Genomic DNA, 72,089 nt, shown 5'->3' with positions numbered 1-72,089 from the left:
TGCTTCCTATAGGTACTGTAAGTGTACAACATATATGCAAGTGAAGGCTTTGTTACATACAATAGTAGAAAGTAGTGTAATATGGAACTGTAAACAGAGCCAGATTGAAGGCAACATATTCGTCAATATACTAATGTGGTTGTTCCGGCTGATAAACAATCAGTAACTATCAAGACCATTGCACGAACAAAGCAATTGTGTTGCCTGTGTATTCTTGCCTTTAGTCTCACAAATAGCGAATCCATTGACCAAGTGTATGCTGATGCTACACAACTGTTAACATATATGAAGTCATTTCAATGATTCAATCTCAACATCTGATGTACTTCTGTCAAATGGACTCACAAAAGTTTCTATTTACTTTGGGGAACATGTCAAATCAAATTTAAATTTTAATATTCATACCTCCTTTCTCATAACTGCGCAGAGATAGTTACCATTACTTAAGTGTTTAATGTAAAGTTCTCACAAAAAATTATTCAGAAGTTCAAAGAATGTCAGATGTTGATTCTTGAAATTTTCCTGGCATAAAGAGTATTCAATGAAGTTTCAGGCTTGCAGCCGGATGACGTCAACTTCTTGCCACAATATTTTGGCTGACAACCATTTGATCATCTTCAGCTGAGTGGTTTGCACGAGATTGCTAGTTCACACTCATCCAACAAGATGACCCTTTAAAACCTTTTTTAAAGGATTGAAGGCATAATATAATCACATAGTTCAGTTTATGCTTTATGGAATGTAGCAGTATTATGAAAAGTGAGTCTGGCTTCAGCTGCCGGAGACTGTGGTCATTCAAGTGTGAGTTGCATTTGCGTAAGTGTGTATGTGTGTGTGGGGGGGGGGGGGGGGGGGGGGGGAGGGGGGGCGTCCACGTGAGTGTGTTGTCTAATTTTGACAGAGGCCTTATTGGCCGAAAGCTTATGTGACAGTCTTTCTTGTTGTGCCTATCTGCAACCCAGCATCTCTGCTATATGGTGGGCAGCACCTACCCTTTTCATAATATTGTTAAATGCTCTACAAAAATGATTGTGGTTGAGTAAAGATTTTTACTTCTGTTTTCATAAAAATAGCAATTGCTGATATACAATATTATGTCCTGAAACTACAACTAAATCTTCCTTTTTGTTCATGATTGCAGTGTCTTATCACTGTGTAACACACAATTCCCAATATACTTTTACAGCAGTATATGTTCCGAAAGTAATCTTCTGTTGCTACGAGTTTAGCCTCCGCTATTTCTAAGAAATTTTGCACGTCTTGTCTGTTGAGGTGGCATCTATGGTTAAGCCAGTTTTAATGAGTGTATTACTCTATGATATTAGTACATCTGCTAATACAGAGCTGTGGAGCGGGAAACTCAAGTAAACATATTTTGCATCTCTAGCTGGTTTCTGATGATGGCACTATAAAATGAACACAGTAGTGAAGAATTGTGTATCCTTTCTACAACAGAGTATAACAACTCACTTAATGTAACTTTCATTAGCAGCTCCTCAAGAATGAAACGAGTTTTGTCAGATATAAAACTCTGCATGGTGTGTGCAAGGCAAGTACTTTAGATGAAGTTATGTTTAGTGTGACGACAAATCCAATACGTATTACTATTGCTATTACAGCACTAGGTACTGCAGCTATTAACATAAACATAACGTAAAGAGAATGTTGTACTTGGGTTAAGGAGTTCACGTACCACCATAATCATGCTCCTTTGACTAAAGAGCTGTAAGACTGTTATCCAGATGACTTTGGTTAAAGAGCTGTGAGACAGTTACCCAGATGACTATCAAATTGTTTAAGAATGGACAGTGAAACATTTGATACATTATTGGATATCATAAAGTGCTATGGCCATCAGTTTTACCCTCGTCAACTTCATCAGTGTCTTCTTGGTCAGTGCTATTTTCATTGTCCTTACAGTCAACGAGAACTTTATCCAGACCACCAGAAAGATCCATGTAAAAACAGTTGACACTTGGCAACACTTGATCCACAGTAAATAAAAGCACACAGTTGTAATACACAGTTAGTACATAAATATCATTGAGAGAACTGTCACTAAATTTATACACAATTATTTTTTCCAACTGTGGAAAAAAGTGTTTTGCAAAATGTAACCAACTTATATAATCCTCAGTCTTTAAATTCATATTTATATAGTCTAGATCCCACTTTCACAAGCACTGTTGCTGTTGGTATGTACTTAACTCCATCACAAAGTCCTTGGACCTGCAATAAGAATCCACTATGATCACATTGTGTACTGTAGGTTACTCACAAGAACCTACGGGGGACTACACAGCAATAGCCTATGCCACATTCTGCTGCATTCCTGCCCATCTAAATGCAGGTATCTCTGGAATGCAGATGTCTGACTTGCAGCCTAACTGCACACCTGCCTGCCTTGTGAGGCTGCATTCACATGGCAACTGTTGTACATGGAACTGTGTGGTCTGTCTCATATCATTCAGTTAGGATGTCTGTGTGAGGAACCCTAAACACAGTCAAACTCACTTCTATCTGCATTTCTCTGAAATGTTACACCTTTCAAGTTCACAAGCAAATTCTCCATATAATCTTTGCCAACTTTGGTACTCGTGAGAACACGAAAAGGTTATTCCTCACACCAATCAATCAACATCTCTAGCTAGGTTAAGATATTCGGAAGTATTGGCTTGAAATGAGGCCTGCTTTTTGCTATAACATTCCCATATTATTCTCCCCAATATCACTGCAACTGTCTCTACTACAGCAGTGACCCCATATACCTTCCTGCCATTACCTACTCCAGTTGTGTGGCCAATACATGTTGCCTCAGGGTCCCATAAAATCCTTTTTAATCTCCGAGTAATCTAATTTCCTCTAAATACTTCCACTCTCGTTTGCCTTCCAGGAGTAACTGTGATTTCTAAAGGTACCACCCAATGTCTATTATTTGTATCGATGTCCTCTGTAGCCATTATTTAACTCTAATTTCATTTGTGGATTCTGCACTCAAATAGCAAGCTTACATAACAATCCTGTACTGAGCATAACGCAACTCAAAAAAAAAAAAAAAATTGATGAAGTTGTGTCCTGTTTTATCTGCCAGCTTAACTTAACCAATCCAGCCTGTAGTTTTTAATATTTCATTTCAGAAATGAAGAAATAAAGAAGAACAGAGTTTAGAGTCCTGTCAAGGTCATTAGATAAGAGGCTGAATTTGGACATGAAAGGGAACTAACTTTTCCAAGGACTGGTACAAAATCTGTCTTAAAAGATTTAGGAGAACCACTGAAAACCTAAATCCGAATGGTTAGATGGGAATTTGAACCCTGCTTCTCATCCCCTGCAAGTCTAGTTTCTTAACTACTGTGTCCTGTTGCTTGGTTCAGAAACACAGTCTAACCTTTACTACCTGGATCACTATGAAACAAGATGTCAACTGCAGCTAAGAATGCAGATATGAAACATAAATACTTTTACAGATAATACACTGCTGACCATTAAAATCCCAGCAACATAAAGACAGCATGTAATAAATGTCCAACTGGCATGAAGTGTACTGTATTCTCGGATATGCAAATGATAAGTACTTCAGCAGAACACACAAATAGGCAAGTGTAAAGGCATCTACATTTTGTACACAAGAAAAGATTACACAGTGAGGTTATCATTCAGAAATAACATCTCAATATCAGTTATCTCTGAAAAGTTCAGGAGAGGAGAGAGAGATTAGTGTTTAACGTCCTGTTGACAAAGAGGTCATTACAGGTGGAGCACAATCTCAGGTTAGGAAAGGATGGTGAAGGAAATTGGCCATGCCGTTTCAAAAGAGCCATCCCAGCATTTGCCTGAAGCAATTTAGGGAAATCATGGAAAACCTAAATCAGGATAGTCAGACGTAAGTTTGAACCATCGTCCTCCCAAATGTATGTCCAGTGTGCTAACTAACCAATGTGCCATCTCGCTCAATGTGAGAAGTTCAGGTTATGGCTTATATAAAAAGGAGAAATATGTAGCACCAACTGTTAGAACTCAACAGAGGCATTATTATGGGCAGCAGAGACTGTGATTTATCGTTACGATATTATTACTCTCATTGATCAGGATCCCAAAATTGTCCAGCAAATATGGAGTTGATGAATTCTGCACACTATACAGGATCTCAATGACTACCACCTGAGAAGACAGACATATTGTTCATTCAATCATGCAGGATTGTGCAAGCCACATCTCACACTGCAAGTCAGAAAATGTGATTGTTTGAAGAAAGACAAGTTTTTACACAGGCAATGTAACAATTTCTGGAGTGCTCTGGACAGTCAGCACAGCTGTCATTGTTGTGACTTCCCTTGCTGCAGTAAGAGGCTGAAGCATGTCAGCAGCAGCGCACTCAGAAACAACGGACACACAAGTAGCACCCCTTCATATTTTCAGATGAGTCCTGATTCTGCATACAGTATCTTGCTGGAGGTATCCATGAGTGGAACTCCTTGGAGAATGAATGTTGCCAGACTGCATTTGCTATATTCATATGTGCCCAGTGTCTCATGTGATGGTAAGAAATGCCACTGTGTTAGTGGGGCTGATCATTTGTACAGCAGGCATTACATTTATGACATTTTGGTGGCTGTGTCATATCTTTTAAGACCAGGACTACAAGATCACATTTTGTCCTTGCTAACCTGATCTACCTCAATACAGAGGGTGTTTGACTGTTTCTCTGTTCAGTTAGTTTCCAGATCTCACAGCCACTGAAAACATGTGGTCATGGGTTGCTAAAAGACTCACATGGCACCACTACAATTGATGAACTCGGATGCGGACTTGAAACAGCTTCGAATGACACTCCCATATCTTTTGCCTAAGCTCAGTCTGACTTGGTGTCCACTCAGGTTACAGCCACTGTTGCTGCCTGAGGCAGCAGCTCTGGGCACTAATTTTTCATCCTGCATACCCTCAATTCACCTAAAAATTTATCATGTATTTTCCTAACTGTGTTGTGCATGGTCAATATGTACATTTTCATCTTTTGCTAGCCTTCTTGATGTTGCAATTTTAATGGCCAGAAATATATATGGAATTTGCAGACTAACAAAAGCTACAAGGGAGCACAGAAAACTTTGAATTGATAAATGTAATGCTACGAAAAGTTCATATAAAGCTAAAGGTGAAATCGGAGGCTGCAGGGGTGTCTCATTGTAGGTGCTGGATGTATGAGGTGTGATAAATGACGAATGAATTTGTTTAGCAGCAGCTGCTGATTGTTAGGGATGGACAGGGACTGCGCCTTTTGTGTACAGATTCAGGGGGAATTGGCCACAATCCATAAACAGCTGGAAGCAGTGTTGGCCGTGGTCGACAGGCTCCAGGCTGGTGCCCTGGACTGTGGTGACATTGGGACACCCGAGGTGAGTGCTTTGGTGCCTCTGGAACCTGTAGCATCACCTGGGATCTCTGATGCCACTGCGCCCTCGGATTCAGACATCCCTGCCAGTCAACACTTGACTGACGATGATTGGCGAACCGTGGTGGGGTTGCGAATCCCTGGGCGGAAGGCGAAAGTAGGTGCTGGCCACAAGGCTGTACCATTACACCTCCGTAACAGGTTTGAGGTGCTGCCCACTGCTGGGGCAGAGGGTGGGATTACTTGTCAATGGGAGCTCCAATGTTTGGCGGGTGATGGAGACCCTTAGGGATATGCCAGATAAGGACGGTAAGAAAGCCAATGTCCACTCCATGTGCATACCGGGGGGAGTCATCCAAAATGTGGAAAGGGTCCTTCCGGATGCCATGAAGGGAACAGGATGCAGCCAACTGCAGGTGATGGTCATGTCGGCACTAATGATGTGTGTCGCTGTGGATTGGAAGAGATTCTCTCTCGTTTCCAGTGGCTATCTGAGTTGGTGAAGACTGCTGGTCTTGCTAGCAAGATGAAGACAGAGCTCACCATCTGCAGCATCATTGACAGCACCGATTGCGAACCTTTGGTACAGAGCCGAGTGGAAGGTCTGAATCAGAGGCTCAGACACTTCTGTGACCGTGTAGGCTGCAGATTCACCAACTTGCGCCATAGGGTGGTGGGGTTTCAGGTTCTGCTAAATAGGTCAGGTGTCCACTACACACAGGAGGTGGCTACACAGGTAGCAGGGGCTGTGTGGCATGGACTGGGTGGTATTTTAGGTTAGACAGGCTTGGGAAAGATCGAAAAGGGCTCCAGTCTCAAAGGGTACAGGGCAAAGAAATGATGAGAATTCACCAGGCAACAGTCGGTATTGTAGTTGTAAATTGTTGTAGCTGTGTTGTAAAAGTACCAGAGCTCCAAGCGCTGATAGAAAGCACTGAAGCTGAAATTGTTATAGGAACAGAAAGCTGGCTAAAGCCGAAGATAAATTCTGCCGAAATTTTTGCAGAGGTGCAAATCGTGTTCAGAAAGGGTAGATTAAATAAAGTAGGTGGTGGTGTGTTTGTGTCTGTTGGTAGTAGTTTATCTTGTAGTGAAGTTGAAATAGATAGTTCCTGCGAATTACTATGGGTAGAGGCTATACTCAACAGCCGTACATAAATAATAATTGGGTCCTTCCACCGATCCCCTGACTCAGATGATATAATAGCTGAACGCTTCAAAGAAAACTTGAATCTCATTACAAATAAGTATCCCACTCATACAGTTATAATTGGTGGAGACTTCAATTTACCCTCGATTTGTTGGGGAAAATACATGTGTAAAGCCAGTGGTAGACAGAAAACATCTTCTGAAATTGTACTAAATGTTTTCTCTGAGAATTACTTTGAACAATTAGTTCACGAGCCCACACGAATTGTAAATGGTTGCGAAAACACACTTGACCTCTTAGCCACAAATAATCCTGACGTAATAGAGAACACCGTGACGGATACAGGGATTAATGAACACAAGGTCATTGTAGTAAGACTCAAAACCATATCAACCAAAACCACTAAAAGTAAATGCAAAATATATATATTTAAAACAGCAGATAAAAATTTGCTTGATGTCTTCCTAAGAGAGAGTCTCCATTCCTTCCAAGCTAATTATGTAAGTGTAGACCAGATATGGTTCAAATTCAAAGATACAGTATCGACAGCAATAGATACATTCATACCTCATAAGTTAATAAGAGATGGGACTGATCCACCATGGTACACAAAACACATCAGAACACTGTTGCAGAACTAATGAAAAAAGCATGCCAAATTCAGAAGAACGCAAAATCCCCAAGACTGGCTAAGTTTCACGGAAGCTCGATATTTAGTGTGGACATCAATGCGAGATGCTTTTAATAGTTTCCACAATGAAATATTGTTTCAAAATATGGTCGAAAACCCAGAGAGATTCTGGTCGTATGTAAAGTACACCAGTGGCAAAAAACAGTCAATACTGTCACTGTGTGATAGCGATGGAAATGTTACCGATGATGGTGCCACTAAAGCGGAGTTACTAAAAACAGTTTTCCATAATACCTTCATGAAAGAAGACGAAGTAAATATTCCAAAATTCGAAACCAGAACAGCTGTTGGCATGAGGGCATAAAAGCAGATATCTTAGGTGTTGCGAAACAACCCAAATCACTTAAAAAAGTCTTCCGGTACAGATGGTATACCAATCAGGTTCCTTTCAGAGCATGCAGACACAATAGCGCCTTTCTTAGCAATCATATACAACCACTCACTTGATGAAAGGTCTGTTCCTAAAGACTGGAAAGTAGCACAGGTCACACCAATATTCAAGAAAGAAAATAGGAGTAACCCATTGAATTACAGACCCATATCACTGACCTCAATTTACAGTAGGATTTTGGAACATATACTGTACTCAAACATTATGAATTACCTTGAAGAAAATGACTTATTGATACACAACCAACATGGATTCAGAAAATATCATTCTTGTGCAACACAAATAGCTCTTTATTCCCACGAGTGCTGTCGACAAGGGATCTCAGATCGATTCCATATTCCTAGATTTCCAGAAGGCTTTTGATACCGTTCCTCACAAGCGACTATTCATCAAATTGCGTGCACATGGAGTATCGTCTCAGTTGTGTGACTGGATTCATGATTTCCTCTCAGAGAGGTCACAGTTCATAGTGATAGACAATAAATCATCGAGTAGAACAGAAGTGATATCTGGCGTTCTGCAAGGTAGTGTCATAGGCCCTCTGCTGTTCCTGATTTTTATAAATGATCTAGGTGATAAATCTGAGCAACCCCCTTAGATTGTTTGCAGATGACGCTGTAATTTACCATCTAGTAAAATCATCAGACAATCAATTCCAATTACAATTAATGATCTAGAGAGAATTTCCGTGGGGTGCGAAAAATGGTAATTAGCACCAAACAAAGAAAAGTGCGAAGTCATCCACATGAGTACTAAAAGAAATACGATAAATTTTGGGTATATGATAAATCGCACAAATTCGACTAAATACCTAGGAATTACAATTATGAGCAACTTCAATTGGTAAGACCACAGAGATAATATTGTGGGGAAGGTGAAACAAAGACTGCACTTTGTTGGCAGAACACTTAGAAGATGCGACAAACCCTCTAAAGAGACAGCCTACATTACACTTGTCTGTCCTCTCCTGGAATATTGCTGCGTGGTATGGGATTCTTACCAGGTAGGATTGACAGAGGACATCAAAAAAGTGCAAAGAAGGGCAGCTTGTTTCATATTATCGCAAAATAGGGGTGAGAGTGTCACTGATATGATATGCGAGTTGGGGTAGCAGTCACTGAAACATAGGCGATTTTCTTTGCGGTGAGAACGATTTACGAAATTTCAAATTTTCCGAATGTGTAAATATTTTGTTGACACCCACCTATGTAGGGAGAAATGATCATCATAATAAAATAAGAGAAATCAGAGGTCGAATGGAAAGATTTAGGTGTTCCTTTTTCCCACGCGCCATTCAAGAGTGGAATGGTAGAGAAGTAGTATGAAAATGGTCCAATGAACCCTCTGTCAGGCACTTAAGTGTGAATTGGAGAGTAATCATGTAGATGTAGATGTAAGACATTTGATGTAATTTGTCTGACAGCCTGATTCATTGAGAAAGGAAGTGTCAAGTTGGAACATGTTCTGACATGTCAGTCAGTGGCCAGATACATTATAGTGAATTAGAATTTAGAATTATATTAATACCGTCAGCTGCTCACAGGCGTTGATATATATCAACAGGGACAGGTGAAAATGTGTGCCCCGACTGGGACTCGAACGCGGGATCTCCTGCTTACATGGCAGACGCTCTATCCATCTGAGCCACTAAGGGCAATACCGGCCATGACCTTCTTCTTCCGTGTCGATGTACGTGTATTCCCCGAACTCTTACGGGACTTGGTAAGAATGTCTTCCATGAGTAATGAGTGTGTTAGGGTGGGACACTACGAATGTTGTGTGTGGACATACAAGGTGAGAATGTGAGTCTCGCAGGAGGCGTGCGCAAGATAGTCCCTGCAGTCGCACTATACTCTGTGCCCTCGGTGGATCAGATCGATAGAGCGTCTGCCAAGTAAGCAGGAGATCTCAGGTTTCGAGTCCTGGTCGGGGCACACATTTTCGCCTGTCCCTGTTGGTATATATCAATGCCTGTGAGCAGCTGACAGTATTAATATAACTCTAATTTTGTTCTAGACTGTTGCAAGTCATCAATGGTGTCTGTTCGGACATGTCTGTGAGGTTGTGTTACTGTGTATGTCGTGCATCATGAATTTTGAACAACACATGAACATTAAATTCTGTTTCAAGTAACTAAAAAGTGCCAAAAGAACAAATGAAAGTTGAAACTGGTGTACGGTGATAATTCTATAACTCTGGACACGGTTAACACATGGTACGAGTAATTTAAAAGTAGAAATGAGTTGGTGGAAGATAAGCAAAATTTGGGACTTTCATTAACCTCAGAAACAGAAAAAAATTTGCAACAAGTGACAAAAATCATTCGTTCAAACAGGCAAATAACTATCTGAGAGTTTACCAAAGAACTTAGTATCTCATACAGGCCTGAGTGAAGCATTTTAAGTGATAATTCACAAATGAGATGAGCAAGTGCAAAATTTTTTCTCAGACCTATGAGTAATGAACGGAAGGAAAACCATGTGTCAATCTGCACAGAGTTGTAGGTTTGTCTTCATTTAGATCTGGACTTCATGTCCAAAACTGTAACTGGAGATGAAACATAGGTCTATTGGGTATGACGCTGAAACAAAAATTCACATAAGAAAATCAGTGAGTCTCCTCACCATAAAAGGCACATCTGTCAAAATAAAACATCAAAGTCAAGCTCACGCCCCCCCCCCCCCCCCCACACTCCTTGGAATTGAAGGCATAGAGTGAACAGAGTTCATTCCCAGGAGAACAACTGTAAATGTTAAATTTTACAAGGGTGTACTGCAACATTTGCAAAACAATTTACGACAGAAGAGACCAGAAAATGGGCCAACGGCTTCCTTCTCCACCATGATAACATGCTGTGTTACACCTCGCTTTTGATTCACGAGTTTTTGGGTGCAAAAAGTTTTCCTGCCTGTCCACAACCACCTTACAATCAAATTTAGCACCATGCACAGGCTCTTCCCAAAAATTAAAAACATGGTTAAAGGAAAGTGTTTTGATACCATTCCTGACATGTGCCGTGGCAGAGTGGCTGAATGTCCTTCCAAAAGAAGCCTTTCATAAATGCTTCCAATCATGGATTTTCAACATTGGGTAAGTGCATTGCTAGCTAAGGACTCTACTTTGGAGGTGATTAAATCAAATTCAATGTAAGTTTATTACTTTTGTTTCTAGTAAAATTTTCACTAGTCATAAACTTCATTAACACATCTGCATGAGGGAAAAAGAGAGAAAGAGGTCAATTCAGAATCAATAATGTAGTTGTAATGTCAACACTGACTTCAAAGTGACAATACGAGGGGAAATGGTGACAAATTTTAAAGGGAGGAGTGTTAGAAAATTGATATCATGCTGCCTTCTGGAAGGTAAGTACATATAATTTTAACACAACTCAGCTGCAGAGGAATTGGGAAAAACACTTATCTGAGTTGTGCCTCCTCAAATGTAGTTAGAGTAGCTGTAAGTTATGTATTAGGGGTTTTACTGTATATTATTAGAAAGAGTGAATGGAATTCTCAACATTGTAGCTCCAAATCTTTTTTAAAATGTTTTCATTAATGCTGTACGTAATTTACATGTCTCTCATAAATGCTGCTATGTCAGTATTCTCCATAATTTTTTATTTACTTTTATTTTGAATATTGTGATCCATCGCACAAGCATTCATTATAATAATTGCAATACAATACACAGGTCCATTGATTTGTACCCTCTCACCCCAGAGAGAGAGAGAGAGAGAGAGAGAGAGAGAGAGAGAGGATGGGGGGAGGGCATGATTCTAGCAATTTTTAGTGGAATGAAATAATACAATGCAATGTAACGTTTTACTTCTTATTTCTTAACTCCTGCTTGGTGTCAGATTTTCTTGGATGCCAAGGCTCTTTCCACTGAAGTAAACCGTTTTAATATTGACATAGGCTTCTCTTCCTCCAGATATGTTTTTATTGTAACTGGACCAAATAGTTATATCATTGCACAATAATCTGAGATTTTTGCAACAGGATCAAAAAGTATACCATGTACACAATACGTGATTTTGAGTGTTATATTTCAATTTTATTACAAAAATATAAATTTGGCAGCAATGCAACCTCTCGACCAACCTATATGCCCATTGTTGTAACCAATTCATACAAAATACATGCATGTGCATTGGTGGAACAAATTCACAGTTATGAATTGTGTGATGCAGATGTGATAGAGGAATATATACAGGTTGGAGATGAGATGAAAGTGAAGAAGATGATGATAGTATTCAGGAAACTGGTGCACCTACTCTTGTACCTAGAAGTGGAGGGATAACGTATGACATAGCATCACCTGATGAGCGCAAACAGGCTTCCAGGACTATAATATGTGAAACTGCGCACATTCCACGTCACCTTTACGTCACAGTTACAGATAAGTCAGACTGTCTCAGACTTTTTATGACCAATTACATGCAGAGTATAATACCAATGCAATCCAGTAATCACGCAGAAGGCTAAAATTCTGAAATTTCTAAAATTCTCCAATGCAAGAAGATGGCCACTTCTTGTATTTTTTATATAGTTGATTTTGCACATCTAAATGCTAATGTTCAGTACTGTAAATTTTGTAATGATATGGGAGGTAAAAATGCAACTAGAGTATTCCTCGGAGAACTAGTAAGCAAACAAACTAAATATATATACATATAATATGTTTTTCCAGGGCTGACATCAAGTGAGGGTTAATGGGAGGCTTAAATGACATAGCACACCGTTTTTTAGCTGACTGACGGCTGGGACACATACACGCTCTGAAACTTGCACTAGTTATTAGAACTATGCCTGCTTTCTAGCACCACTATGTCTCTGTCTCTCTCTCTTTGCCGTATGCCAATGCTGTGGTCTGAACAAACAATAGCCTCCTCCCTACACCCTATAAAGTGGTATTCTACCAGCTACCACCTACATGAAGGGCCCATATGCATTTCTTTTCTTATTCTAGCCCTATCACTGGCATCACCCCCTGGTGAAGCAATCATACACTAAATTTGCTGTTCCACTGTGGAGCCTTTCACATGGATATGATCACGAATAGACTTTCTGCAAGATTGAAAGAGTATTGCTGAAGTATACTTTGCTGCTTGACCATAAATTTTCCAACGTAACCTTCTCTTAGCCCTCCTCTACTCTGGCTCCTGCATCTCCTGGACACACCTATACAGAGTGTCCCATTTATCTTGACCACCTAAATAACTGTTTGTCCAGATGCAAATTACATAATGTTTCAAGCAAATGTTCTTTAGTCGTCAGGGAGTCATCAATTAGCATGATTGCCTTCGTTGTAGCTTTGTTTTTTACAAAGATATTAACAGCAGTATGACTTTTTTAAATGGCACCCTGTATTTTTTATTCGGTAATTCATTTCCTCTCCTAACGAACTATTCAAAAATGTATCACAGTGTGCCAGTCACTGAAACACAATGTTATTTAATTACATAACACAACAATGACTTTGAGTGCGGGATCACAAACTCGTGCACTTGCTGGAGTTTTCAGAAAACAAATGAAAACCAAGTAAAAACATAACACAAAATTGACTTTGACTCTCCTGTACCATTGCCCAAGAGTAGAAGATTCAAAGGTGCTCAAAGTACTGACCCTGGACACCGATACACTGGTGCACTCGTTGCATGATAAAATTATTTACCGCTTCCAGTGTTGCCTGCTGAAGAGAATTAAAAGCAAGTACGATACATTCCTGTATGTCTTCTGAAGTTGTTGGAATAACGCGATAGACAACGTCTTTAATGCATCCACAAAGAAAAAACTTCAGAGGATTTAAATCAGGAGACCTAGCAGGTTAAGTAACTGTTCCTTCTTGACCAATCCATGTGGCAGGATACCTTCGGTTCAGAACACGATGTGCACGCAAGGCATTATGTGCTGGACATCCATAGTGTTGATACCACATAAGCATTCTGGTTCTTAGCAGCACTTCATCCAGAAGAAGAGGAAGAATTCATCTTAGGAAGTTGGCATATGCTGTGCCATTTAGACTACCATTGATGAAATAACGGCCAATAATTGTAGTGCCAAGCATCCCACACCAGACGTTAACCTTCCATTAACACTGATGTTCCACCTGTCTAAGCCCTCGGGGGTTGTCGCTGAACCAATAGTGCATGTTTCTTGTATTCACCTGTCCTTTGTTTGAGAAGGAACATTCATCGGTAAATAGAAAATTGGAGAAGTTCAGGTTGGTGAGGATTTTCTGCTGTGCCCATTGACATAAATGTACATGATTTGGGAAATCATTCCTGTGCAATTCTTGATGTAGGTGTACATGATAAGGATGGAACCAGTAATGTGTAAGAATATGTTGTACGCTGGTTTTAGGAATGCCAATCTCATGTTCAAGCTGTTGTGTGCTCACATGTGGATTCACAGCAACAGAAGCAAGAACCTGTCCACAGTTCCACTGCCTGTGTAGCATTTCGCCTAGCCTACCTTCAGCAACAACAATAAAAGACACGTCATGTTGATGCAGATTGTAGGAAGGCCAGCCTTTACTGTAAGCCTACTCTACACAACAGTATTTAAAAGGACTAAACTACTGTACTAAATGTACCCGTACATAAAGAAACAGTATTGCAATTACTGTTCTGCTAACTTACATTCCCCATAGATGAGTAGCATTTCTACCTTCGTTGGTGTACATTCTTTTTTGTTACTTTTTTGTGGTACGGTCTTATGGGACCAAACTGCTGTGGTCCTCGATCCCTACACATTCTACTCACACAACCCTTCAGTTGACGATGGTTGATGGAATGACGGGTGTGCATTCTACTTATGTTTACAATTGTCCTCTGTCAATGTTAGCACGTGGATGTGTTCTATTTTCCCGAGTACCTGCACTAAGCGCTGGGAGCGTCAACGTCAAAGTTAGTTATGTAATTAATAATGTTGTGTTTCAGTGAATGGTACACTGTGATATATTTTTGAATAGGTCTTCAGATGAGGATATGAATTACTAAATACAAAATACTGGGTGCCATTTAAAAAACTCATACCACTGTTCATATCTTTGTAAAAAAACAAAGCTACAACGAAGGCAATCATGCTGATTGATGTTCCCCTGACGGCTAAAGAACATTTTGTAATTTGCATGTGGACAAACATTTATTTAGGTGGTCAAGATAAATGGGACACACTGTACATTACATACCAACAAGGCCTTTCCTAACCCTATACTGTTCACCCTTCAGTAACTTGTTTTCCAGTGAGCAGCGATTGTTCCCCATCTATGTACTATATTCCATCAATACCCTCCGCGATATGTGAGAACAATGTTCTAATGAATAATGAACACATTGTTGACAGCAGCAGATAAAAAAGAAAAAGTAAGAGCCACACTGGGATCTTTTAAATCATCCACCCTTTGCAATGCAGTTTCAGGATATGCACTACAGATGTTCATTTAATGGTTATATCAGAACAGTGAAGTACAGTATTTTATCAATATTCTGTTATCAGCTTAGAAACAGTAGAAAAAAAGGGGTTGAACAGAATCTAATACTTACATTAATAACAAGACAAAGTTGCAACACTGAATCAGTGTGACTAGACCTTAACACTTTAAAAAAATGTACACTTATATGGAAGAACACATACAAACAGTTTTCAACAAATATTATCATCGCGTTACAGTCATAAGAAACTTGCCACAATATTACCATCGTATTCCAACAGAATAGGCACTCTAATTATAGTAAAATTATACATGCCGTAGGCCTACACACGCACACAACATTTTCTCACCTTTACGTTTAAAGCTTCTTGTTCCTTTATCACTTCCACTGGCTTCCCTCTTCACATGGCACTGTTAAAATGTATTTCAAAAAACTGTTATGTTACAAACTCAAAATACAAAAAATGGTTCAAATGGCTCTGAGCACTATGGGACTTAACTTCTGAGATCATCAGTCCCCTAGAACTTAGAACTACCTAAACCTAACCAACCTAAGGACATCACACACATCCATGCCCGAGGCAGGATTCGAACCTGTGACCGTACTGGTCACGCGGTTCCAGACTGAAGCGCCTAGAACCGATCGGTCGCTCCAGCCGGCCTCAAAATACAAAGTAACATTATTCAGTAGAATCAATTAAGTTATTTAGAACCAAGGAATATTAATCGGGAAGCACTAACAAATTCATAAAAAAATACAGTCGTACACAGAATGAAATACTCAATGCAGACAGCATTTAGTGTTTATAATCAAAATGTGACAAGTGCAAAAATTAATATGAGTTCTTGAGTAATCAGTTACTTCATTAGACAGCATTTCATTACTTATCACCACAGAGAAATCATCTGAGTTCATTACGGCCAATGTACATATAAAACAACAGTAATATATTACCAATAGTTTTATTTCTTTGATGTTTCATCTACATAACATTGCTGTGTACAATCCGGTTAAGTCCTTAACTTGCAGCCAATCTCCAGTATATACACTCATCTCTGGACAGCTAATTTCTCACTCTGGACAATAAGGTAACCAGTATGTCATCACTTTCATGTCTAAGACAGCACGGACAAACGTATACAACGGCTTTACAGGTAACGTCCTCTGGAGCATTATATAAGTCACTTTTTCCTCCGCCCTTTCTTGTTTTTAAAACTTGAAGATACCTTAAAGAAAAACATAAGTACTCTATAAACATACAAACAGAGAATGAACAGTAAATTATTTGTATGAAAAATGGTTCAAATGGCTCTGAGCACTATGGGACTCAACTGCTGTGGTCATAAGTCCCCTAGAACTTAGAACTACTTAAACCTAACTAACCTAAGGACAGCACACAACACCCAGCCATCACGAGGCAGAGAAAATCCCTGACCCCGCCGGGAATCGAACCCGGGAACCCGGGCGTGGGAAGCTAGTATTTGTATGTTTATTCGGTCGATTACCTTGCCATAAGCCTGCAAAATATTATCCTTCCGCTTCTTGAGTGCTAAATATTTCTTGCCCTTGTCGCTAGAAACACCTTTAATTTTCCCAGCATCCATCAACTTCTTCTTTTCTTCTGCTTCCTGTAACTGACGTGCTTTTTCGGCTTTGAGTTCTTTATAATTAACATACTTCTTTTTTGGTGGTTTCGCACCGAGTCTTATAGCCTGCTCGATTTTTGCTTCCTGTTTCGTTTTCGCATCGAAGCCAGTTAAGCCAAATTTGATTACTTCTCGTTTTACTCTCCTAATATCAATGTCACTACTACTGAGTATAGATTTTTTTGCGTTCTTTTTACTGGAGGAATTTCTGCCAACGCCTCCTTTTCTCTTATCTTCAAACACGACACACTCGAAAGATGCTGCTGCATCTTTCCGCAGCTCTGCACATTTAGTTTTGACGAAAGACAGTTCATCGACCATATTACGGTTGTAATGGCATACGAGCAGATCGAAAGGCACTTAACGCCCGATTTATTTATTTAGTTAATCGCAAATACCTCCTCCAGTAGAGTAGCAATAGCTCGTATACAACCAGGGGCAAATCACAGCATGAAGTTAGATAAGTACTGATATTACGTTTACACCGTTTCAGTTAAATAGGTGTCAATATTCCACATAATAATACTTCAAACCATGATAATACACTCTCCTAAACAACAAAACTTGCATCTCACGTCTCTCCACTGTAAATAAACAGACGCACGTGCACAGTCAAGATGTTTACATACATAACTACCACTGACGTCTACCGACACGTATACAAAGATGGTATATATCACATCAAAGTAGGTATAGCGAAAAGAATTTTTCCGCGGCACATTCTCCATCAATCATATCTTTAAAAGACTTGTGGTATAAATATGAAAAGTTACGAAACATACTTTAATTAAGTAGATGCTTTTTTCAGCGAACCTATCATAATTTACGAAAAATCATTTTGGGGATGGGTTGCGGCCTGTTTTAATATAGAAGTGCTCCTACTGTATGAAGGTAGAAAGAAAAACGGCAGTCAATGAAGAAAGAAATAGTAGCCGGGAAAGCTTTAAACATCACAAGAAAGAAATAGATCCCCGAGGGAAGCTCTCTTTATGACACGTTTACGAGAATACTTTCACCGCATCAAGAAATAAGAACAGCTGCAGAGGAAAGGATACAAGCCATAGAAGTAACACAATGGTATGGTGTTCATCTTACTGAATTTATTGTGGAGAACAACTACAACATAGCTATAAGGCTGATTTCTGCAGTAATTCTAAAACAGTATGTTGAAGAACATTGGTGTTACTTTTCAGAACAATTTCGTTGTCCCAAGACTCCAGAAAAAGTAAAAGCTATAATTGGTCGTTCGCTTCCAAAAGGTCTTAAGGACCCTTTCAGCAATATTCATAGCCCTGTTGCATATACTTTACCTGGTATACCACAATGATACTGTCAAGAAAAGCGGCCAGAACTTTTTGAGTTGTTGGTAATGCTATTTGTCGGATGATAGGGCAGTGCTTGCGGCTCTCATAAAGTGCTAAATGAATTTGTGGGTGACCTGTTAGAAGGTCAGTTAGCAGAAATTGCTCCAGTAATGTTTTCCGAAATGTACCGCTTTTTGTCAGATGAACAGAGGTATAACCCAAGAACATGGTCAAGAACAGTTCACGTATTTTCAAACTGCACTTACATGATCTGTGTCATGTCAGAATACCACAAAGGATTGTCAAAAACACTACTACAGCATGTTATACCACACCGTGTCAACAAATTCACAGAAACTCCCCAGACTGGACTGAAATCAGATGTGTTCAAAGCAGTGACATTCCTTTTGCAGCACTTTCCTAAGCAGATGACTCCTTATACTCTACAGATTCTTCCACCAACACGGCAGCATTCATTCACACTGCTGATGTGTATAGAACGGATTATGTAATCTATTAAGATGTTAAGAGAACCTGTTGACTAGGATGGAGAAAACGCTGGATAAAATGCACTGATATTTTCCATATTTTAGTTAGCTGATGTTTCACATATATTTTATGTTAATGGACACCGTTAAGAAAGCCCTTGAAGACTTAATTTACTATTTAACACTCTTTATGCAAATAACTGATGAGCATAAAAGAGATGGAAAGAAAAGTCAAAGCAGTACATAGATGAAGCACAACGGCACATACACGTTTACTCTGTGCCAATATCATAATCAATATTTGAAGAATTTGAAGCGAAACGTATCTGAGCACTGAGTCATGCTATTACAGAACATTTAAAGGAATCACAGACGTAAAGAAATACAGACAATTCCAACTGGTTAAAAAGCCATGAGGCATGCATGTGTGCACTGGAAGTAGCTCATGAAACAGTGATGCAGCAACTGAAGCGTAATGAAGAGGTTCCATTCGAATTCAGTGGGTTCTTGCAAAATGTTATTGTTGCTTATATGAGTCAAACTGGCTCCCCATACGTGCTAGACCGATGCCTCTGTGTTGGAAGTACACTCCTGGAAATTGAAATAAGAACACCGTGAATTCATTGTCCCAGGAAGGGGAAACTTTATTGACACATTCCTGGGGTCAGATACATCACATGATCACACTGACAGAACCATAGGCACATAGACACAGGCAACAGAGCATGCACAATGTCGGCACTAGTACAGTGTATATCCACCTTTCGCAGCAATGCAGGCTGCTATTCTCCCATGGAGACGATCATAGAGATGCTGGATGTAGTCCTGTGGAACGGCTTGCCATGCCATTTCCACCTGGCGCCTCAGTTGGACCAGCGTTCGTGCTGGACGTGCAGACCGCGTGAGACGACGCTTCATCCAGTCCCAAACATGCTCAATGGGGGACAGATCCGGAGATCTTGCTGGCCAGGGTAGTTGACTTACACCTTCTAGAGCACGTTGGGTGGCACGGGATACATGCGGACGTGCATTGTCCTGTTGGAACAGCAAGTTCCCTTGCCGGTCTAGGAATGGTAGAACGATGGGTTCGATGACGGTTTGGATGTACCGTGCACTATTCAGTGTCCCCTCGATGATCACCAGTGGTGTACGGCCAGTGTAGGAGATCGCTCCCCACACCATGATGCCGGGTGTTGGCCCTGTGTGCCTCGGTCGTATGCAGTCCTGATTGTGGCGCTCACCTGCACGGCGCCAAACACGCATACGGCCATCATTGGCACCAAGGCAGAAGCGACTCTCATCGCTGAAGACGACACATCTCCATTCGTCCCTCCATTCACGCCTGTCGCGACACCACTGGAGGCGGGCTGCACAATGTTGGGGCGTGAGCGGAAGACGTCCTAACGGTGTGCGGGACCATAGCCCAGCTTCATGGAGACGGTTGCGAATGGTCCTCGCCGATACCCCAGGATCAACAGTGTCCCTAATGTGCTGGGAAGTGGCGGTGCGGTCCCCTACGGCACTGCGTAGGATCCTACGGTCTTGGCGTGCATCCGTGCGTCGCTGCGGTCCGGTCCCAGGTCGACGGGCACGTGCACCTTCCGCCGACCACTGGCGACAACATCGATGTACTGTGGAGCCCTCACGCCCCACGTGTTGAGCAATTCGGCGGTACGTCCACCCGGCCTCCCGCACGCCCACTATAAGCCCTCGCTCAAAGTCCGTCAACTGCACATATGGTTCACATCCACGCTGTCGCGGCATGCTACCAGTGTTAAAGACTGCTTTGGAGCTCTGTATGCCATGGCAAACTGGCTGATACTGACGGTGGCGGTGCACAAATGCTGCGCAGCTAGCGCCATTCGACGGCCAACACCGCGGTTCCTGGTGTGTCCGCTGTGCCGTGCGTGTGATCATTGCTTGTACAGCCCTCTCGCAGTGTCCGGAGCAAGTATGGTCAAGAACAAGAACAATGTGTTCTTTTTTCCATTTCCAGGAGTGTATATATGCTGAATTGATGTCACCAAATTTGCTCGAACTGTTCCTAAAAGTTACTTTAAGTGATTTGGAAGCAAATCAGGCACATCAAATAAGGATTTCTGCTGTCAGGGCAGCGTATAGGTTTCGCATGAATCTGAAGAAGTCTCAGAACATCAAATACCTTAAAGCAGTTTTGCTTTCTTTTATGGACAGTCTTCTGGTAATTGTGGTCCAGTATTCAATGAAACTTCTGTATTTGGTGTTGGAAACAGTTTCCATAGTTTTGTCAATTCATCCAGTATTTTCTGGATCATGTCGTGAGAAAATTATTTCGCTCGCTATCTCAGTTTGTCTAAAGTACAATTCTGATCATTCAGTAGTTAATGTGATCCTAGATACATTCAGGGAATTTTGTTTCAGTGTAGATAGTTTGGTAAAATTGGAACAAAGATTTTTGTCTACATTAATCAGCATTTTGAGTGCACCAAAAAAAAATAGTTACAAGGTATGCTGCAAATGATCTGTAAGTATTTCAGACTACTGTTCAGAATTCAAAACCACTATTAACTGATGCCCTAATAAAAAACTTTTCCTGCTGCTGTGCAGTGTGTTTTAAAAACTAATGATCATTCAGTAACATGGAGTGCAGGAGAGTGTTTGAATGCTTATGTAGCTCGCTCCGCTGGTCAAATCTTCAGTTATCAAGATGCATGTGCAGAAACTGGATACAATTATCTCCTGCACACAGCAGCTGTTTTATTTAATTCTGCTTGTGCAGAGTTCACAGGAACTTCTGCTGGAAATTTTATTGTTACTCTTGTTTTAAAAGCAGGAAATATTCTGTGTTAGAACCTCAATTTAATTTTAATGGCTGTCCTCAGTAAAATGCAGAGGGCGGAATCAGTAACAATTATACAGAGCCTTATTGTAGTGTGTACACAACCGATTCATCATCAGCTGGAACCAGTGTTAAATTTTTTATTATCTGTTCCTGGCCAAACAGTGCAATCTGCATTAAATTATGTGCTGGAAGAATGGAGTTACTAGCACAATTACGTCTGCGGGGATTATAAAGTGAAAGTGAGTGCACTAGCCCCATGCAATGCATGAGAATATGGAGTTTCCCACAGTGATCATCATGTTGACTCTATAACTGTGAAAGATGATCAGATTTATGTCCATAATAATTTGGGCAAAGCTAAAATAATATAACAAGTACAGGATAATTTTAGTAAATGTTCATATATACACCACTGCTAATAAAGATTTTTTAAATTTTGTTAAATGAACTGTGCAGTGTAGTGGAGAGCAAAGCTACAAGGATGGAACTTGAAGATGAGATGGATAAATAGTGGGAAGATGACAGTGGATTTGAGAAAGGATGCAGTAAAGAAAAACAATCTCAGTCATTGTAATATTACTTTCCTGATTGCCAAAAAGATTCAGACTGTGATGATCACTATACTCTGAATGACCTTTTACATTGTGTAGCTTTAACATATCAGTCCAAGAGCATCTTACTTTCTATTGGATGTCAACCTTACTTCCAGGTATTTTCACAAAACCTGAATGAAAAGGAGCCAAATATTCTGAAGAACGTCAGTACACCCCCTTCATAGATTAAAATCACAGTAGAAATGTTCTTTATTTTGCATATTTTAAGTGATTCAGGGTTGTCAGTGTATTATTAATTGCTTGCTGTATCTGATAGCGTTGTAAAATATTTTTAAAATGAATTTAGATGTAAATAAGTGCTATTTTGTATAAGTTTTTATGGTAATTGCATTCACAGTTAAGGTGTGAAAGAGTATTTTTGTATTCTTGTTTGCTGATTTTTAAGGCACTGGTGAGTTGTGAATTGTGGTTTATTTGTCTCATACCATACATAATCTACATAATTTGATTCAGCTACAGGAAACATGTCTAATTGTGGTCAAATTTCACCATAAACAAAGAACAGCTGATGTTAACAAACAGCATCATAGTAATAATACAAGTTTGTTATACATAAATACAATAAAATCTAGCACTTAATTACCCCTTGCTCAAATTATCATTTCATCCTCTATGAATTTTTTTATTGAATAGTAGCATTTATTCAACAGGATCTGCTGTAGGCGTGTTGTTAAAACTTCTGGCTTCATATTAAAGTTCTTTAAATTGTAAATGTTGTTTAAGATAAGATATGCTGCCTGTTGGGTACTACATAAAATGGAGACGGCTCTGATATAAGAAAAATTGCTAATAAAGGATTGGCACCTAGCATAGGATGTTATTCTCACATAAAAAAATATAATATTGAAACCTTTCATCTATTTTGTCAAAATTGTGTATTAAATCAACTTCTAATCTGCTGCATTACTCATCCATTTGACATGTTAATATAACCATATCAACATTGATTTTGTGTGGTGTTTGAAATGTCTTAACTCCATCTGCAGTTGTTCCTGAACACAAGGTTTAACTGACACTGTGTAACTATTTTTAGCTCTTATTATTCTTGTGGTGTCACTGCCAGACACCACACTTGCTAGGTGGTAGCCTTTAAATCGGCCACGGTCCGTTAGTATACGTCGGACCCGCGTGTCGCCACTATCAGTGATTGCAGACCGAGCGCTGCCACACGGCAGGTCTAGAGAGACTTCCTAGCACTCGCCCAGTTGTACAACCAACTTTGCTAGCGATGGTTCACTGACAAAATACGCTCTCATTTGCCGAGACGATAGTTTAGCACAGCCTTCAGTTACGTCATTTGCTACGACCTAGCAAGGCGCCATTATCAGTTACTATTGATATTGATTCATGTACCGTCATGACCGACGTTCTTCATTAACGGATTAAAGTTAAGTATTCCACCAGCTACGTCTGTTTTTCTAAATTCTAATTTCCTTGTCCTGTTCCAGACCTCACGCCAGCCTGCGTGAGCTAAAACGCGTGCCTTTCGGCTTCCTCTAGTAACACGGTGTTGGCTCTCCTACCAACCAAAACAATTATTGTGTGTGTGTGTGTGTGTGTGTGTGTGTGTGTGTGTGTGTGTGTGTGAGAGAGAGAGAGAGAGAGAGAGAGAGAGAGAGAGTGACGTTGCTTATTCAGAAGTACTTCTGGTTAAGTCTGAATTTAATACCATCTGGAAGTATGAAAGAGGTAGTGATCTTAACAAATGGTGTAATAGAGTACTGTAAAAACTTGTTCAATCCGGTGTTTTATTGTGTATGATTCACACTTAATTGTATGTTGGGGTATGGCAACATATGCTTGAACGCACTTTAGATGTCAAAGACTTTACTTGCATATAGCAAGGCTGAGAGCTACACTCATGTAACACTAGTATGCACTTGAAAAGGGAAATATATCTGTCGCCGAGAAAAAGGAGGGATCCTGTGGTAGTTGCACACTACAAAAACTGCTCAGAATTACTAAGAAAGGTCACTAAAAATCAATTAACATGCACATAATGTCAGAAATCAGTAATTCTGACAACAGACGTGTGGCTATGTGAAATGCAGTGAAGCAAGAGACAGGACAACCAGCCACAGAACAGGAAATCATAAGTACTGAATTGAATGGTAGGGCTATAACTGATGAGGCACAGTTAACAAATATTTTTTTTTAAGATCAGTACCGCCATTAGACTGTTGTTTATTTTCAGTGTTACATTTACAGTTACACAGTCATGATTTCGGCTTCAAAGTGCCATTATCAAGTGTTTCCTGAAAGCAGGTTAGACAATAACAGTGAAATACATAACAATTGATTTAACTTTATTAACAATCCATATTTGTAATGCTTACTTGTAAGTGTTATAAATTGCCTAAGATGTGTGATTGTGTAAGTGTGAATGAAACACTGTAAATAAACAATAGTCTAATGGCGGTACTGACTTAAAAGTAATATATTATGACTGTGGCCCCACATTATGAAAAAATTATCAAATATATTTCGTAATCACTTCTTAAATATAGTTGAAACATCTTTTTTTTTTCTTTTTCTTTTTTTTTGGAGACTGAAATATGCCATCGTCAGACCCCAATTTAAAAAGGGTGATAGGAGAAATGTGAGTAACTACTGACCTGTGTTAAAGTAAATAAATCAAAACTGTGTGTTTCCCATTCTCTCCTACGGTGGTGCTTGGTTTTGAGTTGTGTGAAATTATTTGCTCCTAACGGTTTCTTTTTTCACGCTTCTACTCTATGAAGTTTTTGTTGCTGTGTACATATTTTTAGATGTTACAGAAAGAAGATCACTGTTCCTAAAACTGTTATGTTCTAGCTATAAAGTTATGTCCTAAGTTCATGACAACAGGGTATGGGCCCAGGTTTGAACACTTCAGGTTGTGAGAAATACATTATTCGTTTGCTAGACTATTTTTCAATTTACTAGCATATTCGTAAGACTGCAAGATTTGTGGAATGGCAGACACAGTGCACCAACTGAATGATGACAGTTGCCAGGACTACAGAAGAATGGGATACAACTCGTCAGCTTTGACCTGTGACGTCAGAATTCGCCAGAGATGATGTATTACGAAGATTTAACAGCAGAGACGAGTGTTCATTAACAAAAGGAATTCAAAAGAGAAAAGAGATGGTAAACATATATCACGTCCAGTAATATTTCGACCATAATGTTAAGGATATTGCTTGTTTGAGTCCTAGTGCTTCTATAAATTAAAGGAAAAAAGGGATAGAAGTAGCAGTAGCATAGAATATCTCATTTGACATGTATAAGAGTTGTATCTGAAACTTCAGTCGATCTGCATAGGTTAACTGCAGAACAGGATACACATTTAATGTTCGTTGATTTCTTCGTTTTTGTTAGCATTAGTTTCCTATTCTTCAGTTGAACTATGTAGGTCAACTGAAGTATGGGATACAAATTTTACAGGTATTGTTTCTTTCGATTCTGCTACTACTAGGATTCTGTTCTTACGCAGATAGTATTACTAGCGAAGGCAAAAAGATCTACATACATAATATTTGTATCCCATACTTCAATTGACCCTCCCCCCCCCCATGAACCATGGACCTTGCCGTTGGTGGGGAGGCTTGCGTGCCTGATTGATACAGATAGCCGTACCATAGGTACAACCACAATGGAGGGGTATCTGTTGAGAGGTCAGACAAACGTGTGGTTTCTGAAGAGGGGCAGAAGCCTTTTCAGTAGCTGCAAGGGCGACAGTCTGGATGATTGACTGATCTGGCCTTGTAACAATAACCAAAACGGCCTTGCTGCGCTGGTACTGCGAACGGCTGAAAGCAAGGGGAAACTACGGCCGTAATTTTTCCCGAGGGCATGCAGCTTTACTGTATGATTAAATGATGATGGAGGTAAAATAGTCCCCCATTCGGATCTCTGGGCGGGGACTACTCAAGAGGACGTCGTTATCAGGAGAAAGAAAACTGGCGTTTTACGGATCGGAGCGTGGAATGTCAGATCCCTTAATCGGGCAGGTAGGTTAGAAAATTTAAAAAGGGAAATGGATAGGTTAAAGTTAGATATAGCGGGAATTAGTGAAGTTCGGTGGCAGGAAGAACAAGACTTCTGGTCAGGTGACCACAGGGTTATAAACACAAAATCAAATAGAGGTAATGCAGGAGTAGGTTTAATAATGAATAGGAAAATAGGAATGCGGGTAAGCTACTATAAACAGCATAATGAACGCATTATTGTGGCCAAGATAGATACGAAGCCCACACCTACTACAGGGTTATTACAAATGATTGAAGCGATTTCACAGCTCTACAATAACTTTATTATTTGAGATATTTTCACAATGCTTTGCACACACATACAAAAACTCAAAAAGTTTTTTTAGGCATTCACAAATGTTCGATATGTGCCCCTTTAGTGATTCGGCAGACATCAAGCCGATAATCAAGTTCCTCCCACACTCGGCACAGCACGTCCCCATCAATGAGTTCGAAAGCATCGTTGATGCGAGCTCGCAGTTCTGGCACGTTTCTTGGTAGGGGAGGTTTAAACACTGAAACTTTCACATAACCCCACAGAAAGAAATCACATGGGGTTAAGTCGGGAGAGCGTGGAGGCCATGACATGAATTGCTGATCATGATCTCCACCACGACCGATCCATCGGTTTTCCAATCTCCTGTTTAAGAAATGCCGAACATCATGATGGAAGTGCGGTGGAGCACCATCCTGTTGAAAGATGAAGTCGGTGCTGTCGGTCTCCAGTTGTGGCATGAGCCAATTTTCCAGCATGTCCAGATACACGTGTCCTGTAACGTTTTTTTCGCAGAAGAAAAAGGGGCTGTAAACTTTAAACCGTGAGATTGCACAAAACACGTTAACTTCTGGTGAATTGCGAATTTGCTGCACGAATGCGTGAGGATTCTCTACCGCCCAGATTCGCACATTGTGTTTGTTCACTTCACCATTAAGAAAAAATGTTGCTTCATCACTGAAAACAAGTTTCGCACTGAACGCTTCCTCTTCCATGAGCTGTTGCAACCGCGCCGAAAATTCAAAGCGTTTGACTTTGTCATCGGGTGTCAGGGCTTGTAGCAATTGTAAACAGTAAGGCTTCTGCTTTAGCGTTTTCCATAAGATTTTCCAAACCGTCGGCTGTGGTACGTTTAGCTCCCTGCTTGCTTTATTCGTCGACTTCCGCGAGCTACGCGTGAAACTTGCCCGCACGCGTTCAACCGTTTCTTCGCTCACTGCAGGCCGACCCGTTGATTTCCCCTTACAGAGGCATCCAGAAGCTTTAAACTGCGCATACCATCGCCGAATGGAGTTAGCAGTCGGTGGATCTTTGTTGAACTTCGTCCTGAAGTGTCGTTGCACTGTTGTGACTGACTGATGTGAGTGCATTTCAAGCACGACATACGTTTTCTCGGCTCCTAACGCAATTTTGTCTCACTGCGCTCTCGAGCGCTCTGGCGGCAGAAACCTGAAGTGCGGCTTCAGCCGAACAAAACTTTTTGAGTTTTTCTACGTATCTCTAGTGTGTCGCGACCATATGTCAATGAATGGAGCTACAGTGAATTTATGAAATCGCTTCAATCATTTGTAATAGCCATGTACAGTAGTACAAGTTTATATGCCAACTAGCTCTGCAGATGACGAAGAAATTGAAGAAATGTATGACGAAATAAAAGAAATTATTCAGATAGTGAAAGGAGACGAAAATTTAATAGTCATGGGTGACTGGAATTCGAGTGTAGGAAAAGGGAGAGAAGGAAACGTAGTAGGTGAATATGGATTGGGACTAAGAAATGAAAGAGGAAGCCACCTCATAGAATTTTGTACAGAGCACCACTTAATCATAGCTAACACCTTGTTTAAGAATCACGAAAGAAGGTTGTATACATGGAAGAATCCTGGAGATACTAAAAGGTATCAGATAGATTATATAATGGTAAGACAGAGATTTAGGAACCAGGTTTTAAATTGTAGGACGTTTCCAGGGGCAGATGTGGACTCTGACCACAATCTATTGGTTATGAACTGTAGATTAAAACTGAAGAAACTGCAAAAAGATGGGAATTTAAGGAGATGGGACCTGGATACAATGAAACAACCAGAGGTTGTACAGAGTTTCAGGGAGAGCATAAGGGAACAATTGACAGGAATGGGGGAAAGAAATACAGTAGAAGAAGAATTGGTAGCTTTGAGGGATAGAATTAGTGAAGGCAGCAGAGGATCTAGTAGGTAAAAAGACAGGCGTAGTATAAATCCTTGGGTAACAGAAGAAATATTGAATTTAAATGATGAAAGGAGAAAATATAAAAATGCAGTAAATGAAGCAGGCAAAAAGGAATACAAACGTCTCAAAAATGAGATCGTCAGGAAGTGCAAAATGGCTAAGCAGGGATGGCTAGAGGACAAATGTAAGGATGTAGAGGCTTATCTCACTATAGGTAAGATAGATACTGCCTACAGGAAAATTAAAGAGACCTTTGGAGATAAGAGAACCACTTGTATGAACATCAAGAGCTCAGATGGAAACCCAGTTCTAAGCAAAGAAGGGAAAGCAGAAAGGTGGAAGGAGTATATAGAGGGTCTATACAAGGGCAATGTACCTGAGGACAATATTATGGAAATGGAAGAGGATTTAGATGAAGATGAAATGGGAGATACGATACTGCGTGAAGAGTTTGACAGAACACTGAAAGACCTGAGCCGAAACAAGGCCCGCGGAGTAGACAACATTCCATTGGAACTACTGACGGCCTTGGGAGAGCCAGTCCTGACTAAACTCTACCATCTGGTGGGCTAGACGTATGAAACAGGTGAAATACCCTCAGACTTCAAGAAGAATATAATAATTCCAATCCCAAAGAAAGCAGGTGTTGACAGATGTGAAAATTACCGAACTATCAGTTTAATAAGCCACAGCTGCAAAATACTAACACGAATTCTTTACAGACGAATAGAAAAACTAGTAGAAGCCGACCTCGGGGAAGATCAGCTTGGATTCCGTAGAAATACTGGAACACGTGAGGCAATACTGACCTTACGGCTTACCTTAGAAGAAAGATTAAGGAAAGACAAACGTACTTTTCTAGCATTTGTAGACTTAGAGAAAGCTTTTGACAATGTTGACTGGAATACTCTCTTTCAAATTCTGAAGGTGGCATTGGTAAAATACAGGGAGCGAAAGGCTATTTACAATTTGTACAGAAACCAGATGGCAGTTATAAGAGTTGAGGGACATCAAAGGGAAGCAGTGGTTGGGAAGGGAGTAAGACAGGGTTGTAGCCTCTCCCCGATGTTATTCAATCTGTATATCGAGCAAGCAGTAAAGGAAACAAAAGAAAAATTCGGAGTAGGTATTAAAATCCATGGAGAAGAAATAAAAACGTTGAGGTTCGCCGATGACATTGTACTTCTGTCAGAGACAGCAAAGGACTTGGAAGAGCAGTTGAATGGAATGGAAGGGTATAAAGGAAAGGAGGGTATAAGTTGAACATCAACAAAAGAAAAATGAGGATAATGGAATGTAGTCGAATTAAGTCAGGTGATGCTGAGGGAATTAGATTAGGAAATGAGACACTTAAAGTAGTAAAGGAGTTTTGCTATTTGGGGAGCAAAATAACTGATGATGGTCGAAGTAGAGAGGATATAAAATGTAGACTGGCAATGGCAAGGAAAGCGTTTCTGAAGAAGAGAAATTTGTTAACATCGAGTATAGATTTAAATGTCAGGAAGTCGTTTCTGGAAGTATTTGTATGGAGTGTAGCCATGTATGGAAGTGAAACATGGACGATAAATGGTTTGGACAAGAAGAGAATAGAAGCTTACGAAATGTGGTGCTACAGAAGAATGCTGAAGATTAGATGGGTAGATCACATAACTAATGAAGAAGTATTAAATAGGATTGGGGAGAAGAGAAGTTTGTGGCACAACGTGACCAGAAGAAGGGATCGGTTGGTAGGACATGTTCTGAGGCATCAAGGGATCACCAATTTAGTATTGGAGGGCAGTGTGGAGATTCAGAAGGATGTACATTGCAGTAGGTACTGGGAGATGAAGAAGCTTGCACAGGATAGAGTAGCATGGAGAGCTGCATCAGACCAGTCTCAGGACTAAGGACCACAACAACAACAACTTCAATTGACCTATATAGGTCAACTACTGGTAACGAAAACGAAGAACTCGATGGACGTAACATTGGCAACCTGTACTTCAGTTCAACTACATGATGGGGGAAGAAGTCAACACACATAAAATTTGTATCCCATACTGCAGTTTACCTGTATAGGTCAACTGAGGAATAGGATACTAGTACTAGCGAATGGGAAATAACGACATTAACAACAAGCGTATCCTGTACTTCAGCTGACGTGTATAGGTCAACTGAAGAGTAGGATACTAGTGCTAGCGAAGGCGAAAAATAGCAACATACACAACATTTGTATCCTGCTCTTCAGTTGACATCAGTGTTACATATGTCGCTTTCTTCGTCTAGCTAGCAATAGTACACTATACTTCAGTTGACCTTTATACTCGTACATCTACTGAAGTAGGGGATACACATTTTACGTGTGACAGTCTTTTCGCCTTCAGTAGTGCTAGTATAGACTCAAAAAATCGGAGCGATACTGGTACTGGAAAAGGGAAAAAGAGCAACAACTGCAAATTTTTATTCCATACTGCAGCTGATGAACCCATACTTAACGCAGAACAATATAATACGACAAAAAATATATCAAAGTAGACAAATTTAGTACAACATAAAAATAAAAAGCTAAACTTACCATACCTCCACAAAAAACCAAAGCTCATCTTCCACAACATTAACAAAAACCACATAACCACATACACAAGAGGGACCAGGAGATGACCTGGGCTAAAACCTTACGACTCTGGCTAAAAATGGGGGTTAGATCCGAATATAAGAACTCAACAAGAGAGTCCTCTTAGCCTCTCTCACCTCAATTCTCCACAAACCTACCTACAGGTGGTGCCCCTGTTAAGCTGAGCAACCCAGTGGGCGGTTGGGTAACCAACATCAGCGGGAAACTGGGTCAACGGGTCGACAGGATGTGGGGAACAGAGGAAGGCAACAGGAAACCACCACTGGCATTACTTCCATAGACATTCATGGGATAGACCTTTTTGTAAAATATTGTGGAGGTAAAGCTTCCCCTCAATTGAATCTCCGGGTGCAGAATACAACAAGCACTCCAGAGATTAGGGCAAATGGGAAAGAAAGGAAGGAAGAAGAAGAAGAAGAAGAAGAAGAAGGACTTATTGAGGATTGGGACTTGGAATGTCTTAATCCTTCTCCAGGAAGTCAAATTAGAAAACGCCAAAGATGAAATGACAAGAAACAAATTGGATGTAATCGGAATGGGTGAGGTGAGATGGGGTTGTTGTGGAGAACTAGAAAGTGCCAACTATTCACGTGAAGTTAAAAATGGAATGTATGGGGTTGGAATTTTGATTGGTAAAAGACTAAATAACAAGGTTATCGAGGTTGAACATGTTAATGAAAGAATAATGATGATGAGACTGCAAGGGAAAAGTCTTTCGACTTAGCTATCATCCAGGTCTATACACCAACAAGTAATCATTCAGATGAAAGGTAGAATAATGTTACGAGGAGATAGAAAACTTAGCAAAGAGAGAGAAAAGAAATGCAGGTATTGTTATAATGGGTGACTGGAATGTGGTAGTTGGTGGAGGGCCAGAAGGAAAAGCTCTGAAAAAATTTGTACTGGGAGAAATATATGAGAGAGGGCAAAAATTGTTGGAATACTGCAATGAAAATTTCATGGTAGTTGGAAATACTCTATCTGTAACCACAAAATACGACAGTATACTTGGATATCTCGATGTGACAACAAAATATATCAAACCGATTACATAATGATACAACTATGATACCAAAACTGCCTAAAGAGTCTCAAAAGTTATCCAGGGGCAGATATTTATTCAGATCATGTATTAGTAGTAGCTGAGATCCTAATTAAATTGAAAAAACCTGGAAAGGGCATAAGAGAGAGCACATTAACTTTGAGAAATTGAAAGACAAAGACAATTGTGAAAAATTAGAGAATGCATATTGTGAAATCATGATGCAAGGACAGTACAAAGAATGCACAGAAGGAAGATGGGATCGTTTTAAAAGTGGGATGTAAAAGGCAGCTAACGAAATGCTCAGAGAAGAGGAGAGGAAAAAAGTAAAGAAAGAATGGGTAACACCAGATATGATAATCAAGATGGATGAATGTAGGAAATGGAAAACTGTAAACACAGGAGAAGGGAAGTGCAACTACAGGAGGTTAAATAATGAATTAAGAAGGGAGACAGAAAAAGCAAAGGAGAGATGGCTGACAGAAAAGTGTGACAATATAGAGAAATTACAGAAAGAAGGAAAATATGATTTCATGTACAAAGAAGCAATGGATTTGACATTCAGGGAAAACAGAAACAACTATGGACCTAACGAAGTAGATGCAACAGACAGTAAAATGTTGAGTGAAGCCTAAGAAATAATGAGAAGATGGGAAGAATATACAGAATCACTATATGCTGGCGACAGCCGAGCAAGTGAAGGAGAGATTGGGATAGAAGAAGAAGATAAAGTTGCAGACAAAGGAAATGCAATACTAACTAGTGAGATTGAAGCATCTATGAAGGAGATGAAAAATGGAAAAGCAATGGGAATTGATAAGATTCCTATGGAACTGTTAAAGTCATTGGAGAAAGAAGGGAAAAGTGAGTTGATTAAATTGTGTAATCAAATATACATGACAGAAAAATGGCCAAAGGACTTTACAAAAGGTGTCTTAATACCTATAGAAAAAAAGCACAGCAAAAAGTGTGAGGAACATAGAACAGTGAGCCTGATACAGCATGCAGTCAAAGTCTTGCTGAGGATGCTCAACAGAAGGCTATATGGAAAGCTGAATTGCATAATAGAAGATGAACAATTAGGTGTCAGGTGAGGAGTGGGCACTAGAGATGCCATTGGGCTGCTGAGAGTGATAGGGGAGAGGTACATGGAGAAGAAAAGGAAGTGTAAGTTGTGTTCATTGACCTTGAGAAGGCTTTTGACTGTGTTAGATGGGACAAACTGATGCAAATCCTAAGGAAATATGGAGTTGACTGGAGGGATAGACGTCTAATTAGAAATTTACATTTCAATCAGAGAGCAAGAGTAATAATAGGAGGTGCGATGAGTGAAGAAATTGTACTGGGAAGAGGTGTAAGACAAGGTTATTGTTTATCACCAACACTGCTCAATATCTTCCTGGAGGAAATTATTAATGAAAGTTTTGATAGAAGGAAAGGTGGTTGTATAGGGGGTCGGAGAGTGGAGTATATAAGATTTGCATTACGGTATGGTTGTGATGGCAGATATTGCAGGAGAGATGGAACAAATGTTAGATGATCTAAACACAAAATTAGAAGCATATGGAGTGAAGATTAACAGTAAAAAAACGAAAAGCATGGTAATTGGACGAAAGGGGGGAATATACCATATGAAAATAGAGGGAGAGGAAATAGGGAAAGTGAATAACTTCAATTTCTTGGGAAGTGTAATAATGGATGACATGTATTCCTCAACAAAAATTAGGAAAGAACTGCAATGGTAAAAGAAGGATTCAAGAGGAAACAGAAATTACTTTGCGGATCTGAGGAAAAGACTTGCCAAATGTTACATCTGGAGTGTTGCACCACATAGTGCAGAGACCTAGAAATTGAGGAAGGAAGATGAAAGAAGATTGGAGGCACTAGAGATGTGGATATGGAGAAGAATGGAAAAAGTGAAAGGGGAAGACCGAGTAAGGAATGAAGGAGTGTTAAAAAGAGTTGGAGAAGAAAGAAACATGCTGAAAGTCACCAGAAAGAGAAAACGGAACTGGATTGGACGCTGTGTGAGGAGGGACTGGGGGAAAAAGGGGGAGAGGACAAAGAAGATATCAAATGCTGGACAATATCAAAGGAGACAAATATCCAAAATGAAAAGACTGGCTATGGACAGACAAAAGTGGAAGACGCTTAACCCATGACAAGACCTGCTGTAAGGCAGAACACCATACTACTGTTACTACACACAAGAAACACATCATCACGAAAAATCACACATACATATAAATATATAAACTCAGAAGTTCACATCAATGAAATGAAGTAAAATAATTTTAAAAAAATCCACAGAAGAAAATTACCTAACATAATGAAGAATGTCAGATCAAACCCAATAAGTGCAAATCAATATTTTAACCATCCCAACAAAACCCACCCTCTTCTTTAATTATCAGTTACCCCACACACCACCCTCATCCCAACCTGAAATTAACTAACAAATTTTGGACGATACATTTGCTCGACACATTTAAGCAAATGCTTAAATGGGCAATATGTACTAGTTACACTACACCTCCAAGTATATTCATCTAAATGGCTTTGTAGTGTCGAAATGAATCGTTTCCTCCTCCTTAGAACAGATTGTATGGCTGACCAAAACTTTCTGTACTAAAATCCCCAGTTGATGAATATCTGAATTCAGTAACATCATTGACAACAAGATGCTAAATATCCTTATTCCCCAAATCCCAATGTGAAGAAAGACAATCGGAAATAACTACAGAACCCTCTGCAACAGGATGTTCGTTTGGTCAGGAACTACTTTGTAACTACATCATCGCATTCTGGACCTGAAATTGCAACCCCCCAAACCCATAATCCTACTGCAGGTTCCCCCCTGTTGTGCTTGGTTTTGCCAAAATGAGACTAATCGATTTCGACAATAATATGTGCCCTCCCCCAAAGGCCCCCTACACTTTATATATTCCCCACAAACTTCCCTACAAAACGAGTACCTGTCTAGAACAGTACACTCACTCACACGACATTCATTCACACACAACCACACAGGATACCTCAAACCCCAACTGTATGTAATTTTTATCATATCTCTCAAGGCCACCTTCGAACTCTCAAACCATGTTCCTTGTCTAAATGAAGGCCATAGTCGATCCTTGTTACACCACCATATGAATAAATCGTGAGTACGATGAGCAGACACGCTTATCAGGCCCATGTTCGCCACATTCACGACATCGAACGTAATCAGCAAGGAGACCAGAAATTTGCAAAAATCGAATGGTTGCCATCATGTCTGCGCCCAAAGCCTGCTTAAAGTCTTCCAAATTCATGGGAACAGATGAATCAGTACCTACAAAAAAATTTAAAAATTAAAAACTAAAAATTCTTCTACATGAAGAAATATTTTTACAAATTTTCTCAGTCTCACTAAGAATGAAATTAAGTACCAAATGAATTGGGAAGAACCAGTTATTTAAATCAATGCAAACGAAAAAAAGTCTTACACAATGTCTAGTGCTATCTTTTAAATCCACATTCATTTTTTTCCAGTTTGCAATAATGGCGCTTATCCACAACAGACAACCGATTTATTATCTATGGCTCAAAAGTAAAGACATTAATATCTGTGAGTAACCCATGATGATGGGTTGTATCCCGTTCTTCAGTTGACTCCAGTTGTCGAACAAACATTCCCAAGTTGTGGGAAACATGGAAATGGCAGATTCAACTTTGTTTAAAGGAATACCCTCCTTTTATAGGTGGAACACGCCAGTGTCCGTCATTAGTGGGGTCAACTGAAGAATGGGATACAACCTGTTGGCTTTGACCAATGACATCATAGGTTACTCATAGATATTGATGTCTTTACTTTAGAGCTATAGATAATAAATCGGTTGTCTGCTATGGATAAGCGCCATCATTGTAAACTGAAATAAATAGTTTGTTTTTAAAAGACAGCACTAGACATTGCATAAGATTTTTTTTGGTTTAAGTTGACGTAAATAATTTGTTCTTTCCAATTCATTCCGTACTTCATTTCATTCTTAGTGAGTTTGAGGAAGTTTGGGAGAATAGTTTTTCATTTACAAGAGTTTTTAGCTTTTGATTTTCGTTTGTACGTATGAATTTATCTATTCCCATGAACGTGGAAGACTTTAAGCAGGCTTTGGGCGCAGACATGATGGCAACCATTAGATTTTTGCAAATTTCTGGTCTTCTTTCTGATAAAGTTCGATGTCGTGAGTGCGGCAAACATATGTGCACGATAAGCTTGTCTGCTCGTCGTACTCACGACTTATTCATATGGAGGTGTAACAAGGATCGACTATGGCCCTCAATTAGACAATGAACATGGTTTGAGAAATCGAAGCTGGCCTTGAGAGATATAATAAAAATTACATACAGTTGGTGTTTGAGGTATCTTGTGTGGTTGTGTATACATGAATGCTGCGTGAGTGAGTGTACTGTTTTAGACTGGTATTCCTTTCATAGGGGGGTGTGTGGGGAATATATAAAGTATAGGAGGCCTTCGTGGGGAGGGGGGGCAGGTGTCATAGTCGAAATCGATTAGTCTCATTTTCGCAAAACCAAACACAACAGGGAGAAACCTGCGGTGGGATTATGGATTAGGTGGGTAGGAAATTTCAGGCCCAGAATGTGATGTAGTTTTTGATGTAGTTCCTAATTGAGAGAGGAAAGTCTTGGTGAAATTAATGAAAGATCATGTTGCAGAGGGTTCTGTAGTTATTTCTGATGTTTTTCTTAATATACGGATTTGAGGAAAAGGTGTTTGCACCATCTTGTCGTCAATCATAATACTGAATTCAGATCTTAATCAACTGGGGATTGTACTAATCGTATAGAAGGTTAGTTTTCATCTGATGTACGTAGGGAGAAACAACTCATTTCGAGATTACAGAGACATTAAGATGGATGTTCATGGAGGCGTAGAGTACCCGATACATATTGCCTGTTTGTTTCCTTAAACGTGTTGGGCAAATGTGTCCTCCAAAATTTGTTAGTTAATTTCACGTTGGGATGGGGGATGGGGGGTTGGGGAAGGGTAACTGATAATTAAGGAAAAGGGTGGGTTTGGTTGGAATGGTTAAAATATTGATTTGGATTTTTTGGGGTTGATCCATTATTCTTCATTTACTTACGTTAGGTAATTTTCTTCTGTGGTTATTTCTTTCATTGCTTTACCTCATTTCATTGATGAGAACTTCTTGGTTTATATTGTATGATACTTGCTTTCCGCAAAGCCTTGGCAGGAATCCTCAACTTGAAAATGGCACCTGTATCTCTTGTGGAAGATGCCTTCGACCATTTGCATGATCAAATATCAGTACAAAATTTTTGAGTATTGGTTGACTTTAAGTTGAAAGTTTGGATAACTTAACTGGAATGGTAATGGAAATAAGATGTTGCCATGAGACAAAGAATCTTATATAACAACAAAATTTTATTTAATAAAATCATGAAAATAACTCCTGATAACTCACTTTACTTAATGGTAAGGTTATATGGTATTCTGGCCCGTCATCAGTGATACAAAAAAAATAGCAATTTATGCAACCTGACTATCTGTCCTAAGTAAGATGACTATAGGAACCATCATGTAGAGCATCTATACTCACCAGAGTCTCAGCAGGGAATCCTAACCGTCTCCCCTTGTTCGAGGTCCACACACAGTGGCCAGAAGGGTTCAGAGATTCTGCACAGAGGCTATTTGCCAACCTAATGGACCTGCTAATGCGTGGGGAACTTATGTCTCTCTGGTCCAGCGTAGTTGCACTCCACTTGACACAATGGTTGGCTAAACTTCATCTCCACAATCATAGAACCCACAGCAGACAGCACCCGCATACCACAGAAGACGACCTGCATTCACATTTGCAGGCTATACTAAGAGTGAAAATATAACATAATTAAGGTTCAAAATTCGCTGAGTGTTGGAATGGCACCCAAGTGTGTTTTGAGTATGTGACTGTTGTAACAAGCCATGTAGTGGCTCACATGGAGCCATTACAATATATTTCTGTGGTATATGATTTTTCTTGATGGCGAGCTTTGGTTTTTTGTGGAGGAGTTGCGTACGGTAAGTTTACTCTTTTATTTTTATGTTTTACTGAATTTGTCTATGTTGTTGTATTTCTTTCTTGTATTATATTTTTATGCATTAAGTATGGGTTCGTCAACTGCAGTACAGAATACAAACTTTGCAGTTGGCGCTGTTTTTGCTTTCCTAGTACTAGTAGCACAACGATGTTTTCGAGTATATACTAGCACTACTGAAGGCAAAAAATTCGTATTCTGTAGTTCAGTCGACATATTCAGGTCAATTGAAGTGCCGACCGCTGTGGCACAGAAGTTCTAGGCTCTTCAGTCTGGAACCGCACTGCTGCTGCAGTCGCAGGTTCGAATCATGCCTCGGGCATGGATGTGTGTGATGTCCTTAGGTTAGTTAGGTTTAAGTAGCTCGAAGTCTAGGGGACTGATGACCTCAGATGTTAAGTCACATAGTGCTCAGAGCCATTTGAACCATTTTGTAGTGTTAGAAGAAAAAAGCTACTGCTATCATTTACCTATACAGGTCTTCTGAAGAATAGGATACTAATCCTAATGAAAATGCAGAAATCGATGTACGCTAAATTTGTATCCCTTACTGCGGCTAAACTATACAGGTCGACAGAAGTTCGAGATACAACTCATATATATGTCCATGCGAATGTTACTTCTATCCCTTTTATTGTTCATTTTTTACAGAAGTACTAGGATTCAAACAAGCAATATCCTTAATGTTATTTTCGAAATATTAATGCATGTGATATATGTCTATCATCTGTTTTCTCACTCTTGCATTCCTTTGTTTATGAACACTAGTCTTTTTTTCTGTTAAATCTGTGTAATAAAACATTTCTGGCAAACTCTGACATCATTGGTCAAAGTTGACGGGTTGTATCCCATTCTTCAGTCGCCATTAGCGGAAAGAGACGAACCGTCCAATGTATACTGGCGCTGGCAATGGGACAATACTCAGGCAGTTCGTATCATTGGAATGGCAATTTAAGAGGAAAGCGCTATTCACTTAAGAAAGAAGATTGATGCAAAAGAAATCTGGGGCACCCTTACGTCAGTGTGTGAACAAACTTCATTGCAGCGGTTATATACGTTATCGATTGTTTCTTTGAAGCATCAAAAGATAAAGTCATGTCTATGACAAAGCACACGTTGCTACTTGCGAAAAATTTTCATGACTTATGCGGTGAACTGAACAAAATTAAATCAAACTGAACTTTAGTCCTCTCGGTGCTCCATCATAATATTTTTAAAACATTGGACCCAAGCAGTAGATTTACAGGTTGGCAAGGTATCATGTTACTGAACGTGAGCTGATGACAAAGCTTCTTATTGGGAATCTGTGTTCGATTGAGATTTCGCTAGCTGCATAGGCAGCTGGTGCTTTCTATGCTGGTGCTTTAAGCAAAATCAAAATTGGATGATCAACATCAAAAACAGAAGAAATTTGCAACACACAGGAGTAAGTCAAAGAAGAAGAAAGTCCTACATGTCTGTATTGCAAGAAAGCTGGACATATTATCGCAAACTGTCGGAAACGCATGGCCGCAGAAGTAAATGCGACAACTAACAACAATAATAATTCGAGTTTCAGTTTAAAATTGACTAGCAAATCAAATACATTTCTAGCCGCTAGCTTGTTGTGTCGTGTTAATTTTGATAGTGCATATTCTTGAGTTTTGGACTGTTGCAAGACACATCATATTTCACCAAATAAAAGGCATTTTGCTGCATTCGAAAAGTTTCCAGTTCCTCATTGTGCACAGACAGCTGGCAAAGAAATTATTTTTGCTCCTGGGACAGGCAGTATTCATAAACAAAATGTCTGGTATGTACCTGATGTCAGACACCAACTTCTCTCTATCCGTCAAGCTGCACAATGTGGATACATGTGACTTATAACAATGGTGCTATCATTCGATGATATAATGAAATAGTCGCAACAGGAAGATTAGTTGGTCCAGTATATATCATGAAGATGCGAGTTTGTCCTTCAGATTCGCAAGTAATGATTAACTTAGCAACTTCAGAAGAACAACTGCAATGTTGAATGTGTTTATGGAAAATGCCACCACATACTATTTAGCCAGTGCAAAGATCGTTTGCAAACTGTCTGAGTTTATTAATACAGATGTTAATGGACCAATACCTATTGACTCTATAAATGGTTTTCGTTATGATGTGATTTTCAAATATGATTATTCATGGCAAAACTATAGCTTGCCATTTCATTGGCTAAGTGAATGAAAAAGATGGTTACAAAGTGTGGATTCCATCAAAACTTCGTGTATCTATATAGTTAATAATTACAAATTTTATTAAATACTGTATATTCATAATTTATTTCTACAATTAAAGATACGAACTACATTTTTTCTTGCATAAGATACTGTGAGATTGAATAGTAGGCGTTTTGCAGACAGTAGGCTGTCACCGACTTTTTCAAGTTCTGTAGTTGAGGAAGAGATTTTACATGTATTGATAATCTGTAGTATAGTTTTGTTCCTGCATGGTATACACTTTTTTTGGCATAATGTGGTGTTACAATGAGTGAAATGTATGTCACTGTGTGACCTGGTACTGCAATCATGGACACTTTTGTTTTGAGGAAAAAGGTTTTCTTTTTTGAGTTTACTTTATTCGACATGTGTGATTACTTCCAGCATGTAAATGTAGGGAAGGGGTAAAATCTTTAGACCTTTAAAAAAGGTTTGAATGATTTTCTGCTGATCACTTGTTTCATTATTCTTATAACTACTTTTTGTTTCCTGAAAACTGCTATGGCCTGGTGTACATTTCCCCAGAAAATGAAACCATACTTCAATACTGAACATACACGAGCAATGTATACAGCCCTAGCTGTTTCCACATTAGTTTTGTTGCAAAGAATTTTTACTACAAAGCTCATTATTGGTTGATTTGAATTTAGGGATGTGATATGAGAGCTCCATTTAGGATTTTACTGGATGTGAATCCCAAGAAATTTAGTTTCAGTGACAGCACTAATGTTTTGGTTATCTATACATGTTATTGGATGTGCTGCATTTTTATTTTGATATGCCTGGAAATTCATGAGTACTGTTTTTTGGGGTTAACTATTAGCCAGTTTCTGGTAAACCATTCAGACACTTCTTTCGTAATATCTGTCGCAGATGCAGTAAGTAAATCAATAGACTGATGTCATCTGGTAACAGTACTGAGCCAGAATTCCTGACGTGTAGTAGGAAATCATTAATGTGTATGAAAGAAAGAAAGAGACTTAAAAAGAGCCCTGTGGAACAACCTGGTTTAGTCCATATGGTTCTGTAAGATGTACCTGGAGTTCATTTCCTTCCATGTACTTAATTCCATTTACCTGAGAGCGATATTCCAAATATGATTTAATCCACTGATTTGGTACACCTCTTACACCATACCATTCGAGCTTTCTCAGGAGCACAGAAGAATCAATCACATCAAAAAATTTTGTTAGGCCCGAGAATAAACCTAAAATTGTTCAGTGGTTGTCCACTGCATTTAAGACATGGTTTATCAGGTTGAAGCCTATAGTTACCCATACATTGCTGATCACTTTTTTTATACTGGGGTATTTCTTCTGCCATTTTCATTTGCTGTGGGAAGGCACCACATCATAAGGATGAATTGCATATGTCTAATAAAGGAGAGAGTTTGCTGTTATTTTTATAATCTGGAATACCACCAATACCAGCTGAATAATTACCCTTCAACAAATTAATGGTGTTTAGGAGTTCTTTTGGCCTATTAGACTGAGGAACATGGATATATCATTTATTTCAACAGAAGAAAGTTCTCTCAATGCTGTATTAGATGGATTATGAAATTTTTCCTTCACTAATTTTCCAACAACAGTTGCATGATAAGAATTGAAGCTGTTTGAAACTGTCCTAGGATCAGTGACATTCTTGTCATCATGCATTATTGCAATATTTTTGTGAATTGTCCTCTTCTCTGTAAGATCCTGCAGAACTTTCCATATGGACTTAGTTTTATTGAATGACTACACAATATATGACATTTTCCTTAATTTTTGCCTCTTTTATGACCTGTTTCAAAAGTACCTTGTATTTTTTGAAATAACTAAAAAATTCTGGACTGCTGTCAGTTTTTGAGCACAGAAAACTTTCACCCTTTCTTTTATGAGGTAATCTAATCCCTGATGTAATGCAATTTTTGAATCCGTCTGTGCTTCCTGAAATCACTTTTGTATGTGGAAAAGTTATGTCAAAGTTATGCTTGAAAATGTTCAAAAAAATTTCAATCTTTTCATTGGTAATAGAGGTATCATATATTTATCTTCAAGTTTGTATACTGATTAGATACTGGAAGTGTTCAATATGGATACTATTTTGTACACTGCTCAAAATGTGATTTTTAGGTATGATTCGTAAATGTGAAAGGTGGTCACTATAGCCAGTATCAAAGTTTTCTGATGTACACTTGTCCATGTTCACACATACCTGATCAAAGAGAGTGACACTGGTTTTGTTACATGTGTTGGAGAGCTAAAAGTGAGATATAGGTTGTAGGCTTTTATACTAGTTAAGAACTTCTCCCTGTGTGGGCTATGCCTAAAAAAATCAGGATAAAATCACCATATGGTACTACTGTTTTCCAGTTGTCTTAAGTTTGCCTAAAGCAAGGTACAGCTTTTTGAAAAAATCACTCATATTGCTAACAGGAGATCTATACATACATAAAAAATAGTTTTTTCAAACATTGACTCAACAGTTGAGATTTCAAAGTCTCTTTCACAATCAAGTTTGAATACAAAGGCTATACTTGTAATCTAAATATTCTTTCGCATTTATACAATTCCCCCATGTTTTGATTCCATTCTACAAAAGCAGTTTGCACAGTTAAAATGCAATATTTTTAAGTGATGAAAATACTCATTTTGTAACCAATGTTCACAAAAACATAAAACTGAAATACCTTTGCATTCACTATTGAGGAGTATATTTATTTCATCAACTTCGTTTTTTAATGACTATACATTCTGGTATAGAAACTTTGGTTTGTATTTGCAATTCAGTTCTGCATCACATTCTTTTGTGATACAAACTACCCCCCTAAAAAGTCTTTCACCCTTTTTATAAGATGTTGCATCTTTCTTTATGACCCATTTGTCCAAAGTACTACGAATTGCTTCTATACTATGCCTCTTGTGATTCAAGTTTACAAAAGCACAGATTTCTTCAACCAAAAATTGTTTCTTAGTATGATTTAAATGATGGCCATGGCTGGTATGCATGGATCTATCTAACACGCTTACCTGAAGAAACAGGAGAGAAAAATGAATCAACTGTTGATCAGATTGAGGTAAGTGACCAATAATATTCGAATGAGTTACCAAATCGATGTGCAGTTCGTGAAATACGTCCTCCAGTGAAATTTAGTGACTATGAATTAGGATACCAGCCTCACCAGTCTCAATAAGCAAACACATTAGTTTTCCTGACAAAAGCAATCCCTGAATAGTTTGCACCAACAAGCTTAACGAAGCTATGGAAAGTAATAATTTTAATAACTGGTTTAATGTGATGAAAGAAGAAATGAAGGACCTCGAAGAAATTGATATCTGAGACTTGGTAAAACCACAGTCTAACATAACATTTGTAACACCCACCACTGTAAAATTTGTTACTAACAGCAAGAACGACACTAGCACTCCAAGCGACGAGAAAGGCGAACGTCAGATGCGTTGTAAGCCTGATGTTTGTTTCGCATGTCTTTTCTTAGTGATTTACTAAATATTTCAATTACTTTTTGCGTCCAAGAGTGTGTGTAATATCAGACGGTATAGGTGCAGCTTACCACGTTGATATCAATGGAATATGAGCACACAGACTCACATGTAATAAGCACAAGAGGGATTGACGCCCCATTTGTCGTTCTGTAGGCCGACTGTGTTTTAGTCATTGTCACCTGTTGCCACAAGTACGACCTTCATCTTTATATTATTCTAAGTGGGACAAATAACTGCCAAATAGTGGGAAAAATATGCTGTGCATGTAAACAAGCCCTCAAAGTCAATAACACTGTCATAAGTGCTGTCATATGTTAAATTTGTCATTAGAGACATTTCATCCAATGCCATATTCATTGGTTTATCAGTACTGGAGAAATGCTATGCCTTCTGCTTTAAAAAGTGGAATACATTGTTACTTATCTCACGTTTTATTTGTATGCCTTCTACATACCTCTGTGATGTACACACTGATAGAAACATAAAACTTTCTGACAAAACCTGTATGCCTCAGTGCAGTAATATAGTCTGTCATTAAACTGAAGAGCGAGCGAGTCGCCACTCAGCCAAGTCAGCTACGGCACAAGGCTCTTCTACAGGCTGTTTTACAAAGCAGTACCGCCCCTGCCGCGGCGCACGCTTTAATTCTGTGGCGATGCCATGTACAGATACGTCTCAGCTATGTTCATTTTTAGACAAACGTATTAAGACCATAAGGAAAACAAAAAACGATACCTTATTCCGAAACTCAATATTATAGAGTAAATAATATTAAGATAACAATGTAAGTCAGGATTATACTACAAACACAGAACCGAATGCCTGTTCATGTGAATGTATTGTGTGTTCCTCTATTGCTATTCATAAAATGAACCCCATATAATGCAAGCAATCTGTAGTATTTGAGGCTTCTTCTTACTTTGTGTTTCTACTAAAAGAACTGCATTGAAACTTAACACGAAGAGTGTTTAAAAAGTAAGTAGAAATTTATAATTTTGTATGTTGTATTAGTCCGATTTGCACTATTTTTTGTCACTGTCTTCGTAAACATGTCTCAAAAGTATGTGTACGATGTTATGGTTCAAATGGCTCTGAGCACTATGGGACTTAACATCTGAGGTCATCAGTCCCCTAGAACTTAGAACTACTTAAACCTAACTAACCTAAGGACATAACATACATCCATGCCCGAGGCAGGATTCGAACCTGCGACCGTAGCGGTCGTGCAGTTCCAGACTGAAGAACCACTCGGTCACATCAGCCAGTGTACAATGTTATGCATATTGGGTATTTACTCTGTTGTCAGCTGTCAAAAAGGTTACATGTGTTTTGGTAGCATCAACGATTATTTGTTTTGTATAAAAATAGATTAGAGAATCTGTATTAAATTTTGTTATAGGAATGAAATTTTTAGAAATGTTAAATATAGCTTTTGGTGAGCCTGTTGTAAGTGAACCAAGGGCATACAAGTGTTATAAACATTTCAGAGCAGGCCTTAAAGGACAGCGGTTTTACAAGCATGGATGAGATTAAAAATGCACAGTTAAGAGACCTATAAACTACCCCGAAGGAACAGTTCCTAAAGAATTTCGGAAATTGGAAAAAGCAAGACCCAAGTGTATAGTATGTAATAGGGAATAACATTGCTGTAGATTAACAAATAAAGTTCTTACCAAAAAATAAAAATGAATACGTGAACGCATCTCGTATGTCAAGCTTTTAGCTTAGAAGTCCAGAATACACATACATGTTTCGAAGAAAATTTCAGCAGTGTTTAGAATAGCTACTGCGCACAAATTTCAAGTAATATGTCTCAGAATCAGGTGAAGTGTGACCGAGACAGAGATTTAGTGTTCCATAAGCATCAAAGGTTTTACATGATTTAGAAACTGTCTATAACGATCGGTTTCCTCCCAATATTATTAGTTTTCCTTTGTGGCAATTCCACTAAACCATGAGGCTTATTTTCGCGTTCCTTCCTTATGCGTCCTGTTGGACGAGGCTATGTTTGCATGAATTGCAGCCCTTTGATTGGGACTGCTAATATTAGCCAACAGTCCTTTTTGGGTCGCCTCTTTAATACACGATGTAATAATATTAGAGACGATCGAACGCTCGTTACTGCGCAGATACCTTCTCTTCCTCGTATTCTGCACATTTTCTTGCAATGCTAGACCATTATCCATCACTTCCGGAACTCGAAGTATATCAGTAAGTATGCAAAGTTAACTGACTGACACTGGCAACTAAGATCATACGAACAGAAACGACGTATATCACTGCACGCCGATCTACACCTCTAGACAGGTAACGGACAATAGATTTTGGGTGCCCCTGTAGGCCGGTGGCAGCGTTCTTCTGGGAAAGGCCACTTCCCCCACCAAACGCGCTGCTAGCTCTCGAGTTTACTTATTTTCGTCTTTCCATCTTGCAGCACGTTTCTCCTTGAATGGCATGCTAATTTGGCTTAACAACAAGTCGAGGGCATCTTTTTTTAAATATCGGGATCCTATAGTCTTCAAAATTTGTTTGTCCTTCTTCACTTGATCCCTCTGATACAGTTTGTGTTGCTGTCTGCACTTTAAATGATAGACATTTTCCTTGTCCCGTAATAGTTCTGCACGAATTCTCGCAATCTGCACATTCAGACACTTTACACGTTTTTCAACACACGAATAACTGCACTTAATCTAACCACTTCATCGTCAAAGAAGTTTCTGCTGGCGATTCAGATGAATCTGGCACTGATACATGGAGAATTGAATTGACTGCTTCTGTTCCGCGGGAGTGCTGTTATTTTACACCTTTAGACGGACTGTCGAACCTTTGTGGCAGTCTCCTCTTCATCGTCAGTTAAGGTGGCTTATTTGGGATGTCAAACAGTGTGACCATCGCATTCCACATGAGTTTATTACTGTGTGCATTCTTATACTGATTTTGTTCGAAATGTGACGAACAAAACGCAACATTATTATAAACGTAAACAGGGTATTTTCATAAGATTTTCTCGTCTGATATTTACTAGCCATTTTATGCTCCTAAAACTAAACATTAATACAAATTCTGACAGTGTGTTAATTCTGTAATTATTAGCTGTTCCAGTTTACCGCGACAATCTCCTGACAAATGATCAGGGTAGTAAGTATTATATTCAACATGTTTTTATGTTATACTTTCTAACATGTTCCACATCCACGAGAGTAATCTCATTTTTGGGTCTATGGAACGAAAACTGATCTATCTTTCTATCTACCTACCAATCAATCAATCTATCTATCTATTTACCACATGTTTTGCAAGCGAATCCTGACGATTCAGTTTAGTAACACGATGGCATACACCTCTCAAGGTCCTTAGGAACCCCCCCCCCCCACCTCCAAAAAAAAAGAACAAAAACAAAAGACAGATGTGGTATATTCTTCTTGTTGTTGCTGAAATTCATTGCGCTACGAAAGCTCCCGTTTGTAAAAAACAAAAGAAACAACTCTATTCGCTTTCGCTCCCACGATATCGCCGAGCTCAACAGTTTTACTTACATGCCGCTTGAAGCGCTCTTTGCACAATAGGCATTAGGCAAGAAAGTCGAGGCGTAGTGTCGCGACTGTTGTAAAACTGCCTATAGGAAAAACGTGTTATCGATAGTCGATATCGTATTCGTATTAAATATAGACCTCATGTATCGATTGATCGATACCACGCATGCATGATTGCGTGTACGGTATGTTTATACGTACAGGTAATGGTTGTGATGAAATTTTTAGTCCAGTTGCTCGTTATGACGTTATTCATTCTGTAATAGCGTTTGCAGCAGAAGAAATTTTGAAACCTTGTCAATTCCTTGTTAGATCTGAGTTTTTGTGTTCTAACTGGGATACAGAAATATACATTTCGATGACCGGTCAGGTCGTGTTTGTCGCCTCAAAATGTAATTGTATGGGCTTAGGCAGTCACGTCGTTGTTGGAATAATAAGTTTCATTCATTTATGAAATAAATGCTTTATTAACTCTACAGAAGATCCTTGCATTTGCATTCGACAAATCAAAACAGAAAAATTGCTGATTGCTATTTATGTCGTTGGTGGATTTATCGCAGGAACAACTATTAAGTGCAGTGAATTCATTTTTAGATATGTTAAAGTCAGAATTCAAAATAACAGTAGGATCTTAACACTCATTTTTAGGCAATTAGAACAACGAGCAGCGAGCAAAACAGAGCAGATTCTACATCATTTTAATATGGCCGATTCGAAACCATTAAAAACTCCCTGTGATAATGAACAATTGTTGTTGTTGAGGTTTTCAGTCCTGAGACTGGTTTGATGCAGCTCTCCATGCTTCGCTATCCTTTGCAAGCTTCTTCATCTCCCAGTACTTACTGCAACCTACATCCTTCTGAATCTGCTTAGTGTATTCATCTCTTGGTCTCCCTCTACGATTTTTACCCTCCACGCTGCCCTCCAATGCCAAATTTGTGATCCTTTGATGCCTCAGAACATGTTCTACTAACCAGTCCCTTCTTTTTGTCAAGTTGTGCCACCTACTCCTCCCCAAATCTATTCAATACTTCATCATTAGTTATGTGATCTACCCATCTAATCTTCAGCATTCTTCTGTAGCACCACATTTCGAAAGTTTCTATTCTCTTCTTGTCCAAACTATTTATCGTCCATGTTTCACTTCCATACATGGCTACACTCCATACAAATACTTTCAGAAACGACTTCCTGACACTGAAATCTATACTCGATGTTAACAAATTTCTCTTCTTCAGAAACATTTTCCTTGCCATTGCCAATCTACATTTTATATCTTCTCTACTTCGACCATCATCAGTTATTTTGCTCCCCAAATAGCAAAACTCCTATACTACTTTAAGTGTCTCATTTCCTAACTTAATTCCCTTAGCATCACCCAACTTAATTCGACTACATTCCGTTATCCTCGTTTTGCTTTTGTTTATGTTCATCTTATACCCTCCTCTAAAGACACTGTCCATTCCATTCAACTGCTCTTCCAAGTCCTTTGCTGTCTCTGATAGAATTACAATGTCATCGGTGAACCTCAACGTTTTTATTTCTTCTCCATGGATTTTAATACCTACTCCGAATTTTTCTTTTGTTTCCTTTACTGCTTGCTCAATATACAGATTGAATAACATCGGGGAGAGGCTACAACCCTGTCTCACTCCTTTCCCAACCACTGCTTCCCTTTCATGGCCCTCGACTCTTATAATTGCCATCTGGTTTCTGTACAAATTGTAAATAGCCTTTCGCTCCCTGTATTTTACTCCTGCCACCTTTAGAATTTGAAAGAGAGTATTCCAGTCAACATTGTCAAAAGCTTTCTCTAAGTCTACAAATGCTAGGAACGTAGGTTTGCCTTTCCTTAATCTTTCTTCTAAGATAAGTCGTAAGGTCAGTACTGCCTCACGTGTTCCAATATTTCTACGGAATCCAAACTGATCTTCCCCAAGGTCGGCTTCTACCAGTTTTTCCATTTGTCTGTAAAGAATTCGTGTTAGTATTTTGCAGCTGTGTCTTGTTAAACTGATAGTTCAGTAATTTTCACATCTGTCAACACCTGCTTTCTTTGGGATTGGAATTATTATATTCTTCTTGAAGTCTGAGGGTATTTCGCCTGTCTTATACATCTTGCTCACCAGATGGTAGAGTTTTGTTAGGACTGGCTCTCCCAAGGCTGTCAGTAGCTCTAATGGAATGTTGTGTACTCCCAGGGCCTTGTTTCGACTCAGGTCTTTCAGTGCTCTGTCAAACTCTTCACGCAGTATCGTATCTCCCATTTCATCTTCATCTACATCCTCTTCCATTTCCATAATATTGTCCTCAAGTACATCGCCCTTGTATAGACCCTCTATATACTCCTTCCACCTTTCTGCTTTCCCTTCTTTGCTTAGAACTAGGTTTCCATCTGAGCTCTTGATATTCATACAAGTGGTTCTCTTTTCTCCAAAGGTCTCTTTAATTTTCCTGTAGGCAGTTTCTATCTTACCCCTAATGAAATAAGCCTCTACATCCTTACATTTGTCCTCTAGCCATCCCTGCTTAGCCATTTTGCACTTCCTGTCGATCTCATTTCTGAGACGTCTGTATTCCTTTTCGACTGCTTCATTTACTGCATTTTTATATTTTCTCCTTCCATCAATTAAATTCAATATTTCTTCTGTTACTCAAGGACTTCTACTAGCCCTTGTCTTTTTACCTACTTGATCCTCTGCTGCCTTCACTACTTCATCCCTCTGAGCTACCCATTCTTCTTCTACTGTACTTCTTTCCCCCATTCCTGTCAATTGTTCCCTTATGCTCTCCCTGAAACTCTGTACAACCTCTGGATTAGTCAGTTTATCCAGGTCCCATCTCCTTAAATTCCCACTTTTTTGCAGTTTCTTCAGTTTAAATCTACAGTTCATAACCAATTGATTGTGGTCAGAGTCCACATCTGCCCCTGGAAATGCCTTACAATATAAAACCTGGTTCCTAAATCTCTGTCTTACCATTATATAATCTATCTGATACCTTTTAGTATCTCCAGGATTCTTCCATGTATACAACCTTCTTTCATGATTCTTGAACCAAGTGTCAGCTATGATTAAGTTATGCTCTGTGCAAAACTCTACCAGGTGGCTTCCTCTTTCATTTCTTAGCCCCAATCCATATTCACCTACTATGTTTCCTTCTCTCCCTTTTCCTACTCTCGAATTCCAGTCACCCATGACTATTAAATTTTCATCTCCCTTCACTACCTGAATAATTTCTTTTATCTCATCATACTTTTCATCAATTTCTTCATCATCTGCAGAGCTAATTGGCATATAAACTTGTACTACTGTAGTAGGCGTGGGCTTCGTGTCTATCTTGGCCCCTTTAATGCGTTCACTATGCTGTTTGTTGTAGCTTACCCGCACTCCTATTTTTTTATTCATTATTAAACCTACTCCTGCATTACCTCTATTTGATTTTGTATTTATAACCCTGTATTCACCGGACCAAAAGTCTTGTTCCTCCTGCCACCGAACTTCACTAGTTCCCACTATATCTAACTTTAACCTATCCATTTCCCTTTTTAAATTTTCTAATCTAGCTGCCCCGTTAAGGGATCTGACATTCCACGCTGCGATACGTAGAACGCCAGTTTTCTTTCTCCTGATAACGACATCCTCTCGAGTAGTCCCCGCCCGGAGATCCGAATGGGGGACTATTTTACCTCCGGAATATTTTACCCAAGAGGACGCCATCATCATTTATCCATACAGTAAAGCTGCATGTCCTCGGGAAAAATTACGGCCGTAGTTTCCCCTTGCTTTCAGCCGTTTGCAGTACCAGCACAGCAAGACTGTTTTGGTTAGTGGTGCAAGGCCAGGTCAATCAATCATCCAGACTGTTGCCCCTGCAACTACTGAAAAGGCTGCTGCCCCTCTTCAGGAACCACACGTTTGTCTGGCCTCTCAACAGATACCCCTCCGTTGTGGTTGCACCTACGGTATGGCCATCTGTGTCGCTGAGGCATGCAAGCCTCCCCACCAATGGCAAGGTCCATGGTTCATAGGGAAGGAATGACCGATTAGACAATGGATATAGAAATACTCCTCACAGCAACATTGCTTATTGCTCAGCTCTGGGATCATTAATGTACGTGGCATGTTCTACTCATCGAGATACTGCTTATGCTGTTTCGAAAGTTGCTCGATCTATGGCTTAACACACTTCTGTCTGGAACGCCGTAAAACATATTTTCAGATATGTTCATGGTGCTTCAGACTTAGGTTTCTTCTGTACTTCAGCCGGCGGTAAACTTCGTGTCTATGCTGATACTGGCTTTGCTGACAACACTGAAACGAGACGATCAATGATAGGCGACCTGGCTGTATCAAGGACATCTTAACTGTAGAAATCAGTTACACTACCCACCACTGAAGCGGAGTTCGCAGCTGCAAGTGAAGGAACCAAGGAATTAGTATGGCGTAACAGACTGCCGTGGGAGATCAGTGGAAAAAGAAACACGTCTGTATTGTTCCTTGACAATGTGAGTGCCATTACATTAGTGAAAAATCCCGAGTTCTACAAATGCTTAAGCACATCGAAGTACTATATTATTTTGTGTGGGAGCTCTATCAAAATGTGGATTTCAATGTGGAAAATGTATGTTCTGAACATCAGCTTGGTGACATGTTTACAAACCCTTTAAAATCAAATAAATTTAAAGCAATGTGTAGCAAGATAGATGTTAACAGTTAATGTGCTTTGACCTCTTATTTTTTTATTTAAAAGTTGTTCTGTACACCACAGTTTGATTTAGGATGAAGTATATAAATCAGAACTGTGTGTTTCCTGTCCTCTCCTATGGCAGTGCTTGGTTTTGTGTTGTGTGAAACTCTTTGCTCCTAAGAGTTTCTTTTTTACTTTCTTTCTCTCTATGAATGTCTTGTTGCAATGTGTCATCATTTTACATATTAAAGAAAGAATCTCACTGTTCCTAAAAGTGTTGTGTTCTTACCATAAAGTTATATCCTAAGTTCACCATAACAGCCCGTTCCACTGCTGTCATCATTTTTCCAAAATTTTTTAGAAGGTGATGTATTGTGGAATAGTGGAATGATGTTTTGGGGTAACTCATTTTTAGGAACGAAATTCTTCATAGTACAAAAACATGTAAGAATAATTTGTGGTGCTCAACCATGATCATCTTGTAGACTGTTAGAGTTGGGCATTCTGACTACTGATTTGCAATAATTAATGCCCTAATGAACTTTGTTGTAGATAATCCAGTGCATTTCGAAAGGAACACGGATCTACGTAATTATAATAGCAGAAGGAAAACTGACATTCATTACTCCATGTTAAGGTTGTCATTAGCATAAAAGGGGGTCCACAATGCTGCAACTAAAATTTTGGGAATATAAAATGTCTGGCAGATAGCAAAGTAAAATTTAAAAACAAAGTGAAAAAGTTTCTCCTTGACAACGTATTCTGTACAGTAGAAGAATTTATGTGATTGTAATGTGTAAAAAGATGGCGGGTGAAAATTATTAAAAAGAAAAAAAACACCATATAAATGTTCGGCATGTGGCCACATTTACAAATGAATTTGCGATGTGATTAGAAAATGACTCATTCCATATGATTTATTCTGCTAAATGATCTGTGGAACATAAATCTAACTAAGTAAATACAAATCTCCAAAAGAAAATGTACACCATTGTAGATTATCACACGGTATTCACTGTCCATTATTTGACTATTGTTCATTTATTAATGTCTCTGACACATTTAATGTTGCACTCGTAACATCCCCCCCCCCCCCAATCTTTTTTAGAGAGCTAGCTCAGACAAAACTGAATTTCCACTGACATTGAATACAGTGTTACCACATATTCCACGAAAAGAACACTTCACTTCTATACCAAAGGGAATTTCAGTCATTTATGTGGCACTGAGAATATAAGAAGGGAAAGGAGATCTGGCAAGAGTGGGTTCAGGATGAACACTGCCCAATGCATCCCCAAAAGGGTAAACACTGACATTGGTGAAAGCAGGTTTCAAATGGTCTACTGACACAATATCCCACAGCCCATTTTTATCCACAGTAAATGTCATCATTTTTGTTAATGATGAGAAACATGCCATTGTATTGTGGCAAGAGAGGTCGTTAAACAGTATCATTCCTTATGCAAACAAAATGACTGGTGAGCAGTTCATTTGGGTAGAAAAATAGTCAAAATCCATGCCATACTGGAGAGGTCAGTAGAAGCAGTCACATGTGGATTTTGAAATTTTCAAAAACTGACTGTAATATCCTATCCTAATAAACAGAGCAGGGTTGGATGAGAAAAATTCCCCAGCCACTTTTAAACCCTCACCATAAATAAATTGAGCTGCAGGACAACTGAGGCCCCGCTCTTGACCATAGCCCTTACTCCTAGCAAAACCAAAGGCAACACAGTTGTCCACCTGGCATGACAAAGTGACCTGAAGCATATGATGCCTACATTCTACTACTCCATTACTGCTAGGATGATGGCTCGTAGTATGCGTATGTTTACATCCGTAGAGGGTAACAACATGTCAAACATCTGGAAGTCAATTTGTCTGTCTCTGTCACATGTTATGACTTCGGGAATACCAAATCTTGAAAACCAAACAGTACCTACCACCTGCACTGGTGAAATAACAGAAATGTCTTGTAATAGAATTGCGTCTGGCCACCACATAAAGCTGTCAATCATAGTCATGACAAAACAAAAACCATCAGAGGAAAACGGGAGGGGACCCGCAATTTCAACATGCAAATTTGCCAGATGGATAGGGGATTGCAGCCATGGAGGCCAATGTATGGTGACTGATTTGCTCCTTTGGCATTGAAAGTACTAATGGCCCCAGAATTGACATCCTGCTTGATCCCTGGCCTCACAACTTTGTGCAAAACAATTTTGACAAACACGTGATTCCAGACTGTGCCAATTCATGGAAAGTGTTGAACACCACCTGTTGCCAATGCAGTCACACCTTATCATTTACTATGTTGCTCCAGACACAACTAGAGATCCATGAAGCTGTACCCATTGCAGTTGTAAACCCTAGAAGGAGGGTCTGCAGGCACTATGGAAGAAAAGGTTCAATATCCTGTTCTGTGGCCACTGCCTCCCAATCAGTTGTTATGATGGCCATGCAGTTACGTAACAGACTGTCAGCAATGACATTTTGCTGACCAACAACATAGTTTATGTCAGTGGAAAACTGAACAATATATTCTGCATACCATATCTGATGGGGCAAGTTTAGCTCAGACAGTGTTTGGAATATTGAAGTTAAAGTTTTGTGATCCGTAAAGATCTTGAACTCCTGCATTTTTAGATATTGGCAGAAATGCTTCGCTGCAAGGTTAATAGCTGGAAACCCTCTATCAAAATCACTCTAGTTTGTCTGTTGTGGAGATAGAATCTTGGAAAAGAATGCTAATTGAAGCCATATTACTGTCACCTGTTGCTGTAACACAGCTCCTACTGCAGACTGACTCACATTCACAAATAAAGCTGCCGGAGCTCCAGCCAGGGGTGAGCTTAAAGTGTAGTTTATGCCAAAGCGGTCATAAGAGCCTCAAGGATTTTCTTAGAATCAGTGTTTCAGGGGACCTTCCTGTTTCCCGAATTGTTTTTACCTTTCAAGAAATCACTGAGTTTGCAAATTATCTTGGCCAAATGAGGCAAATGTGAGCGGTAATAATTTATCATGCCTGCATACCTATGAAGGTCATTGTACCTAACAGGAAATTATATATTCACAATATCTGAGACCTTTTCAGGGTTGGGAAAGATGCCATCTCAGGAAACTATGTACCATAAAAAGTGGATCTCACTTTTGCAGAACACACTTTTATCCTTGTTAATTCATATTCGTTAGTCATCTAAGCATTTCATAATTTCACATAGATAAGAGACTTGTTTTTCCATATTATTTGATAAGACCAAAATGTCATCAACATAGCAGAATTCACAGGCCATACCCTGAAGCACATCATTTATGAAACTGCCACTCCTGCTCAGTGTTTTGAACTCTAAAAGACATCATGTTATGTTGAAACAAACTGAGTGGAGTCATAATAGCAGTCTTGTGCTTCTCCATATCAGCCATGGGTATCTGTGCAAATACTTTGGCACAACCTATCACACTAAAAACAGTAGCACCATTCAGGTTACATGTAAAGTCATATTCATAACTGGGTATCTGCTCTTGTATTTAGGCACCTATAATCCCTGCCTAAACTCTAGGATCAATCATTTTTTTAACCATATGCGATAGTATGTCCCATGTACTGTGAGTGTGAAACCATCCTGCCCACTAATGTATCAACAAACACAGCTTTAGTACACATCAGCTTTTCTGGAGGCAACCTTCTTGGTTAGCTGGGAAAAGGCTGATTGGTTGTGGTGTGAATGTGATGTGTTGTAGAGGGAAGGGGGAGGGGAAAGGAGAGGCCTACTGGTGGAGCTGTGGCAGCCATCCGTGGGTTATGTATCTCTGCTTGTACGTCTTGAAGTACCTTTTCTGTAGCTACAATACACCATCTAAGAACTCCATTATGTTTGTCCAAAACATTTGCCTCTTCTCATTTCAGGTGGTACAAAATCTTGATTTGTTCAACCTGTTGTTCCAGCACTGCACATTTTTAGGCTAATGCAGCCAGCACCAAACAGTTGTGAGAAACAAATGACAAACTCTTTTTGTGTGACACATGTGAGTGTGTTCCACAGCAAGATGAAAGAAGAAAAGTGACAATGTTTCGTTTTGTGGAAGATGCGGATGTCATAGATATCCTAGTGCATTTTGTACTGGAGATATTGCACAGAACATGGTCTGATGCAGTTGTGAGCTTAGCTGCGTGCACAATAGTTATCAGTCAATTGTTACCTAAGTCTGGTGCTAGGTAAAAATAAGACAGAAAACCTGTGCAATGAAGACCATATCAAAGAAAAATTTTGTTCTAACTCCAAAATCAGCATCATTCTGCCAAATGGTTCAATGTAGGAATTGTTTGCTGCCATTAAAATCAGAAAACTAGAAACCTGAGGCACATCATCAACATTCCTTGGAATCACTCTCACCTCAGACCTCATACCCACCAAAAACAATAAACATTTATGTCTTGTCAATGATGAAAAGTCTTGTTGAATCACTCATGGCCAAAACTGTAGCATTTTTGAAACAAGGTAGGCACTCTGCAACTGTTAAGTGGGTTCACACATCTATGCATGCCTGTTGGTGGTGTTTGGGAATTTGCAGGGTTTTGTCACTGTCTTGCATTTTGGTCAAAGTGTATGTGGTACCAATGCTATTCACTTTGGCAGGGAGCATGTTGATATCTATTTCTTACTGTCCTCCTGTTGCTTTCATCCAATTTAGAATTCAATCTAGCCAACTGATTGAAAATTCTGTCCATAGGTGGCCCTGCCATGCTGACATTAGCACACAGAATCTGTGAGTCTGGGCCACCCTTACACAGGGCGTGACACAGGCCCAGTCTCAGTAATCTTGTCTAAAGCAGCACAAGAATTACTATTATTAGCACTAGTGATTGCTAATGTATCCAATTTTTGACTAAATCATCAACAGAAAGTTCAGGGAAAGCAGAAAGTATTGGATGCACCTTGAGGTAATCATTGCAGGCAGAAAATTTCACTGACTGTTCCAATAAAAGTTCTTCTCCCACCAAAGCGTAAAGTGAACATAGCATTTGTGACAGGGAACCACCAGCAGTGATATCACTGTCCACAATTTGATTCAGATCTGAATCTGGTGGGATCAAGAAATGTTCTAAAATATAACCTTTAAAAATGCCAAAATAATGTTCTGGTAAAATGTCTGACTGTTCAGCAAAATTCAGTTCCACTGGAATATAACTACAGCAAATCTGTCGGAGATGATGTCCTGAAGTTGGAAAATACCCTCGACAACCACAACTGAGGCCTGGTTGGTCAAAAAGATGGAATTTTTATATTATCCAATCTCGAGCCATTGTCTTCAGCAGGAAAATTGTTGATAACTGTTGTGGCAGCAGGTTGAGGAACAGAGATGGATAACAGCAAACCTTGCTGTTCCACCTTTGTGGTGTTTGGCATATTAGCCATGGCATAAGAACTTAAAGATACACTGATGGAAATAAAAGTAAATTCACTCAAACCTGGTGTCACCATTTTGGGTTACGGTGATATATGCTTGAACACATCTTTAATATCAAATACTTTATATGCGTATACCAAGACAGAGAGATGCACTCATGCAACAAACACTAGTATGAAACCTCCAAAGAAGATAAAGACAATGAAGATATGTCACACAGTACTGACTGTCCGTTATTCAACTAATGTTAATTTATTAAATTCTTCGATATACTTTTTGTTGCACTGACCACAATGTAACATTCAGCCCATAGTGATGATAACTTTAAATGAACTGTTTAGAAGCAACATTAGGATGTCACATTCTGTGAAGCTGAGGAATAAAGGAAAAAATCTGTCCATAGTGCAATGTTGAAAATAGACACTTAAAAATGTATGACTTTTAAACATAAGCTGATAATCTCCAAAATGGTAAATGAAACCAAAGCTTTATTAAAGGGCAATTTCAGTGCTGACTTTTTATCATAACTTGTAGACATCTTGAAATTCAAGTTTCTTCTTGGTAATTGTTTTTGTGTTTTGAGTGAATTCTTGAACAAAGAAAGAAATCACACTTGGTCAATATTTATTTTCATGGTTTGTTGAACTAGACTTTTTTTAGGATAATACCTGACAACATGTGTCTCCTGTTTAATCAGTGTCTCCAACAGTTAAGAAACATTTTCTACCTTATTGACAACAATTTGGAACTTCAGTCCTTAAACACCATAGCAATGTGCATCACAGAACAATGGTGTAGACAAACAGAAATTCAACATATAATATCCACCAATATGAAAAAATATTGAGCTGCTATTGTAGGGATTCTTGAAGGATGGGGGATCATTCATTTAAGTCATAAAAAGGAACACATTGTACAGCAAGACATGACTTTACACACTTTGGGGTGATAAACACTTTGTCATAGCAGCTATTGCATTTACAGAACTGGTATAAACTAAAAATGTTATCTTTTGTGTATAGTGATCATAATAGAGCCATAGCCATTTTCAATAAATCAACTGACATTATAGACAAAGTTCTCCTCCCATAAATACAAACTCAAATATTATGGATGAAATCAAGAGCAGCCTCATAAACTTCATTCAAAGTTATGGTCTGTCACTTGTGCAACAAGAATAACTAAAAATTCAGCATCAGTAATTAATCCTGTGGTTACAAATATGGACAGGGAATGCTGCACTGCAATGTTCCTGTAGGATATCCTAGACTCTGCAACTATATCCATACTTTGCAAACAACTGTGAAGTGCATGACAGAGGGTACATCCCATTGTACCACTTATTAGGGCTTCCATTCAAATATGGAATGATGGAAGAATGATTGTTTAAAGGATTAATTTAATCTTGTCTGCATTATCCATTTGGGAACAATATGTAGAGGATTGTAGTATGTTTCTAGAGTTCTTGAAACTTTGTAAGTAGGCTTTCTTGGGATAGTTTACATCTATATTCAATGTCTTTCACAATCTCTGTGACACTTTCTGGCAGGTCAACCAAACCTGTTGCCACTACTGCTGCCATTCTCTGTATATGTTCCATATCCACTGTTAGCCCTATTTGGTACAGATACCACACGCTTCAGCAATATTCAAGGATGCGTCGCATGAGTGATTTATAAGCATTCTCCTTTGTACACAATTACTTTTCTCCAGTATGCTACCAAAAAACCGAAGTCCTCACACAAGACTGAGCCTATGTGATCATTCTGCTTCATGTCCCTACAAAGTACAAGGGTCACTCCAAAAGAAAGGCACACTTTTTTTTAAAATCCATATTTTATTCTACATGTTTGAAAGTTGTACAGTGTGTAGATAAATCCTTTAGGAACAATATTTTCATTTCTCCACATAATTTCCATCCCTCTCAACTGCCTTATGCCATCTTGGAACCAGCTTCTGTATACCCATGGTAAAATTCTGGACCAACCTGTTGGAGCCACTGTTTGGCAGCGTACACAAGGGAGTCATCATCTTCAAACCTTGTTCCACGAAGAGAGTCTTTCAGTTTCGCAAAGAGATGATAGTCACATGGAGCCAGGTCAGGACTGTAAGGCAAGTGTTTCAGTGTTGTCCATCCAATTTTAGTGATTGCTTCCATGGTTTTTTGACTGATATGTGGCCATTCATTGTGGTGCAACAGCAAAACATCCTGCTTTTGCCGATGTGGTCGAACACGACTCAGTAGAGCTTGAAGTTTCTTCACTGTCGTCACATATGCATCAGAATTTATGGTGGTTCCAATTGGCATGATGTCCACAAGCAAGAGTCCTTTGGAATCGAAAAACACTGTAGCCATAACATTTCCAGCAGAAGGTGTGGTTTTGAATTTTTTTTCTTGGGCGAATTTGCATGATGCCACTCCATTGATTGCCTCTTTGTCTCTGGTGAAAAATGATGGAGCCATGTTTCATCACCTGTCACAATTCTTCCAAGAAATTCTTCTCCACCATTCTCGTACTGTTCCAAAAGATTGCTGCATACCGTTTTTCTTGTTTCTTTGTGAACCACTGTCAACATCCAGGGAACCCACCTGGCACAAACCTTTTCTAACGCCAACACTTTCAGTATTCTGGAAACACTTCCTTCCCCTAACCCTACATAGCGTGACAATTCGTTCACTGTGATGCGTCTATCAGCAGTCACTAATTCGTTAACTCTCTGCACATTGCCTGGAGTGTGTGCAGTACGAGGCCTGCCGCTGCGAGGACAATCCTCAATACTGCCGTGCCCGCTTTCATCACGTAACCTGCTTGCCCACCAACTAACTGTACTGTGATCAACAGCAGCATCTCCATAAACCTCTTTCAACCTCTTGTGGATGTTTCCCACTGTCTTGTTTTCACAGGACAGGAATTCTATGACAGCACGCTGCTTCTGATGAACGTCAAGTGTAGCAACCATCTTGAAGGCATGCTGTGATGGAGCCACTCACGGGAACAGGTTGAACTAAGTTTGAAAACAAGCAGGAAGGAGGCATCTACACACTGTAAAACTTTCACACATGCAGAATGAAAACTGAATTTTTACAAAAATAGTGTGCATTTCTTTTGGAGTGACCCTTGTCTTACACTCAGGTATTTGTATAAGTTGATATTATAGTCATAGGATACTACATTATTTCATTCTGTGAAATCCACAATTTTGTATTTATGAAAATTTAAAGCAAGCTGACAATATTGACCCCTCTTTGTATCTTATCAAGATCTGACTGAATATTTGTGCAGCTTCTTTCAGCCTGAACTTCATTACAAAGGGTGCTACCATGATGATGTTACAAACTATCAGTGAAAGGGTAAGGTATCAGTTTGAGGTAAGGGACCCTGGTCCAGAATTAACTGAACTGAAAGTCATAAGCCCAGTACTGTTTTTCCTAAGATTGTAGGACAGGCAGTTTTCAGAGGTGGTATTATGGTCCAAAACAAGAAAACTATGTCTAGTAAACATGGGCTGTAAAATGCATACCTTAAGAGCTCTGATCATTTGTTCAGTAGAAGTAAGTAGATATCCTCAGAGTAGTGAAGCAAATTCAACCATTTAATAAAAGCAAGTCTTCTAGTCCAGACTGTATACCAATTAGGTTTCTTTCAGAGTGTGCTAATACAATAGCACGATTCTTAACAAATCATGTACAACCGTTCGCTTGACGAAAGATCTGTACCCAATGACTGGAAAGTTCCATCTATCTACCTATCTACATCCATACTCCGCAAGCCACCTGACGGTGTGTGGCGGAGGGTACCTTCAGTACCTCTATCGGTTCTCCCTTCTATTCCAGTCTCGTATTGTTCGTGGAAAGAAGGATTGTCGGTATGCCTCTGTGTGGGCTCTAATCTCTCTGATTTTATCCTCATGGTCTCTTCGCGAGATATACGTAGGAGGGAGCAATATACTGCTTGACTCTTCGGTGAAGGTATGTTCTCGAAACTTTGACAAAAGCCCGTACCGAGCTACTGAGCGTCTCTCCTGCAGAGTCTTCCACTGGAGTTTATCTATCATCTCCGTAATGCTTTCGCGATTACTAAATGATCCTGTAACGAAGCGCGCTGCTCTCCGTTGGATCTTCTCTATGTCTTGTATCAACCCTATCTGGTACGGATCCCACACTGCTGAGCAGTATTCAAGCAGTGGGCGAACAAGCGTACTGTAACCTACATCCTTTGTTTTCGGATTGCATTTCCTTAGGATTCTTCCAATGAATCTCAGTCTGGCATCTGCTTTACCGACAATCAACATTATATGATCATTCCATTTTAAATCACTCCTAATGCGTACTCCCAGATAATTTATGGTATTAACTGCTTCCAGTTGCTGACCTGCTATTTTGTAGCTAAATGATAAAGGATCTATCTTTCTGTGTATTCGCAGCACATTACACTTGTCTACATTGAGATTCAGTTGCCATTCCCTGCACCATGCGTCAATTCGCTGCAGATCCTCCTGCATTTCAGTACAATTTTCCATTGTTACAACCTCTCGATACACCACAGCATCATCTGCAAAAAGCCTCAGTGAACTTCCGATGTCATCCACCAGGTCATTTATGTATATTGTGAATAGCAATGGTCCTATGACACTCCCCTGCGGCACACCTGAAATTACTCTTACTTCGGAAGACTTCTCTCCATTGAGAATAACATGCTGCGTCCTGTTATCTAGGAACTCCTCAATCCAATCACACAATTGGTCTGATAGTCCATGTGCTCTTACTTTGTTCAATAAACGACTGTGGGGAACTGTTTCGAACGCCTTGCGGAAGTCAAGAAACACGGCATCTACCTGTGAACCCGTGTCTATGGCCCTCTGAGTCTCGTGGACGAATAGCGCGAGCTGGGTTTCACATGACCGTCTTTTTCGAAACCCATGCTGATTCCTACAGAGTAGATTTCTAGTCTCCAGAAAAGTCATTATACTCGAACACAATACGTGTTCCAAAATTCTACAACTGATCGACGTTAGAGATATAGGTCTATAGTTCTGCACATCTGTTCGACGTCCCTTCTTGAAAACGGGGATGACCTGTGCCCTTTTCCAATCCTTTGGAACGCTACGCTCTTCTAGAGACCTACGGTACACCGCTGCAAGAAGGGGGGCAAGTTCCTTCGCGTACTCTGTGTAAAATTGAACTGGTATCCCATCAGGTCCAGAGGCCTTTCCTCTTTTGAGCGATTTTAATTGTTTCTCTATCCCTCTGTCGTCTATTTCGATATCTACCATTTTGTCATCTGTGCGACAATCTAGAGAAGGAACTACAGTGCAATCTTCCTCTGTGAAACAACTTTGGAAAAAGACATTTAGTATTTCGGCCTTTAGTCTGTCATCCTCTGTTTCAGTACCATTTTGGTCACAGAGTGTCTGGACATGTTGTTTTGATCCACCTACCGCTTTGACATAAGACCAAAGTTTCTTAGGATTTTCTGCCAAGTCAGTACATAGACACAGGTTACATTGATATTCAAGAAAGGTAGTACGAGTAATCCACTAAACTACAGGCCCCTATCATTAATGTCAATATGCAGCAGTATTCTGGAACATATATTGTGTTCGAACATTATGAATTATCTTGAAGAGTTTTAAAAAATATCATTCTTGTGAAACACAACTAGCTCTTTACACACACGAAGTGTTAAATGTTGTTGACAAGAGATTCCAAATTGATTCTTATTTCTAGATTTCCAGAAGGCTTTTAACATTGTACTACACAAGTGGCTTGTAGTGAAATTGTGTGCTTATGGAATACCATCTCAGTTATGTGACTGGATTTGTGATCTCCTGTCACAGAGGTCACAGTTCATAGTAACTGACAGAAAGTTATTGAGTAAAACAGAAGTGATTTCTAGCATTCCCCAAGGTAGTGTTATAGCCCCTCTGCTGTTCCTTATCTATGCAAATGATTTAGGAGACAATCTGAGCATCTGTCTTTGGTTGTTTGCAGATGATGCTGTCATTTTTTGTCTAATAAAGTAATCAGAAGATCAAAACAAATTACAAAACAATTTAGAAAAGATACCTGTATGGTGCAAAAATTGGCAACCGACCCTGAATAATTAGAAGTATGGGGTTATCCACATGATTGCTAAAAGGAATCCATTAAACTTCAGTCAAATTTCAAGGCTGTAAATTCAACTAAATACCTCATAATTGCAATTAGAAACAACGTAGATTAGAAAGAAAACATATAATCTGTTAGGTGGAAGGCAAACCAAAGACTGCATTTATTGGTAGGACAATTAGAAAATGTAACAGATCTACTAAAGAGACTTCCTATATTACACTTGTCTGTCCTCTTTTAGAGTACTGTTGCATGGTATGGAACCATTACCAGATAGGATTAATGGAGTACATCAAGAAAGTTCAAAGATGAACCACATGTTTTGTATTATTGCAAAATAGGGGAGATAATGTCACAGGATTTGGGGTGAACATAATTAAAACAAAGGCAGTTTTCGTTGCAGCAGACTCTTCTCATGAAATTTTGATCACCAACTTTCTCCTCCAAATGTAAAAATATTTTGTTGATGCTAACCTACACAGGGAGAAATGATCATCGTAATAAAATAGGAGAAATCAGGGTATGTCGGAAAGATGAAGGCATTCATTTTTTTCATGCACTTTCTGAGATTGAAATAATAAAGAATTATTGTGAAGGTGGTTTGATGAACCCTCTGCCAGGCACTTAAGTGTGATTTGTAGAGCATCCATGTAGATGTAGATGTAGAAGAGGTGTGTTTCACAGTAGCAAAGATGCACAAGTGCTCATAGCTTTTAAGGTACTTATGAACTTTAGGGCCCATGTTTACAAGCCATTTTTCTTGTTTTGGTCCTTATTACCACCTATGGGAGTCGATTTTCGCTTGTAACTTTTAACTCCGTCATTTATGGACTAGAGTCCTCTACTCAGATTGATAAATTTGCCCCTCTCTGTTCTCTCTGAAAGTTTGTAACATCATTGTGGAATCACACTGTAGATAATTGCATCATCTGTGAAACGTCTGATGTTACTATTAATAGTGCCTACAAGGTCACTGATATATGTCATGAAGACCTAGGGTCCTGACACACTTCCACAGGGCACAACTAAAGTTAGTTCTACATCTGTTGATGACTCTCCATCCAAGACAACTAGTTGTATCCTCTCTATCAAAAATCCTCAATCCAGTAACAAATTTCTCTTGATACCCCATGCAGTTATACTTTTGGCAGTAAGTGTAGGTGTCTCAAATGATTTTCAGAATTCGAGAAATGTTGCGTCTAACTGACTGCCTTGATCCCTGGTAATCAGATGTGAAAGGTGCAAGCTGTGTTTCACACTGTCATTGATTTTGGAATTCATACTGGTTGGCATGGGAGAGGTTATTCTGTTTGAGATACCTCATTACGACTGAGATCAGGATATGTTCTAAGATCCTACAACAAATGGTTGTCAAGAATATTGGAGATTAGTTTTGTGAAGCACTTCTGCTACTGTTCTTGTACATGTTATGACTTCCACCCCGTGAAGATTAATAATTTTCCTTCCCAGTAATTATGCTAATTATCATTATGTTATGTGTTTTTTATATTTGTGACATATATCAAATTACTTGAAAAACTGTATTAGACTTTTCTCCACTTAAAACTATTATTCCATAATTTACTTTCATTGCACTGAGTCCAACAGTCTAGTTAGTTTTCACTTAAAGCATGTTTATCAGAAAAATATTGGTAGTTGAATTGCTTACAATAGTATGGCTTTGTCAACAACATGTGAGCTAATACACATTTGTGGGAGTAGTAACACCCTTCATTATGAAGACTGTCAACCCAACTTCACAATAAAATTTTTTATTTTGCATAAAACTAAGTAGTTTACAAGATAATTAATGTTCCATACAGTCATTATTTCTATTGCCAAATTTGAATTTTGGCTTGTTAGATTCTGAACTTTGACACTGCACATTTGTTGCTCTATTCATTATGGTTCAGATGACAAGTCTCACTAATTAATTAAGCTTACCTAAAATAATTTTCAACATGGCACCTATGCTCATAAGTTAGTTATTCCCAAGGCAAATGTGTAAAGTGATTCCATAAGTTTTTCTAAATGCCTAGGTTATCACATTTCTCGTAAACAAAAAGTTCGGCAATACTTATAGTCCATACTAAATAGAAAATTGTACCTAGTCGTTTTTTAAATGGTTGTATGATTTCTAAAGTAACGGTTTGTTTATGCACTAGTTGTTAAATGACTGGAATAAAATCACTAACTCCCTCATTAACATCCTTCACATTTAGCAATGCAACAAGAGTAACAAAATACTATCAGTCAGCCTACACCCGTTAACTGTTGAGCTAACAGACATGTAACACATCTGCTGCCAATATCTGCGCACATTACAGCTATGCGCAGTTTGTTAACAGGAAACATGAAACACCAATAATATTGATGTCTAAAAGCTTCAAGTTATTTTTATAACTCAGAGTAATGGATATTTTGACTCAACTGTGTTGTGGTTCGTAGGAGGTTTGTGGGCTATCATTGTCACATAAGTGAGTTATTGTTGAGAGTTGTGACATTAATTAATGCATGAATTATTGTGGTGTACTTTGCTTTGAAAGATTGCTACAAGATGATATGGTACGTGAATGTGATGTTTTGTGTAAATATGGACAATGTTTTGTGCTGCACTTGACTACTTGATTTAGTGAATTGTTAGGACTACAGAACCACTGATTATTGGACAGTACAGCATTAATGTGTGTTTCCATAGCTTTGTAATCCATATTAGTAATTCTACCATAATTTCAAGCAGGAGGAAAACTGGTCACAGCATAATTTTGAGGCTAATACAATGTGGGCAAAAGTGCAAGCTAAATTATGGTGTTTACTTTTTTTGAACAAACAGCATCAAATACTGAATAATAAAGTTTTCAGCTTCAAGACAGCAAACACATGTGCTGCTGAGGAGGTCATGGAGGCTGCAATAAACCAGGTTGATGCTTTGCAAAACAACACTAAGCTTGATGCCACTAACAGCCATTACATATGATCAGAACCCCTTTGTGTTTTGTGGAAAGTCTTTCAACAATATTCCTCTATGGTAGTCACTGAAGGCTTCACACATTGCACTCTTGACAACCTAACATGTTTCTTTCAGCATCTCTTTATTGATAGCCCCAAGCTTTGCTTTACATCTATTATACAGTAGTCTTGTTTCCTTAGAAGTTTCTTGCAGTGTCTGAATACCATGGAGGGTTCTTCCCATCATAAACTATTCACTGTGTACGTATCTATCCAGTTACTCTTTTAAACTTTTGCCCTACAGTTTGTCCACGATAAGCTGACAATTTAGTGGTGATTGAGAACAGCAAGAGGGATGCCTTGCCCCTGCATTATGACTACCAAGTAGTGAGGAATGGTGAGGGTAAGATAGCATTGGCTGCTTGCCACAGTGCTGGCAACATTCCCCTTAACAATGTGTATTGTAATCATTAAGGTCTAACTGCAGCTTAACACTGGCAACACTTGGAGATAAATGAACATCTTTCAATTAGTGGTGATTTTCTCTGCTTCTAAAAGCACCAGTAAAATATTCAAGTTACCATGGACAAACAGTAGTTTCTTTGCATGAACCTATTCTGAGTTAAAAGTTTCAAGTTCCTCACTGAGATATGACTTCTTTGTCTGGTTTACTGAACATATAAACATTTATCCTGGTTTTAATTCAGCTCTGTACATTGCCGTTCATTGTTGTTATAACTGCCTCATGGTCACTTATACCAATGAACATCCTAAGTGGCCAAGTTTATTTGTCACCATTGGATCTAATATATTTCCATCACGTGTGGGGTTCTGAACTATCTGTTGTAGGTAGTCTTCACAGAAGGCACTTAGTAATGATGTATATGTACAGACTGAAGGGATGAATGAAAACTACATAGACTATACAAGCATACCCCTAATTGCAGAGGCTCTCCAAAGCTTCAATAAAATGAAACTATACAGTTTCAGAGACAAATATTCATTTGTCACCTCAGTCTGCATGTATACATCATAGATGTTTGAGACTTGAAAAGGTCTCAGAAACAGAGTTTCATTTGATTATAGCACCTGTGCTTGGCTTTCAGGCAGGATCCCATGTTTATGTCAATGCTGAGGTGCTGTTCCAATATAATTGGAGAGCCTTTGCAATTTTGTTAGAGATTAGTGGATTGAGGCCTGAATGGGAGTTTGGATTGAGGAGGGAGAAGTGCTATGGTAGTCCGTGCACTTGTGCAAGGCTACAGTGCCAGAGTGGTGTAGTGGTTAGTGCATCTGCCTAATGAGCAGGAGACCTGGGTTCAAATCCTGGACTTGATACAGATTTTCATTTGTCGCATCATTCTGCATATGCACATAATAGATGTTTGAGGCTTGAAAAGGTCTCTAGAACCATATCATTTCATTTGCTTTTAGTAATGTTTCACCACTAAAATGACTGAAATTATCACAGTTGATTGTTGCATGATGAAAGTAGTCTCCAGTGATTACAATATGTTAGGGAACATACATACAAGTGAACTGAGGTTTTTTCTAATGTTTTTGGTTAGACCAGGAGGTGATCCTGGTGGTTAGTGGAAAAATGCAATTGTAGTTCTACATCCACCCATGATGTTGAGTCTTGCCTAAGTGAATTTGAGTTTCTTATTCACTGTGACAAATACACTACCTCCCATTTCCCATTAGTCTATCCTTTCAGTACACAGTTAAATTTTCACCAAAAATCTCACTGCTGTCAACTTCAGATTTTAACGGGCTTTTTGTACCTAATATTATGTGAGCTTCACTGCCTTAGGAGTGCTTCAAACTCTGGAGCCTTGTTCCAAAAACTCTGGCAGTTAACCATTAGTATTTAATGCTCTCACCTGGGGGATGGAGAAATGTTTCTTTGGATCTTACAATGATACTGTCTGGTTTCCTACAGCTATCATTGTCTAAATTGGATGGAGAGTCACTCAATCTAATAAAACCTTTGTGTGCATCCCACATACAGTCAGCTACCTGGGTATCAGCCTCATATGTGTAGTGCACACTTGACCCATTAAGGGGGACTCTACTGTCCTCAGCCCTATGGTGCAGGTCTAGGAAGTTATAGTTTAGCTTGTCACAGAACTTTTGCAATATCTTGTTCAAGCCTTCCACTTCACTCAAAACCAGTGGGCTACTATCTGTTCTGTGGACACTGTTGCAGATCATGAGTGTCTTTGAAATTCTGTGAGCAATGCTTGTATTCTCAACCTTCTCTGCTAGTCGTTGGAATGATGCAGGTATGACCTTGGCATGAACAACAGGTATTGTTTGTTCAAATGTGTGCCACAATCTACAGTTGACTGCACCTTGTTCCCTCAGTGTTTGCCAGAACAGCTCTTCAACATGTGGAGTGAGGTCAAGAGAGATACACACTGAGTGTGACCAGCATTTCTTCCCATCCATTTCAACAACAGTTCAGTCTGGCTTCAGTAAAGGTTTCTCTACTGAGAAAGCTATATGTGATCTCATGAACTTAATGCTAGTAGCATTAAACAAGAAAAAAATATCCTTTTGGCCTCTGTGCCAAGGCCTTTGATTACATGGATCATAAAATTTGGCTAGGGAAACTAAAATTATGTGGCATTGCAGGGTTGGTGTAGGAATGAGAGGGCCACATTAATGAATAATATTATGGGAATTAGATTAAATTCAGAATGTGGAAAAATTAAATTTTATATGCTGCAGGCTTTGGTGCTTGGCCCACATTTGGTCTTGGCATATCAAAATGATATTGGAGAACACTTCAAATATGTTATGTTTGTTGAAGACACAAGTATACTGATAAAAGGCTTAAACCATTTATAGAAGACAGCCAGAAGGATAGTGGATCGGGTTTACAACTGGTTTAATTCAATAAAATTACACAAAGTTAGATGTAAATAACTCTAGCTGGCTCCAGGTGGTACTTTCTGGTAGAAAATCCACATTTAAGTCTCAAAACATAAAATAAAGTAATACAAAACAAAATAAAAATAAAAATGTTTCTCCAGTTAAGTCTGTATAGCTTTACCAAAAATGTCTGTAGCTGTTTTAGGAAACTTAACATATTTAATTGGATTTTCCATTGGCACTTGGCAGAACATGATAATAATGTTAAATGGGAAATACTTCATGTTCTACAAAATTATATCTAATTGGTGATGAACTGACTTTTGGCTTAAGCAATCATCAGGTGACAACTTAATGTCACAAAAAATTATATTCAACTTTCACAAATATTATTTATTCAGAAGATACAAAAATGATGAGAAGTAAGAGTGTTCACAAAAGAAAAAATGTAATACTTTCCTTTGTAAACACTCTATTTGTAAAATGTAAACTTTCATGGCTAGAAATGTCACAGTTAATAAAATATTCTGGGCTAATATGCATGGTTGGACACATTTTCCACTAGAACCTAACATTTCGGCCCCATCCACAGAAGACATTTTCAAGGGGATCATAGTTTCTTCGAATGTTTGATTCATGTCCTGGTTCACCATTGACTGTGCAGTAGCACACAAATGGATTTTGCTGCATTCAGTAGTGAGGTAGGTTGTGAATCAGGCATTCAAAGAAACTATGATGCCCTCTTAAAAATGTTCTTCGCAGATGGGAACAAAATGCTGGGTTGTAATGGAAAATTCATCTGACCATGGCTGGAATATTTTATTAACTGAAATGATCTACTTGTCATCATTCTTGTATCTTCTTTATAAATAGTTTCTGTGTAAATCACATGTCATTTTATTTGTGTTTCCTAAAAACTGTTCTCACCGGATGATGGCATAAGAAGCTAAAAGCCAGTTCTCGACCAAATAAATACAATTTTGCAGAACATTAGGAAAGTGTTTCCTGATTAATATTACATAGGACATTTGATGGTGATTGTTTACAAACTATCAGCAGCCTACTAAAACATTGTGTGTTCCCTAATACACTATTATGGCATGAAAGACCTGTTCAATACAGTACAGTATATTTTGCATGTATAGCCACTTCTCTTTTCTTCTTACTGGTTCTACAATAGTACAACATTAGTTTGTATTAATCAAGATGAATGTCAAAATTCCTGGCTGATTAAACTCTGTACCAAACTGAGACTCAAATCTGGGATCCTTGCCTTTCAAGGGCAAGTACAAGTAAGTTCCAAAATTGCACACATTCTGTTGCAGAGTGAAAGTTCATTCTGGAAGATGATTATGTTCAATGTCAGTGGTTTTCAAGTGATGCTCTGAATTGCAACACATCTACTGACATTCAATCTACCCTTTATTTTCCTGTATGAAATGAGGAGTTCATCCTGTTTACAAAGTTTGTTCAAAGAGTAAGATCCATTCTGTCATTTAAAAATGTTTTCATCAGAAAAGTAGAAACATGTATGTAATGTTAGTTGTTTGTAGCAAGGACATTTAACAGTAGTTTGTGGAGGGGGAGGGGGCAGACTTGGGGGTATAGAGTATTTTTCATATTTTGGAAGATGGATTGTGATATTGTTAGTAGCCATAAGAAAGTTCCAGTTCCAAACCTGTCAAAAACTTACATCATGCCAACTTTGAAATCATGTTCTTGAAAGAAAAACGCCTGGGTACACTATATTTTTCCTTTCCTTGAGAACAAGGGGCATGGGGGGCACCCTTGGGTTCTTAGAGAGAGATAATAATGATGAGTTCTTAGAGAAACCTCATAGAAATCAGTTGTTAGGCAGAGCTCATTCAGAGATGGTAGCACAAATTTTTTTGAACTGAATTACTTCAAAAGCAAGATGTTGTAGCCCCTTTTTTGTGAATGATGGACAGCAACCTAAATAAATGGGAGACACATAAGGCTACAATGGGAACAGCTAACGACAGCTGCTGCCCTACAAGACTCGAGCTGACAGTGAGTCATTTCCTGTGGTCATCCCTATGATCTGCTACTGCAGCTGCAGCAGCAACTGCAAGCTCTGTTCCCACCGCCATATTCACAGGTTCAAGCTCTGCTACCATCAAAAGCCACAGATCAAATGTGCCAGGGGCTGAATCTCACCCTGTACTTCCCCCACCACATGCCTTGATGACCGCTGCCACCTGGGCACCATGCACCCCACCACCTCACCCCATCCCAGCCCTAGGGTGTGGAGACTGCTGCCACACAACCACAGTCTTTCCCCAGCACTCAACCGGTTACATTCCTCAATGAGCTGAGAGAGCTGTTGCAGATGTTTTCTGGAATAAGCCTTACTACCCTCTTCATCACATTTAAGGTCACCTTGGCAAATTTCACACTGTGCCTGATGCCTTAACAAAGATTATGGTTATTGAGGAAAAAACAATGTAATTGATGTCATGCTTTGATGAATCTCCATAGGTCCCAAAGATTAAAAGTTGCAACCTGGAATGCCAGTGGCATCAAAACTAGAAAACCATTTTGGAAGACTTTCTAGACTGGAATGCTGTCAATGACAGAAATCCACCTGAAACCTGAAGACCGATTCACTGTCAGAAATTGTGCCATCCAGGAGTGCTCAGGTGTGGGACAGCAGTATTGGTTAAGGGTAGAAGGTGCTTCCATTTCCTGAAACTTGCACACACTTAGAATATCAAGGCTGCCATTATAGAAATCAAAATTGGCCAAAACCTTTGGCAAATTATTTTGGTCTAGCACCCCCCCTCGCCCCCACCCACTTCGTATAAATCTGTACAGGACCTTCAGGATCTGCCCAGGACTGACAATCATTTATTGGTAGGAGGGGACCTAAATTCAAAA

The 72,089-nt window shown here is 39.1% G+C and overlaps 1 protein-coding gene across 1 annotated transcript; it reads right to left on the bottom strand.

Annotated features, from left to right (window-relative positions):
• Nucleotides 1-15,000: 15,000 nt before the first annotated feature.
• LOC126184071 (uncharacterized protein C1orf131) lies at nucleotides 15,001-17,339 on the bottom strand. The gene is made up of 2 exons (XM_049926435.1): nucleotides 16,562-17,339; nucleotides 15,001-16,282 (listed from the first exon to the last, which is right to left on the bottom strand). Exons 1-2 carry the CDS (start codon nucleotides 17,021-17,023, stop codon nucleotides 16,238-16,240), a joined length of 507 nt encoding a protein of 168 aa, XP_049782392.1. The 5' UTR covers nucleotides 17,024-17,339; the 3' UTR covers nucleotides 15,001-16,237.
• Nucleotides 17,340-72,089: the final 54,750 nt, after the last annotated feature.

This window comes from Schistocerca cancellata, chromosome 1, assembly GCF_023864275.1.
Source record: "Schistocerca cancellata isolate TAMUIC-IGC-003103 chromosome 1, iqSchCanc2.1, whole genome shotgun sequence".
In the NCBI taxonomy this organism is placed as follows: Eukaryota; Metazoa; Arthropoda; class Insecta; order Orthoptera; family Acrididae; genus Schistocerca; species Schistocerca cancellata.
Note: the sequence above shows the minus strand (reverse complement) of the source record. Positions and strands in the feature narration are given on the sequence as shown.

Excerpts from the sequence above, each read along its gene's own strand:
- LOC126184071 (XM_049926435.1), bottom strand. The coding sequence starts at position 17,023 with ATGGTCGATGAACTGTCTTTCGTCAAAACTAAATGTGCAGAGCTGCGG. Across the intron at positions 16,283-16,561 it reads TTTTGCAGGCTTATGGCAAG|GTATCTTCAAGTTTTAAAAA; the intron begins GTAATCGACCGA and ends TTTTTCTTTAAG.